Here is a 72,089-nt window from a genome sequence, read left to right as displayed (position 1 = left end):
ATCAGCACCGTCATTATCATTATTACCATCACCATGATCACCATCACTGTCATCATCATCAACATCATCATAATTATCGTCACTGTCATTGCCATGATGATGATCATCATCATCGTTATCATCATCATTAAGACAGCTCGTTAATCGTCATCCTTTTTACCATCATCTTTAACGACATCACATCATCAGCATTTGCGTCGTCGTCATCACCACCACCACCATCATCATAAACATCGATCATTCTCGTCATCAATCATTCCAACAACGACGTTGCTGTCACATGGGTGTGAAACACAGGATCAGTCATTGATACAGTCATACACCCCAGCCCCAAACCCACACCTCTCAAACCACAGACAAAAACGTGACCAAACCTGTGTGTGAACATTTTATTCTCAACAACCCTTCAAGTAGTCCTTAAACACCGGAGTGACATCCCGAACAATGGCCGGTGATCTGCCGTCACAATCACCCCAAAGAAGAGAAGACATGACAGGAAATAATAAGATGACAGTGGGAGCGAAGTGGAGAAGATGGTGATTCTCGCTCAGGTGAAAAGCTGGAAAATAAACATACTTAGCCGTTAAGATCTGGATGTAAACGTGAGCCGTGCCCCGAGGAAGCTGCGGGGTGACGAATTGCCGTTGTTCGGCGCACCTGGGGGCTTGTTCGCCATAAAGTTTGCCAAAGTCCTTCTCGGGTGCAAGAGGGGTGACTTAAGCCCTACGCAGTCATTCTTTATCGGGTGTAGGCTCTGCTAAGAGGTGTTGGCGAAGGGTGATGGAAGACGGAGTGGTAGGAGGGAAGGGGGTACATGAATGGTACAATGGTATTTTGAGGGGAGGGGTGGGACAAATGGGGTGACGAATGGTCATTGAAATGACGATGACGATTATAGAGGTCAGCTTTGCTTTTGAACAGAGATCAATTAAATGAATTTCAAGAATATGGCGAACGTCTGTATAGAATGTCCAACCTGCCCAAATATGCCGATTTATTTTCAAATTCGTCATCGTATATTGCATAAGGTCCATCAAATAAATTTTTGGGGGTTAGTCAAAAGGGTAATTTGACAATCCATTAAGGCATCTTTCTGATGAATCTAGAGCTCGAATACAATTTATAACTACCTTCCAAAACAGATGTATTCCTGCCCGAAACATCTTTACTCTAAACGCTGTGTGTACAAATGCTCATTATTGAACAAAGACTTCCGCAATAAGTGACAGGAGAGAAAATACAAGACGAAAGATCTTCAAGTATTTACTTGAAACTGGTTAGCAGGGTATCGTTATGACGATGTCACAATAGGCCTATTAATCGTGTTAGCGTGGCTACTATACACGGTTGTCGTGTTTACCTAGTGAGGGGGATCATAATAGACTGAGGACGAACTGCAATCGGCGGACGGTTACGAAGGGATGAAGGGGGGGGGGGTGGTTGGGTGATGAAAGTGAAGAATTGGCATCCACTTGAATTGAAGTCAAGCCGGTAAGAGGTTTGAGATAAATGATTGTTAATCCCCCAAAGAGTGCTTGAAGTCGTGCCCCAGGGGTACCAGGGACATGGTATATCGGGGGCGGGGTGCTTGATGGAGTGATGACATGAAACACCGAGTTAATCTTTTCACATCGAGATTAAGATTCCTTCTCCTACGTCATTTAGGCCTGTATCTTCTGGTTTCCATTGCAAAAGATTATTGCCCGGAAAACAAGCAGTGAAATGTACTTTCCAATGATGGAATAGTTTTTAGTATTGTAAATTTGCTATTATAAAACCAAATTTGTTTCTTTATTTTCTGTTAATCCCATATGACGAGGCAAATTTCTCAACTTTTGTCCTACATTTTGAAAGAAATTCTTTCTAAAATGTACGACTCAATTTCTCAAATTAATTTCAGTGATAAATCCCGCGAGCAGTTCGAATATGTTTAACGACGTGTTAAAAAGCCCATGTAAATCTTGCTATTAGGGTACAAATAAAGATAACTAGTAAGGATAAAATTTTAAAAGGTGTGTGGACAATTCACACAGATAATTTGTCATGTATATCACACCTGCAATGCGATGAAAATAAATCCATGGGAATTTTTCAATCTAGAAATGTGCTCCGGTGTGAATATTATAATAAGAGGATGACAAGTACATAGATGAGCCGGTATCAGGGTGTTTTAATATCTTTGTCAGATGTTGACATTCACAGACCATCCCCACACTTCAGAAAGCTATCGAGTATTTGCTCAAGTTTCCATAAAATGGAGTTGTACGGCGCGAGTATTGAAGGGACGCACGAAAAACGCACCGCGGGACGGTTTTCCACGCGGCATCGCGGAGAGCCCCGCACTCGACCCAGCTGCGCAAACATCTACGTGCCCGCGACAAAAGCCGTCTACCGCTAAACGATCCAGCCCCTCCAACTCCAGTATCAGGCACGGGGAGAGAATGAAAGTTGAAATAAAATTGACATACCACGAGTGGTTCTCCGAGACGAAATGTTTATCGAGTGACTCTTTCCCTTTTCACGCTGAATGAGGAGAAAGAGAAGGAGAGGAAGAAGAAAATAGAATGGTTGTTGTACCTGGCGCGAAAGTTATATTGATACGGCATTCGCAGGTATAGAAAGACCAAGTGACGCCAAATGCTGAATGAAAATATGTCCCAAATCAATGATATGTCCCAAACGTTATAAAGAGTCTTTAAATGTGTTTGCGGCCAGATTTCAACGTGTATTAATTACAATCACACACCATATTTAAATAATGTTTTACGGATTGCCGTGCCATTAGTCTTAAATAGTATACTTGATCAAATCAAATGTTTAAAAAATATTATTGTCGAAAAGAGAGTTGTTTTTGTCAAAATTTCTTCATTGCCATTCATGAGTATAAAATGTGTTAACGATGAATATTACTTTACAAATGAATGAACCCTGTTATACAAAGGTTTGCAATCGATTGTAAAATGACACTGGTTTCTTGTTTATCAGACTAACCAGTAACTAAGTCTGGAATTGTTTGTATTTATATTTGCGTTCGATGGAAATAATGTGTTGTGGAGTTTTGGTTTTCATGAGATTGTATGGTCTGCATTTTGTAAATTCGTAATCATATAAGCGGCATAAAATTGTGGTAAACCGTAACGGTATTTAGGTTTGCCTTCACTTGGCCCATATGCAAGCAGTTGATTTAATACGCGCCTGTCTCATATAGTCTGATGAATTTTAACACTTACTTTATCATAAGTCTCTAAGCGCTCCACAGTAATGTAGCATAATTACTCTATATTCATAGCAGAGCAAATGTTACGCGCATTGCGTTTCAAGGAATAAATTCCTTCCAGCAACCCACTCACCTCACCTGGGTGAGTGCAGCACAATGTGGGTGAATTTCTTACTGAAGGAAAACACGCCATGGCTTGGAATCGAACCCACGTCCCTTTGGATTGAAGGACGAGAGCCATAACCACCAGACCACGACACACAGGGATAATCTAATTTGACCTAATTGCCACTTTGATCTACTCTACAGTTTGTCTACTATCTACTTTTCATTACGTATAATGTTCACTACCGTAATTTCCACTTCCTCTCCAAATCATTGTGCACTCAATTTGTCAAATGAAAAATTAATTTATTATCAGACCATCCATCCACACAGACTGAATGGAGCTATATCAAGTGGATATTAGACGAAATGGACATTGCCCAACTGGAAATTAGACAAAATTGCGAATGGCTTAAATGGCGATTATACCAAATGGCTGCAGACGAACTGGTTTTTGACGAAGTAGGATTATATTCTTGGGATTATATTATTTGGGATAAGACCAAGCGGAATAGTAGACGAATCGCGGGTAGACCAATTGACGATTTGCAGTTGTTTATGATCGCGATGAGAAAGGAGTATTATTTCATAATTACCTTCTTGATATTAATGCTACAGAGTTAATATTTAGAGAATGATTTAATACTCTGGTGACTCATGAAATGCAAATATATGTCCGCATCAGGCGGTCAGCGAAGCGGACTGGCATTGGAATATGTTGTGCCATTTCGCCATGTCCGCCATTCTTAATAAACCTGTTAGCTGAGAATAGCCCATTTTTGTCAATGGCATCCTGCTGCTGTGACAGTTTGCTTCTGCGACTTCAACAAGATTTCAAAAGCTCGTCACGTGTGAAATCATGAAACGATGATTATGGACTAGACGAGGAAGTCACTCGTGCCAATAAGAAATAACACGACCGACTGACTATATACATGAAGAATTTGAAGAATAAAAGTTTGGGGATGAAATCGTTGCAAGCACCTCTCAGTACGAAATGGCAAGGTAACGATTTTAACCCCCAAAAAATATTTTGCATGTTATGTCAAACACCATTCTATACACGGATGGTATTCAGCATCTTCAATAGGGAATAGTATGATGACTTTCTAAAAGGTGACGAACTTCTTTGTCGATGTTAGAAGTGGTAGAAAAGTTACGTTTGGTTTTACAGCAGGGGGCCCTTGTCAGACGCCAAAGAGAATTCTGGATGATTCGGCTAATGACACCCCCATAAATTGTCCCAAATTTCAGGAGTACTCTTAGAGGTATTGGACTATTATCATTAAACGAAAGGTAAATACGAACGCAATGAGAACCAAAGATGAATCATACGAATTGATTACATAGCTTAAAAAATATAATTTGATTGTCGAGAAGGGATTTTTTCTTTTTAATATGGGGAGAAGAAAAAAAATAAGAGGGAACATATCCCACAAATTTCTCCGATGTTGTTTCGAAGCGATTGTAAACTAGAGACCAACTGTACATCTATTATAATTGACTCTGTATTCAATCATTCTGTTTTTTGTGATGCTTTTTAGTAATCAGAGTTTTATCATGGAATATTATGGGGGAAAATGGGAATGTTCCTTTTCCTACAGACAAATTTGGTTTGGGTGCTGCTTATCGTGTTAATTTCTAACTGGGGATTTTTCAATTTATGCTCTGACATAGAATTGAACCTTGCTCTTGGCATAATTGATTAAAAATCATTGCGTTCTTCTTTAGAAAGCCCCCCCCCCCCCCTCCCTTCCCTCCCCTATTATGGCCAGCGCCAAAAGTAACAGTGCTCTGAACTGGGACTCGTCTATAGCTGTGCACATTTTTTTTCAACTAATTTATTGTAGCAGAAATAATCGATTTAATAATCATCCTCAACGAATGAACAAAATGAATTAAGAAAGTTCTTTCTTGGAGACAAGCCTTCTAGTAACCACGAGACAAAACTTGGTTGTAATCTGTTTTAACTCTGAATACTACATCGCCATGAGACATAAATGAAGCGTTTCTTAGATGCCCAGGTCACGTGGTCTATTTCCATTATCGTCTCCCGAATTTACGCCGGCGCCATGGAATATGGAGTTGCAAAGAACATATAGACACAAAGTTTCCAATAATGTACTTGACCACACCAAGCTTTCACTTGAACTAACGGGATGATCTCTTCATTATGAGAGGATATATATAATCAGGAGCCGGTCTCACAAACACTACCGATCAACGTTGGACGCAGTTGTGTAGACATCAGTCGCAAGCAATACAGGAAGTTAGATAGAGAGTGGGTACTATCATGACCATGATGACTATGATATTAATATCGGTGAAAGAATATCAACTCTTTATTAGGTCATTGAAGAATAGTACCATTAAGCATAAAATATACATTTTTTGTATTTAGTGCTTTTATTTGTTAATAATAACTTCATCTCTTTGACACAAAGAAAATGAAATACAATACAAATTAAATATCATTCTCTCTACAAATCAGTAGATTCATTGACAGCTCATAAAATACTCAACATTATAACATTTTCATGTTCTTTCTTTCTGGAAGGAATAACATTATGATATGTCATATGTTTTGTTGTTTTTGTTTTTATTAGCTTGCTACTTAATGTCATTTTAAACATGTATAAACCCAGTGTCATATTTATTCAAGTAAAGCATATGATACTGAAACTCCATATCACATTATCTTCTTGTTCATACCATAGTTATAAATAATATTGATGGTAATAATTTGTAGAACATGTAGTAATAAATAATTGCAATCGACGATAATTATATAAATGGTTTTCCACGGACTTGATTGGTGATATATTTCTATGTAACAGGGTCCCTTTCGGCAACTATTTGAAAGGACCTCAAGGGATTATCCCATGGTTGGTCAACTTTGAATGAAAGTGATAATGACCGCCCGCCTCTCCATCCCGTTATTTAGGGATTATAAGGCGAGGGGTTAAGGAATGTTAATCTAATTAATAGCTGAAAGGATTAACTTCGATAGGGACTTAATGAACTTGAACTCCTGGTTCATTAGTGAGATGAGAAGGAAAATCGAGGATGCTGTTATTCGTTCATTTTGATTCAGAATGCACAGGAAGCGAGTTAAGAGCCTTATTGAGTGGTATAGCTTTCCCTCTACCATGCGGTGGTATTATGGTCAAGTTGTAAAGGGGCCAGACGACAAAATACGTCCGGGCTGATCTGGTCGAGCATCATCAAAATAGTTTGATAAATAATGTAATTGCTTACTTGATTAGACGGCTTGTCTTAAATGAAACCTCAAGTATATCTTTCTGTTTTTATTCTGAGATGTCTAAACTTTATTTTGGTAACATAAAAAGTGTGAATAATAGTTTTTTTTTTGTTTTTTTTTGGGGGGGGGGGTTATGCATGGAAATGAACATTGTGATAATGATGACGACAGCGATGATGGTTTTTTTTTTCTTGCAGGTGTTTCTGCATTTATTGATAATTCAATATATGAAACACAGTAATCATAATGCATATAAAGAAATACAAAAAATAAATGAAAGAATTACAAATTGTGACGATTACATAATAAAAGAATAATTTACATAAATATACATATAACATATAATACAAGATGCAGTGGCCAGCTATCGTAAGCATGTTGATGTTGATGAATGATCATGATGATGACGACGACGATGATGATGACTATGATCATGATCAGTCGATGACGATGGGATGATGGTTATTGTGATGATGTTCAAATTCAAATTCAAATTCATTTATTTCACTTCCATCAAACAAAAACAAATTGTATACCATATATAAAACATAAATATTTGTATCCGTTGCAAACAAAATTAATTATACATATGTAGTGAAAAAAAAAAAAAAAAAACACTTAGACGATTTGGGCAACACATTGTAGGTTTTAAATATATATACTATTTTTCAATATAAATTAAATTAAGATGGAAATGGAGGGACCCACTAAAAAGCAATGCTTGTACAATGTGGGCCCCTCAAGAAATAGATAACACAACAAATAACAAAATGACAAAGTATAAATACAGATAATCAAATGAGAAAAGAATGAATAAATGAGAGGGAAATACTCACAAAATAAATACAAAGTAATAAAAAATATACAGTTTGGTGAAGGACAAAACAACCCGTCCTAAAAATATCTACCCTTCCCACCCCCCCCCCCCCCCAGAAAAACTTGAGAAGAAAAAAAAAAAAAAAAGGGAAAAAGGGGGAGAATGCCCTGAGAAGATGGATGGGTGCTGCTGTACGTAGATAGAACACATGCCGTCGTGGACTCAAGCAAACTGGATTCAATGATGTGTATAAGAGGAGAAAAAATATATAAAATAACCTGGAAAGAATATAATGCACGAAAAATGTGATTGATGCCGTTAAACAAATAACCGGTAGGAAGGCGGATAAGCGGACTGGAGAGGAGAAAATAGAGGAGAGGATAGACACAATAATGAGCACATCTGAGAAGGACTTGTGTCAGATTTTTTTAATAAAAAAAGGATAATAATTTTATGTTTTAATTTTAGTTTAAAGTAATAATGATGATGACTTGACATAATAATGATGATGACTTGACAGAAATGATGAATTAAAATAAATTTGGGAGTATATTATAAGGTTTTAATAGAGATAATTTGAATTTAGTCTTAAAAGAGTTCAAAGATTTTGCATTTGTTATATCATTATGAAGTGAGTTCCATAACTTCGGTCCATCGTATATAAATGTGTTCTGAGCCCGCAAAGTTCTTAAAAGTGGTAAATGAAATTCACCCAATCGCCTTGTTGGATAGTTGTGAATGGATTGATTTTTTGGAAACATTGAATTGAATACATTTGGGAGGTTGTTGTTGTTATAGTTATACATAAATTGACCGAGATTAAACAAATATAAGTCCTTAATTTTCAATATTCTATGTTCAAAAAATAATGGGTCAGTATGAGACAAATATGCCGTGTGACATATAATACGTAGAGACTTCTTTTGTAATAGGAGTAATTTGTCTAAGAGTGTTTGTTGTGTGTTACCCCACGCTAAAATTCCATAATTTAAATAAGGCAATATAAGGGATGAATATAATGTAAGCAGGGACGATAATGGTAAACAAAATTTAAGCTTGTTAATTATACCAATGTTGCGTGAAATAGTTTTACATATGTTATCTATGTGAAATTTCCATGAGAGCTTATTATCGACTGTTATTCCAAGAAACTTAATATGGGATACATTTTCCAAGGGAGTTCCATCCAAAATAATATCAACAGGAAGTGTATTTATGGAGTTGCTAAACAACATGTATTTTGTTTTTTTAAGATTTAGTGACAATTTATTTGCTCTTATCCATTCGGTAACATTTTCTAGTTCAGAGTTGATTATATTAGCAAGGTGAAGAGGATTTTTATGTGAAAAAAATAAGTTAGAGTCGTCCGCAAAGAGAATGAAAGAAAGAACGTCTGATGATCTACAAAAATCATTAATATAAACTATAAACAAAATCGGGCCTAAGATACTACCCTGGGGAACTCCACAATTATTTTTTTTCATTTGAGAATTGCAACCGTTTAAAAAGACATATTGCTTCCTATTCAAGAGGTAGCTCCTGAACCACTCCAAGGCCTTCCCACGCACTCCATAATGATGTAATTTGTTAAGTAAAATATCATGATTAATGGTGTCGAAGGCCTTGGAGAAGTCCAGGAACAAACCAATTAAATGAGAAGATTTATCGATTGAATGTGCCGCTTTTTCAATGAAACTCAATAAAGCATGTGTGGTGCTATGCTTTTCCCTAAATCCAAATTGGGAATTTGAAAGAATATTATTTGATTTGAAAAAATTTACAGTTCTTTTATAAATAATCTTTTCAAGTATTTTCGACAATGTAGATAACAAAGAAATGTTAATGCTGATGACGACGACGATGATGATAATTGATTGATTCATTCATTCATTCATTCATTCATTCATTGATCGATTGAATTTGATGATGATGATGACGATGATTTTTGTTGCAGGGAAATAGGCCTACAATATTTCATCTTGAACTCGGTAAACAATCTAAGTTAATGTCTCATCTTTTCAATTTTTCAGCTGTCCAACACGAACGTGGCCCAAGAAACTCAACGATCAAGAAACAGATGGCGCTATATCTAAAAGAAACGGCAGCAGCTGCAGCAGCAGCGGCAGCCGGTGATCTACCTCCGCCGCATCTCACCAATGGTTATCTGCCAGGGCCTGCTTTCTTTCACCCGTTTCTCAGCGTTGAGCCCTACCCGAGTATCATCGTCAGCCCCGCCGATTACCCGAGCTTTTCACCTCAAGCCATACCGTGCTATCCAACTCCAAAGGTATGTTACAATTTCAATGTAGTGGTTGCGAAAAGGGGAGGGGTCATGAGAGATGAGGGACAAAACACTTGAGGCACAAGTTAGAAAGAAATGTCTATAATATATACATAAATATATATATACATATATATATATATATATATATATATATATATATATATATATATATATATATATATATATATATATATATATATATATATATACATCCTGACGGATGGACTTGTTCTCAAATATATGACGAGCAAAACTTTAAAAATTAAAAACGTTAGCACTTTACGAAGGGGAAATGGCATTCGCCGTTTAGACATTATCAATACTTTTTATGATTTGGACAAAAAAGTGTCACTTCCGCACGTATACTTTCTAAACACTTTGTTAAAATGATTGGAGAGTTTATTATTCATAATCCAAATAATAATTGTCATAGTCCACAACAAATAGGACTAATGATTGACTGTCAAACTTGTAATTACTCTATTTTTGTCTGTATTATTCGCAAAAGTAATTACCATGGATGCAGAAACCGGTCTAAGTATTGAATCAATTTAAATCAATCCTTGTCATCAGATTCCGATTATTCCGATTATTACCTTTATACTGTTTTCTTTTTCTTTACAGTACCTTCATCATGGCCATGAACCGGTCACACTGATGCCCTCTGTCGGTTCACCGGTCCCTCATGAATCCGTCTCGCCGATGCCACCCGTAGGTTCGGTCGAAGCGATCTGTGAGACCGCCGCTCGCCTTCTCTTCATGAGCATCAAATGGGTTAAAAACGTTCCCGCCTTTATCAGTTTACCGTACTCAGATCAGGTGAGAATATGGAAGTATCATTATCATCATTATCATTTTCATCATCATCATCGTCATCATCATCATTATCTTTATCATTATCATCATCATCATCACCACCACCACCATCATTATCATCATCATCATCACCATCATCATTGTCATCTATCATTATCTTTATCATTTTCATCATTATCAACGACATCATCGTTCGTTGTCGCCGTAATCATTGTCATGTTGTCTTTGTCATCTGATCATTATCGTTCGCTATATATCAATAAAAGTCATCCAAGCTCTTGAAGATATGACACTGTATGTATTAAAGTATATTTTGAAATATGGGCGTGCCAGAAGAATTTATTTTTTAAAGAGTATTTTGCTGATTCTTTCTCTTACAGCTCACGTTACTTGAAGAGGGTTGGAGAGAGTTGTTCATCTTGGGAGCAGCGCAATGGCAGATGACAATAGACGGGCCAGGTCTGATGGCTTCAGCAGGTAAAAAATGAAATTATATTTATTGACAATCAAATCAAATGATTATTGTGTCCTTATTTGGTTGTTCAATCTTAAATTTTATTGTTCTTTAAAATGAGAAAATTATCAACATCCCAATCCCTATCGTCATCCTCATCCGTCCGAAATGAACAATGTTATGTTCCGTAGTATTATGGTCATACTCGTCATCTTAAAAAGATGATGATAACGCTGATGATGAGGACGACGAAAGTATATATTTAGAATGAAAACACTGTCACGAAAGATATTCAACCGATTATTGGAACCAACTTCACACTGGTCCTTTTATTAGAAATTAACCAAATGAATGAACTTCTGAAGACCTATACGGACTTTATTCACTCTTAAAATAGGTTGTATGATTTACCCCTTATTTCTAGGTATGAAACCCGACACAACACCAGCTGAGAAGTTAGCGGCAATCTCTAGCGAGTTACCGTTGTTACAAGAATTGATCGCCAAGTTCAGACAACTCAACGTTGATGCCACAGAATATGCTTGCTTAAAAGGCATCGTCATCTTTAAAACAGGTAAGTGATGCGCAGATATAGACCTATTCTCAGCGTGAAATAATGTTGAATCAGATCGATAACTAATTGAATAAATGTAAACTGTGTGAACGAGAGTTCCAACCAAATGTCCTTTCTCACTGCAACTCTCGAACTACAAAAAGTATTAAAATTTTCTTTTTATATTAGATTCTTGATGATTCTGTACACCACTCTTAGTTTTAGATTTAAGTTGTACATTTTGTTTAAGTTAAGGGCAATTCCATAAGATAATCAACCTTTTTGTACGTCCGACCCCCATTTTTCTCAAGTCTTACTTCACTTCATAAACTGACCAAGTCATGGACCCTCGAGAACATTACAGACTGTCAAAAGAACAAGAAATCAGAGACAGAAAATGTCATGATGTCCCCACATATAGGGGCTCGGACGTACATATTTTATGGAATTGCCCTTAATAATTGATGCAGGTTAGTTTTTGAAGCAGTTAAAATTTGTTCTTTGTTTTACGTACACTCAGCGATTTTCACACTCTTGTCTTGTTTGTACTCTGACGAAGGGTTTGTTAACGATCTTTTGCCTCGGTCACACTCACGAAACAGACTTCAAACCGATCTATGTTCCGGGACGATGGTGTCATTGGAAATAACATATATAGTTTGATCGGTCCGGAGTCAGTTTGGCCGATGTGACTTGCATATTGTACTTGTTGATACATAATGACAGTTAGCGCAGCTTTCAAATTTTTGTATCTAAATATATATGATTTATTGGATAATTTTCTGAAAACACACTCATGTAATTCTATACGTTCATACACACAGATGTCAGCGGTGTGAAAGAAGGCTCAGCAGTCGTCAAACTCCAGGACCAATCACAGTTGGCGCTCCGAAAGTACATCACCGTCCGCCATCCCTCCCAACCCTATCGATTCGGCAAGCTCCTTCTTCTGCTTCCTAGCGTCAGGGCGATAAGGCCAACCACGCTGGAGCAGATCTTCTTCCGAAAAGCCGTGGGATCGACGCCCTTCCATACGCTCCTGACAGATCTGTACAAGAATGAAAACTTCTAGGAAACGATATAGGACGTGAAACTGTAAAGTTTTGGAACAGCATGTGGCATTCACCTTGCGTTGGTTGACGTCGCTTCACTGCAGTTCAGTCGAAATCTTTGCTCTACATTAATCAACGCTTGGAGACGATGTTGACCTTCACTCTGCGTTGATTAATTGACGCATGGATACGTTTTTTTACAGTCACTCCGTTTTCGTTGACGCTTGACTGAGAACGTCGTTGCACTCCGGTTCTGTCGTCACAGTTACCTGGCCTTTGGTGTTAGCTGACGGTTGGAGACGTCGTTGACCTTTTCTTTGCGTTAGTTGATGGTTGAAGACGTCGTTGAACTACAGCTCAGTCGTGAACTTCACTCTACGTTAGTTGATGCTTGAAGACATCGCTACGCCGCGCGGTTCGGTCGTGACTTTCACTTTGCGCCAATAAATGCCGCTTTGAGACGAAATTGCATGTGTTCACTAATCAGTTCAGTCGCCATGGTCGACTCCGCCACTCCCCGCCATTTTACACCTGAATAGGATGTTGCACGGCAGACAGTCACAGCTCACTTGAGTTCAGTAACAACCTCTTATCTGCGCCGGTCGGTTGACACTTGAAGACTTCTTTGAATTGTCGACATCGTCTGTAGATCAGACTACCTAACGATGACAAGCATGGAGTAGATAATAGCGCATAATCATTTTGTATGCATTCTCGCAATTCACTTAATATGATAAACATTGTGAAAGCACCTTCAAGCGATGCGAGATTTAAATGTAACTTATGGAAATGACATTGACATAATCAATGTGACACAAATATGCACAAAGCACCTGATTTTACACGAATCTTCATTAACATACCATGTAGGCCGTTTGATGTGAGCAAATACACCTTTCAGATAGAGTTTCTAACTTACAAGCAAGCAATCGATTTCTCTCCTTCACTCACAGTAAAAAAAAATCCTCGATCTTTTACTTCAACTGTTCTAAATAAACAGTATAAACCTTGAATTATACTTACAGAATCTTGAGTCAAATCGCCTGACCTCAATTTAGAAATGTTATATCTTTAAAAAAATTGTTGCATGATCAAATAGAATACACAATAATTATTGCACCAATTAGAAAAACCCGAAAATTTTCCATGAAAGCATTGAAATGAAAAGTCGTCTACCAACAGCATTGTTATAACCACCAATAATACAATTATCATTACCGAAAACAGAATTAACCGAATGTATGATTTATGGATCAAGCATTATTTTAGCTTTTTTACATTAAAGCAGTTTAAAAAGTAGTCGTAATTTCGCCGAAGAACATGTAAAACTTGTTTATTTGAGAACACAATATGTTGTACGTCAGAAGTTAGAATAAAGAAGCCGTTTGGACTCAGTTCCTATAATGATATGAAATAATCCAATAGGTAATTTTTCACAGGACGATATACAAATATAGATTATTTGAAAAATATCAGATTTATAGTGGTAATCTTAATAGTTGTCAGATTTTGTAAATTAATGAATTTTGAGATGATCAAGATTTATTAATATATGTGATAACAATAATGATCATTCTATTGATTTATTAATTTTTATCTATTTCAAGTTTGGTATGGCTCATATTATAGAAAATGAAATGACCGTTTTAAGATAATTGCATGACAATCATAGGCATAAGCGCTCGTAATGAATTTAAAGACTTAGTCTATATGAAAAAAAAATGCAAAGCTAAGCATTGGTTTGGTTTCAAAGGGGGTATAGTATTCTTTTAATTCCTTTTGAATTAGTTTGAATGAATTGAATTGCGTACTGATTGGAAACGATTTTTTTTCCACCAAATCGTTCAGAGTAAAGTATACAATGATTAACATATAAATTAATATCACGAATTGAGGAACTGACAAGATAGTTGGAGTGAAGCACATTCCCTAATAACTAATAAATTTGACGTTTTTTGTGGAGGGGACTATTCGTGGAGCGTTGTGGCCCAGTGGATCGGTCTTCTGACTTTGGAGGGTCGTGGGCTCGAATCCCAGCCATGGCGTAATTTCCTTCAGCAAGAAATGTATCCACTATACTATTATTATTCTGTCAGATTTTGTTTTTATATGTTTTTAACTCCAAAATAGACGCAATACCTCATACCTCAAAGAAAAATCAGACAAGCACAAAACTAAATAAGGAAACAGTACCTTATTTCATTATGGTGAAATAAGTTACAGCCATTTTAACTAATGCACTTAATCTGTTCTCAGTCCGGTTGTTTTTAGTTCTTGGTAGATAAAGTTTGAATCCCGGGGGGGGGGGGCACTCAGTATATAATGCATATTGGGTATGTGCCGCGGAGGGGACCCCCATTTTTACCCTCAAATTTCCGTTCCGAGGCATAGCATTTTTGTCTTATTGAGAAAAAGAACAAAGAAAGCCGCTCCGAAGCATAGCATTTTCTTCTTCTCGAGAAAAAAGAAGAAAAAATCCGCTCCAGGGCTTCGCATATTTTCCGTTACGCCGTTCCGGTCGCAATTTTGGTGAAAAGCGGCCGCAGCTCGCTGTCCGACCATCGCCTCTGCGCTAGCGCGCCCGTCAGTCGTGCCGCCGGGCTAGCTGCATGCACGTTCCATAGGGATGCATACGCACTCGCACGCAGGCGACCCGTTCCAAGGACCCCCGTTTTCACAAACATTTGTAGTTCCGAAGCCCGTTCAGAGGACCCTCCTTTTTACAATGAGCCCGCTCCAAGGCCCCCGTTTTTTGTCTCGCCCGCGGCACACCCCTACCACTTTTTTGGTCGAGTGCCCCCCCCCCCCGGGGTTTGAATAAACCAAATTTGATATAATAAAATACAAAAGAACAAGTGGGAATATGGCATCATCAGTTTTTCTAATAAATATTCATGAATACATACCTATCTAACTGTTTCACCGGAATAATGCAAGTCTTTAAAATTCAATAACTTTTATATTAATTTTGTTATCCGATTTTGATCAAATGTTCAACATTTTGGTCTATTGATTGAGATATAAGTATCTTCAGCCTGGACCATCCCTTTAATGTCTGCTAATTCTTTTAGTCATGATTTACTCATAAATTAGTCTACCATAAGTTGTTGTTGATCTATGTTTTTCGATATGGACAAAATAGACTCTTTTGCGTACATTAGAATAATAAAAGTTGTCGGACTAACTCACATATGGAAATATAAATCATGTTTATCTACGTATTGTGCCACTTTAGAGGCCATTGTTACGAGCATTTAGAGTTGTCATTGTTTAAAGTGCTTTAAATATTGCTGTAAATGACCAAAGACTTTCTTCCAAATTGTACTTTTCAAAATCATTCCAATCGCCTTATCATGTTTATACGTATATTTGTTATAATGATATTGTGTACGACGTAGATGGATTGTTCCATGAAACTTACGTTCAATCGCAAATCAAGCGTAGGCCTAAGTCCCAAACTCAAGCGTTCTTGCTCTTCATTGTAAGAAAGTTGAGTTGTAAGCATAAACTCCAAAATTTCATTCAAAGGAATTGCGCTTGATTCGATGACTTTAGTTTGATTTGGAATTGAACGGTTATAGAAATTACATAAAACACTGTGCCTCTATATGTCAGTGGACATGCATCAAAATGGTATAAAAAACTGCACAATTGGGTCTTATCGAGGCTTTCAAAATGCAACAGGATATATATGCAACCGTACTAAAAGTGCCTTCACATAATTTTTCTCAATTTTAAATTATCGCTGTTGAACATCTGATCATATTTATGCTACACCTGTTTTCGTTGAGGGGCCGTTTCACGGATAGATTTGTCAGTGATTTTCAGTGACATCTGTTACAAGCTACTGATATACCGTGATCTGATTGGTTAAGAGCAATCTTCTCGTTGTAAATTACTGACAAAAAAACTTTGAGGAACGCTCATAAGAGATGAGAATTTTTTAATGAAATGTTTTTTCTCAAAGTTTAAAAAAGGATTTCATGAGGAACATCAAGTTAAAAATTATGAACGTTTCATAAGAATCTATAAATGGCTGTAATCGTTATTCGTAATTATGTCTAAAATGTTGCTTTCAAAGTTTCATGCATGGAATCTCTATCTATATTTTTAGCAAAGTGTTATTTCTATTTCTGTGAAAAGATATGTTGTGAAATATTTGACTTTGGGCTGTAAAACGTGCCTTGAACAGTATCTTCCTATCATTAAGAAACCAAAATGCAATATGTAAATAAGATTTTTCTTCTCACTTTTCAAGTTTTGTCTATAGCACGTCTTGTTGCTATAGGCTTTATGTATATACATTTTGTCATTTTTTGCGACGTGTTCAATTGTATTTTATTGTGACTGCGATTTTATGAAAATCATGCACCAAGAATCAATGAATATTTTTTGATAATATTCTGACATTGTTTTATTCTTAAAAGATTAGATTACTATGATGTAGAGAAGGCGTTTGCTTCGAATATTATGTTTTCTGTCTTCGATGTGGCAGATTAGCAAACCCTTTTCTGTAATTATTTGTACATGAATATGTGAGACACACTAGCCATATTCTGGCTAATAAAAGAATATAAAACACATTTTGCAATTGTATTTGTGTATGGAATTGCGACAGTGGTGTATTTTGGGAAGGGAGGGGCAAAGGGGGGGGGGTAAAGACCAAAAAAATGACTCGAAGAAAATTGGTACTTCGATTCTGCGTCAATAAGATTTACGACTACAGTTACTTTGCTAAGAAGGAGGAGGAGAAGAAGAAGAAGGAGAAGAAAAAGAAGGAGGAAAGAAGAAGAAGGAGGAGGAGAAGGAGAAGAAGAAGGAGGAGAAGAAGAAGGAGAAGAAAAAGAAGGAGGAGGGAAGAAGAAGAATAAAAAGGAGGAGAAGGAGAAGAAGATGAAGAAGAAGAAAGGGAAGGAGGAGGAGAAGAAGAAGAAGGGGAAAAAGAAGAAATAAGAAAGGAAGGAAAATAAAAAAGAAACACGATGTAAATGTTCTATCACATTAATTTTTTATTATAAGTAGTATTATCTTTTATTCCTTTGTTGGGGACCCCCCCCCCAAAAAAAAAAAAAAAATGAATAAATAAAAATAAAGAAATGAAAAAAAAAAAAAAATACAAATATATATATACATGTATATATTATCAAAAAGACCCGTTTTTAGAAAGTACCCCGCCATTTATATCAAGCTACATGTACACTCAAGGCTGTAATTTTTCAAACTTTCCGTTCGTTTGCACCCCCACCCCCTCTCTCAATTTATTTTACCTTCATTTATTTCCCCTCTCCCTTTTAACCCCTTTCTTTTTCTTTCCCTGTCTCCTTTCCCTTTCCCTTCTTTTTGTCTCTCTCTCTCCATTTCTATTCTTTAGCTTCTTTTATAATCCCCCTTCCTTTTCTCGACCCCCTCTCCGTTCTTTGCCTCATATTTTTATTTCCTCCCCTTCTGTTCCCCCTTTCCCTTCTATCTTCCTTTACTCTCCCCCATCCCCCTGAAAATGTTAAAGACCACCCCCTTCATTTCTTTTATTTATGTGTTCCCTTTTACAATAAATAAGGGTTTATACAGCTCACGTATGCATCTTGTTAGGTGATCAACTAAGGCACTCCTATATTACCCAGCTTTATAACATCAAGCGTTCTCTGCCATACTCGCATAGTAGGATGGGGGATCGGGTGTCCGGACACTTTATATTTTTGAAGCCTTCTTTTTTGTCTTTGGATTACACTAAAAATATTAATTCAATAGTTGTAATCATCTTCTATTTTGTTCTCTATAATATTTCCGAACATTTGTACTAAAAATTGATGAAACTTCGCTTGTAAATTTTTCCAAATGACTTTCTAAAATTGATCGTCCGGATACACAACCTGTCCGGACACACAACAACTGGGTATACACCTCTCATTATCATCACTATTTCAAGAGTAAATTGAAACATCTGTCATCTTAACATTTGAACTTTAAATGTGAAAAAAGAAGACTCCACAAGAATGATTATGATTTGCATTTTAATAATATATCTTATGTATAAATATGTACAAAAACTGTCATAAATACAAATGACACACAAGTACAAATGATTAATAGTACTTTAAGTTTGATGAATATGAAAGATTTGAGAAAATACACATAAATATGAATACAATGCGTGTAATTCAATATCATATCACATAAAATGCTTGCAAACTGTAGTAAGGTATGCATAATTGTAATTCTACTGGAATAATATTTCATGCAGCTGAATGTATAAAATTAAACTTGAGAGTTTGAAGAAGCATTTTGTACTGGTAATTGGAACACAATGGCCCGAATTCACAAAGGTGGTATTAAAAACCCACGATTGAGTCCATGGTTTATGCAGATTTCCTGTATAAATTACGCTTATTTTATCCACACTATTTTATTCACGAGTCTACTTGTTTGAATAATGAGTCCACTCTTCAAACAGTGGACTCATGAATAAAATAGCGTATCTAACCATGGTAACAGGCGTCAATTTGGCGCACTGTGAAAAAAGCGCGCATCAGCATAGGACATGTTTTTATACAAGCGCCCGATACGCGCTAAATTAAGCGTAATTCATACAGGAAATCTGCATAAACCATGGACTCAACCGTGGATTTTCAAAACCACCTTTGTGAATTTGGGCCAAAGAGGCTATAGCCTGTATACACCTTGCATCAAGGGAGAAAAATTGGAAAAGAAGAATGGTGGGAGTTTGCAAAAAGAATCGTACCAGATATGAGGTGGTTATGGCTTTTTCTTATAATGAGATCACTAAGACTATGTGAATTTTAAATTGGCAACTTGGTGAGTAGAAATTCTGAAATTGTGTATTTTTTCCGTAGTGCCCCCTTCCCCCCCAGCAGCAACATTTTGTTCACATTGAGCACAATCTTCTTTTTTGGGGGGAGGGGCTTTCCATAAGTTTAGCAAATAACTTTTACTAAGTTAAATCTGGGTTTACTGAAAAAAAAAAATGGTGCCATGGGGCCAAGATATACAGAGTCTGCATTATTGGACAAAATTGCAGACTGAACTAGTTTGAAATAATGTTTCACAAATCAATTGAAAATTATGTTTGACAATATAAAACACAAAATATCAATTGGTCCTTGGAAAGGAGTCACTGTCAGAATTAGCTTGAAGAACATGATGACACTCAAAGCAAATACAACTTTCAACAACTTACATTCGTTTGTCCAATTCTGTTCAAACAATCGTTCAAATATTCTAATTTTTCATATTTATTTTCATGATTGGAATTCAATGTTATCTTATTGCCAAGGCTCAGGGGGTGAGAATATCTTGTAAACAAAGTCATGTACAGTACAGTACTTTTGAAAGGTACTGACGAGGGGCCCGTCTTACAAAGAGCTACAATTGATCCAGTGAATTGTAACTCTATGGAAATCCATCAGTGTCATAATTTTCTGCAGGAAATTTTCACAATGTCCTTTGTAAACAAAGAGAAGCACAGTGAATTTTTAAGAAAACGATTAATGCATGAATATACATCAAAGCTAGAAAATATTTTGAACAAGCATGCATAATAGATGTTGACGTTGCTGGCCGCCCATAGTTGCGATTGATCGGATCCATCGCAACTCTTTGTAAGACGGGGCCCTGAACTTTACTCTTACATGGATAAGTTCAATTTTCTTGTTATCCCATTAAGGTCTTTGTACCATTTCATTTGGTGTTTCACAGTGGCTTGGTAAAGTACAAGCAGACAATTCTGCTCTCAGCCTATCAGATCCAGTTTTCAGTAGCTTATAACAGTAGCTTGTAACTTAAAATGCCATTGATATAAAGTTTTATGAAACAAGGCAATGGTATCTTTAGTGCATCCAACCTCATTCTCATCAACAATCGCAGTTGAATGTCTTATAAAAAAAACATTTAAAAACAAATAAGGTAAGTAAGTGGAAAGACTATGGGGGAGTACTAAAAGTAGATTACTTTTCATATAAAACGGTTTAAAAATTATCACACATCGGTATAAAAATCTTTAAAATCCTTTATATGTTAAAAGAGTGAATACAGTGTTATTCAAGGTATATGATTACATTCCTATTAATTATGAAAGCATGATTTGAAAGAAGCAAGAAAGAGTTTGTTTTGACAAGTTTGATACCATAACTTGGACCAATCTACATAAAAAAACAGTGGGTGTAGTCTGCATGTGCAGACCTTACATGTAGGTTTCATATTTTTCTAATTATAATTCATTTATATCATCTCATTGTTCACTATTGGAAATAAACATAGTAGTTGCCAATTTGAGGATCAGAGGATCATTGAGATTCCTAGGAAACACTGTACTTGACTCATAAAATGTGAAAGAATTTCATATGATTGAAAATGAATAATAGTTGATGCCAATTTGATGATCAGAGGATCATTGGGATTTCTAGGAAACACTGTACTTGACTCATAAAATGCGCAAGAATTTCATATGATTGAAAATAAATAATAATTGATGCCAATTTGAGGATCATTAAGAATTCCTAGGAAACACCGTACTTGACTCGTAAAATGCATAAGAATTTCTTATGATTGAAAATATATAATAGTTGATGCCAATTTGAGGATCACAGGATCATTGAGAATTCCTAGGAAGCACCGTACTTGACTCATAAGAATTTCAAATAATTGAAAATAAATAATTCATTTTTGCCAATTCGAAGACCTGAGGATCATTGAGATTTACAGGAAGATCTGTAAATTAAAAGACTGACCTCTAAAATTCTTCACATCGCAAGGATTTTATGAGACCATATCGCCAATGCCATGTCATGCAGTAAAGGGAACTTCATTCTCAAACCCGACATGAACAGGCTGGGCCCTGGTACACTTAAAGATAACAATCAATTTTATAACCAATTGCAATATCAATTGTACAATCGATTGCAACTGTTAGTCTATGGCACATCATGGATAAGAAAGTACAATCGATTACAAATATCGATTGTATCACTTAATGGGACTCTGATAATGTTTCCAAAGTTGAGATCAACTGGATCAATCAAAACTCTTCATTAGGCAAGGTCCACACTCCCACATAAACTTAGAATGCACAAAGTGATTTTCCTCTTTCTATACATTTCATAAACTCTCCTAATTTTTGTTACATAAGGATTTTGGAAGTGAAGTCATAATCATTTATCATGTTACTCATGTTTCACTTACTGACATCCCCCCGATTTCATCACCACTTCAGAAATGTATCTATATTGGTTAGCTTTCATCTTCTGCAGAGTTTACTGTAGTATGTCTCTTAATCCAAGATATGGTTTCATAATAGGAATACTGTCATGGCATATGTCCGTACTCTGAAGTCCAGTATGACTTAGACCATGGACTATTAGAATGCCAACATTATGGGAAGCCAAAATTGTGAAAATTCTGTCTGAATTATCTATTTAATTCTTATTCTCACACAGTTAAGAATGTTTGGAGTTCAAAATGATCTGATCAATTCGACCTGTACCAAGAGGCTTGTGCTACAATTGGCTATCCATAGTTAAATCACAATTGGCTATCCAAACCACAATTGGCTATCCATAGTTAAACGACAATTTCAGACCAAAGTTCAGAATATGGGACATTGTGTTTTAGTGTAATAGAAGTACACATCAAAATGATTCAATAGCTAAATAGCAACTCTGCTCCAACTCATAGAATAATCTCCCTCGTGTATTTCAATTTCTGTTCCGGGGCAGCAGTCCTATTAAAATTCTCCACAGTACTGAAGAGACATGCACCGTTGCTGGCACCATTACTATCGAAAGGTACACCACTCCCTCTCTCGGTACTCATGGAAGGTACACTGGAAGGGTTGCTGATGGTACCACTAGTTCTATTATCAATGTTGGGTTTGGTGGCACCGGCACCATTCACGGTACCACCGCCGGGGTTTCTGTGTTTTACACTGAATTGACCATAACCCACATGGTTTTCACTGCTTGCCCTATTGGAATGTGAAGAAGCACCATAGGTACCACTTGTTTTGTCCTTGGTACCACTAGTACAATAGAAATTATCGTTTGGCGCACCAAAGGTACTGTTGTTTACTGAGCTGGCATCGTTGCGGATATTACCTGAAGTTGCATGGTTGGTGAACGCTCTTGCGGTGTTTGACGCATATGAATATGAGTTTGGATTCAGAGATGTGGAAAAAGAATTAGGTGCCGCGTTATTGTTTTTGTTTGCTGGAACCTCTGGGTAGTTTGTGGTACCGGCGTGTGACTGGTTGCTTCGAGTGATGGCAAACATGGCACCGTTGCTCCCGCTCCTTCCTTGCATCACAGAATAACCCGGTGGAAGAGACTGGTGGGGGGCGTGACTTCTTGACTGAGGGTGCATCCGATTCTGATCCTTTGAAGAGGTAGCATTAGTGTGACTTGACATCCCACGGACAGCACTCAGAGACGGGGTTACACCAAGACGACTGGCAGCCGACTTGGAAGGTGCAGCCGAGTAACCCGAACTGTGTGTCCTAACACTGGTACTTGAATCGCTTCCACTACCAATTCTCTTCTGATCTAAATGTGAACTGGTCCTACCACGAGGTATAGAGTTTGGATTGCTCACAGATGGGGAAGGTCCACTTTTTACAGGAACGTCATGCAACCTATTCTGATTCGAAGACTGTCCATTGGTTACATTGTTTGAATTTTTAAGGTATGGTTGGGAAACCCTATACCTATTATCAGAGGAATCACCGTTGGTACTTCTATAAGGAGGTGGTGGATCATTGTGAGATGATTTTATAGGCTCAGATTTGACGATCTTAAAGAGATCAGGACGCTGAGTCAATGTTGAGGATCGAGGATTGTATGTCCCCTGGTAAGACTGTCCACTGTTGGGGTTAATGACGTTGTACTTGATTGGGGAGGGGTGTAGGTGTGATGACGCCTCTCCGGACGAAATACCTGAGGAAGTGCTCTGAGCCTTCCCAGAGTCGGTCGGTGATGGGTTATCACTTGAAGGTTGTTCTGTACTTGGAGTTCCAACTCTATGACCATCTGATGATGACGATGCGAGGGTCGATGTTGAAAGTGGCTGAGATGCAGTAGAAGTTGGCGAGACAGGCGGGCTGAAAGGAGGCGTGTAGTTTGCTTGCGTGCGTAACTCTGTTGGTGGTGGTTGAGTACTCACTGGAAGATGGGGTCGGACTTGAGCGCGTAATGGAGGCGGAGGTCTAGCATTGACAGTGAGGGCTTGGTAGGCGATCAAGTCTGCCCTTCTGGGACCATGTGACCTTCGATCTGAAGACACACTGGACCCCTTCAAGGTATGGAGACCAGAGTCTCTGGTGGATGATGAAACATCCGTAGAACCACTAATTGATTTTGGTTTGTACGACACCGTCTCGAGGGATTGTTGAGATGTGGTATCAGATTCTGACGATTCTGATGATTCAGTATCGTCCGTTTCTTGAGATGGAAAGACAAAATCAGATGGAAGTGAGTGGTGAGAGTCTGTGTTAGGGGAACGTTCATGGGCAGCAATGAGAGGAGGTCGGTAGGTTCCATCGACCATACTGAGAGGAGTACCACTATTGCTACTGCTTCCACTGGCATGGTCTTCATCGCTAACTGCTTGCCTGAAGCTGCCACTTCTGGATGACTTTGGAATGGCACCAGACTTGGCATAGTCCTTACCTTTCGCTGTCTCCGCCTTCTTGTAACGGTGAGGGGACTGTTCGCTCGGTTGCCTCGACGATACATGATGTTCCTCGGCACGGCTTTTCATCGTAACATGCTCCTCCTCCTCATCTTCACTTTCATCTTCGCTTTCTTCATCACTGTCATCATCTTCCTCTTCTAAATCACAATCACTGACATTCCCGACCGATTTCGATCTCTTCCGATGCGTTAGCACCTCGCGACCGTTCAACCTGTAGAACCCTGCCCTTGGACGACTTCTCCTAGCGGCGGAAGATACACTCTCTAAGGCAGCATCATCCATGGTCCTGCTCAACTGTTCATGGAGTGGCTGAATCCTTGATTCGAACCAGTGTCTGAGTTCTCTCCTCAGGGTATCCGTCCGAGCATCGTGCTCCTCCGACCACGCCTTCCTCTCCTCAACGGCCCTTTGATCAATCCTATGAATACAGTCCGCTCTTTCGGCTGCGATGCGTTCCTTGCACAGTTGGTCCATGCACTGAGCCTGGTGTGTCATGCGCTTCTCAATGTTGTTCATTCTGCTCTCAAAGCGAGCTTTAGACATGTCTATTTCATGCAGGAGCCTCTCTTTACTTGCTTCCACCTGATTCTCAAGTTTCTTGATGTACGGCGTACAGTTGCAGTGAACCGGCATTGGAACCTGAGGAGATAAATGAAAAAGAATAATTAGATCAATTCAGTATTAAGTTCATAATTGTCAGCTTTTAGTTGCTGGTAGTCAGTTTCCAAGGTGCGGATAGCCAGCTTCTAAGTTGCCATTAGCCAGTTTGAAGTTGCTATTAGCCAGCTTAAAGTTGTTAATAGCCAGTTTCAAGTTGCTAATAGCCAGTTTTAGATTTGAGAGAAAAATATGCAATGCAATGAGAAATGTTCATAATTTGCGATTGATCACAAAACCTGTGTGTAACAAGACCCTGATTGGCCAATTTTGGCTAGCAATCAAGACATCTCAACTTGTCTACAGGGGAGCATTTCTTCAACATTTTTGTCCGACAAGTTGTCAGATCAGACATCTTTCCTTGATTCTGATTGGCTGAGTAGCACTGTAACTATGGCAACTGTTGGATAAAATGGGACTTAATGGATAAAACGTCTGACATGTCCTTTCATGAAACGCTACCCAGGTTTCACACTATTACTACCTTCAAACTTTAGTTTAATGCTACTCAATACAAGCAAACAAATTAGACAATTCCATAAGGTATGTTGAAGCAACCCCGGATGTGTGAGACCATCCAGAAATCATTTATCTCCAATTTCAACTTGATATAAAAATCTGTAATGCTCTACATTTAAGCCTAAAAACTGTTTGTTTGGTATTTTGATGTTATTCGGTCTGTTGTTTTGAGGTCCCTGACCCCCCCCCCCCCCCCGAGTCCTATGCTCACGATATGTTCAATAGAATTGCATGGACAAAGAACAATGTTCTACTGAGTCATTCGCTAGTACAACAAAAATGGCATCAAAGAATGAAAGTTAGGGTTGGTCGGCACATCCTTTCATGGGGGGGGGGGGGGCCAAATTCGAATTAAAAAATAAAAGTTGGCACTTTGACAAGGGTCAGTATGTTTACCACAAACAAACTATTTTATATGCCATATCAACATTTGTTGCTTACATGCAATATCTTTCCAGTTTTGTCCTTGAAGAGTTGAGTCCTAAAATGGGGATTCCCCTGCTCTCCATGTGGGGGATTCGCCATTTCCCGACCAAGTTGGATTTGTTCTTGGAGTTTCTTCTCCAATTTCAAATGCTTCTTCATCTCCTCCCGCACAAAGAGGTTCTGACCTTGGTTCTGAAAAAGGGAGAAATGTGATGATAATTATCTGTAGTATACACATAATCAAGGGCAGTTACTAAGAAATGCATGCATGAGGTACCTTTGGAACATGTGTAATATTTGTTTTAAATGGTAATGGTAGTGAATTTTTAACTTATTGCTAAGAAAGCATGAATGCTTGTAAGCAAGCAACCAGAGGACCGACGTCTTAAGGTCCTCTCCAAGGGACCTGGTAATGAGGATTAATGCCTTACTAAATCACACTAGCGCACCAAGTGAGAGTCAAACCCAGGTCAAGGGTGTGCTAAGGGCATTTTAGCGCACATGCTATGTATGAAAGTGTTATCATTATTATTATTTATTTGACCAAATCATGATACACACGTAAATGACTTTTAAACACGGTTAAAACAAACAATACAGAATGGAGCAGTGCTACACGCTGGTCAGGGGTAATAAAGCATAGTAAACAGCTGTTGCTTGATGCATATCACCCTACAGTGTGGTGTTAAGTCCGTTCTTGCCCAGACACAACAACTTTACCAAGTAGTGAAAGAACAATTTTTACCTCTCAAAAACATATTAGTTTCTCTACACCAATAAAATCGGCTAATATATTCTCTGTACTGTCTCAAAAAGGTCAAAACTATTTATTCACAACACACAATCACCAAGAGACCAAACACATTGTCAGTAGGTTCCCTCCCTTTTTAAATCTTTACCTTGTCCCTCTTCTTCTTGGATTTTCCCTTACTGCTCCCCGATGAGTGTCTGTCTGTAGGTTCCATCTCTCTCCTCCCTCGTATCCTAGCACCACCCTGACCACCGTCCATATCATCATCATCTCTCTGAAATAAAACAAATAATCATATTGATTATAATCCACATGTAAATGCTGTCACCACCTCTCTGAAATAAAACAAATAATCATATAATATAATTATATTCCACATGTGACTGTTGTCATCACCTCTCTGAAAGAAGACAGATTATCATATAATATAATTATATTCCACATGTAAATGTTGTCATCACCTCTCTGAAATAAAACAAATAATCATATAATATAATTATATTCCACATGTGAATGTTGTCATCACCTCTCTGAAATAAAACAAATAATCATATAATATAATTATATTCCACATGTGAATGTTGTCATCACCTCTCTGAAATAAAACAAATAATCATATAATATAATTATATTCCACATGTAAATGTTGTCATCACCTCTCTGAAATAAAACAAATAATCAGATAATATAATTATATTCCACATGTGACTGTTGTCATCACCTCTCTGAAAGAAGACAGATAATCATATAATATAATTATATTCCACATGTAAATGTTGTCATCACCTCTCTGAAATAAAACAAATAATCATATAATATAATTATATTCCACATGTAAATGTTGTCATCACCTCTCTGAAATAAAACAAATAATCATATAATATAATTATATTCCACATGTGAATGTTGTCATCACCTCTCTGAAATAAAACAAATAATCATATAATATAATTATATTCCACATGTAAATGTTGTCATCCCCTCTCTGAAATTAAACGAAGCCAGCAACACCATAACTTACAAATTTGAAGTGATCGCCAAATATGAAGACAACTGGTGCATGTAACATTGTTTTGATCAATTAATAGTTCTCCAACTAGTTTCATGAAGGAACAGTGCATACACTTCTGGGAAGAAAAATTATTTATAACATCACTGGCTTTCCATATTTAAGATAGATTGGATCCATCGTAACTCATTATGAGATGGGGCTCATATCTTAGCCAAATTTCAAAGAAATTATAGTAACATTTGATATGAACATTCCAACCAGTAAAATCTTAGCGATCAGAGATAAGAATAATGGTAGCACTAATGGAATCGAGATTCTGTCTAGTTCGAGCCTCCCAGTAGGAATAAAAGCAAATTCAATTTCAAATCGCAAAAGCTGATTAGGGTTTTTCTCTGACAACAGGGCTTGCTGCAAAACAAAATTATGATTTTGTTATTCCTAACATCATGCCGGACTTCAAATAAAGTAATTTTTCTTTTTGAAACTTTTGTATTTAATGCAAAATGCAATTTATTAAAAAAAATCATTTCATATTTGATCGCATAGTGAGCCTTGGTCTTTAAAGAGATTCCATAAGGGGATATCTCATCACTGAGAATATACAACACGTATGGAATAAAATAATAAATCTTACTGATATTGTAATCAGCTCCCATGAAAACTTTGATATCTTTATGACATTGATCAATGTTAGAACAGGTGAAATATGATATCATCTTCTGAGAAGTTGTAATCTAACCCAAAAAGGTAAAAAATCCCCCATTTTGCTTTAAGAAACCCCACACACCTACCCTTTCATCACTGTGTTTGCGTTTATGCTTATCATTAGGTGAGCTATCGCTATGGTGATGATGGGATGAATTTCCAAATCCGTCCAGCTTGTTGCTTTCCTTCTTCTTGTTCCGAGAGAAAAACGAGAGCTTTCCTTTATTCATCTGCAAATTGGCAACCAAAAAAAAAGGAACCCAGTCAATGAAAGTAATAGTGAATATTTTGGTTTTACATACATGTAAGGCTTGTGATCAATATTTTGCTAAGGGTAGAAAAACTTAAAGAACATATTTGAGTACAAAGTGTCAAAAGCTGATAATATGCATCAATAAATTATCACAAAAACTTGACAATTATATGGAGTTGGAGGTACACAATTAATCACTAACTACTCCATGTATTTTAACATTGGAATATCCCCCATTGGAAAAAAAAAAAAAAATTCAAAATTTTGTTTTCTTCAAAATAATCATTTCAAAGTGAAAACATTAAATTGCGATGCTATTACTGACATTTCAAATTACATCTCAGACATAAAAAGAATATACTGTTGAGGGGACACCGTTTGTTTCCTCACAAAAAGGTAATGTCAAAACAGCAAATAGTAAAAAATATGAAATCTTTCAAAGAATCATCATCTGTTATCACTCAAAGTGGCATTGCTTTCTAAAATTATCCATTATTTTGATAGTAGAATATTCACTTGGCTTTAAAAAAAAAATTAGTTACGTTTTATCAAAATGAAAGGCATTTGGGAATATGGAAATATTTAAACGTACCAATGATGGACTGTTACAACCTTGCATCTCAAAATTTGATATTTTGAAGATAGTTCAGAGAAACATGTACTTTAGAATTATAACAATAGCAGCAACCTCATATCATCTTAACATAGGCAAAGTAAGTCATAATTCGAATTACAGCCTTTTCTATGCGATCCTCAAACTTTTATATTTTGAGATGCAAAGTAAGTCATAGGCAAAGTAAGTCATAATTCGAAATACAGCTTTTTTTCGATGCGATCCTCAAACTTTTATATTTTGAGATGCAAAGTAAGTCATAGGCAAAGTAAGTCATAATTCGAAATACAGCTTTTTTTATGCGATCCTCAAACTTTTATATTTTGAGATGCAAGGTTTTTACACAAGGTTTTAACAGCATGCTCTGTTATGAAAGTTTAGAATAATCTTACTCTATTTGCACCAATGAGAAAAGCCACATCACGATGATCATTCTGCCGTGCAAGATCCAACGGAGTCTGGTTGTTCTGTTGACAGAATTCAACAAAATTAATAATTATTATTTATTAATTTCTATTTCATAAATAATTTTCATTTCCATGAATATATGTACATGTACAATCATGACAAATTATTAGATTTCTTACAAGGTCATCATTCTATTTATTGATATGTACATTTCGCCAAGCAACAAAGCTTGTATAGTGTTGAATCTAGGAGACTGACACTAGGCCATTTGTAAAGTTACGTACGACTTTACACATAACGTAAGTTACAATTTTATACACGACGGAATACGTTTTATAAGTGCAAGAACCAGGAAACAAGAAGTAAGCCCCTAGAGAAACATATCTTGATCAATAGGAATATAAGGTAATCTATACAAAGTAAAAAAGATGGAGGGTCAACGGAATACACAACAGGTGGGTGTTTCATAAAGCTGTTCGTAAGTTAAGAGCGACTTTAAGAACAACTGGGGATCCTTTCTTGTGGTTAATGGTATACACCAAAATGTTCATTGACGATGGTTTAGTGCAAAAGAAAGGATCACCAGTCGTTCTTAAAGTCGCTCTTAACTTATGAACAGCACCTGGATTGAGCAAATGGCCATATGTGACCTACCACCCCATATGCAACAATACATGTAAGTCACCCAAAATGAGTTTTGAGATATTCATTGAGCTGGAAAAAGCACACCCTAAGCTTTGAAATGATATACAAATTGATTGACAATAACCTACAGACCACAAGTACTTGATTGAACGTAGAAGAAATTCAGGGAAATATTCAAAGAATAAGTAGAAACGATGTTTGCAGTTCAGGGTTCATTCAAGCATGAGATGCGCACACTGAATTGAAATCACATAGGACCTAATTTACAAAATATTGAGGTCTCAAAAGCTAGTAACTCTACTATCTTTCCACATAAAACAATGACACATTTTTTCTCATTTGCTGAAAAGAACCTCATTCCACAGAGTTGCTTCCTTTTGTCATGGGACGGTGGTACTGTTCTCACCTTGTTGCGTAGCTTGACTTCGCACTGTGATTCCAATAGAAGTTTAGCAATCTTCACCTTCCCAAGCCCAGCAGCAATGTGAAGAGGTGTGTTCCCCTCCTAGTCATACAGAAAAACAATTTAATAATATACAAATAAGATTTTAAAAATTATAAAGCGCTTTATACGAAAGTTCAAAGCACGCAGAAAGAAGGGGGAAAAAAGAATAAAGGATATCTCAGTAAAAGAACAACAAAGAAACTGATAGTGAAAGTGAAAACACCATTACGAAAAATTTAATCATTATTGAAAGAATATTTTGATATACAGTATATATTTTTGTTTTGGAGGGGGGAGGAAACAATAAAAGTCTTTGTTAGATATGTTGTTCCAATGTATTTTTAAAGCACTTTTCAAGAGCGTATTATCATCATCATCTTCATCATCAATATTAAATAATGCCTGTAACTAGGTATATGTAACATTGATCATCATTTTGCCTTCAGCATGGGAGAGGGGGAGGGTACTCATCTACTATGAGAAAGCGTAAATCACTCAACATGGGTTGAATTTGGAAGTATTTCCTTAACAGTGGTATTGATTTTAGAATTTTGTTTTACTGTATTGTACATAGGAAATATTTTCACCCATTTCATCACTAAAGTACACAAAATATCCACGAAAACCCATAGAAATGTGTACCTCTTTATGTGAAAATGACTCTTAAACTAGGGGTCTGGCGACTTAATTAGGACACTCCAATCCATAATTCTAGGCCCCTTAAACTTGTTGATTAAAGATATCCTTGATCTGTTTGCTTCACTCGACTAATCATGCCCCTGTCTTACGAAGAGTTGTGATTGCTCTGTTCATCAACAACTATGGAAGGCCAGCAACGTCAATATATAAAATGTAGGTTTGTTAAACATGTTTTATAGAAATGATGCATACCCATACATTCATTGTTGTCTCGACAATTCAGAGTGCTTCCACTCTATTTATGAAGGAAAAATCATGACAATGATGAATTTCCATATAGTTGGGGCTGATCAAACCAATGACAACTCTTGAAAGTTTTTTATGGAGGATTTTCTTAACCCAGACTGTCGCTAACCCCGTACTATCCGTAACTCCATACTAAATTTTTTCCTCTCAACACATGCTAGATTTTCTGCCAAACCCCTGTTAAGAAAGTGCTTGCTTTTCCCAAACATAATTCAGTAATCCCTGACTAGTGGTAGCCATTCATGAGTGCTTATCTCTGATTGGACAACAGCACTGGCTCTATTGTCCCTAGGGCATAAATCGAGCAACATCCTTGGCTAAGCCAGGTATCTTTTTCCACTAGCAATCTTAACCATGGTCTATGACTCTTAGCTAATCCTCCTTTTTTTTGTAGGGCAAAATAATCCCGCACTACTAGGTGGGGTTAGCCCACTTTGCAAAAATGCTGTGTAAAAAGAAAGTGGGCTATTAAAGCTTAACCCTGTGCTGTAGGGGGCTAAATGGCAATTTAGCCCCACCCATAGTGAAGGGTTATTAAAAAGAAAATGTTCGCGTGTGTGAACAGCATATTTGTGAGACAGGACCAGGGGGGTGTTTCATCAATATTTTCGTCCGACAACTGTCAGCGCTGACTAAAATTGTCAGCGCTGACAATTTAGTCAGCGCTGACAAAAATTCGTTTCATCAAACTCTCGGAGCTCCTCTGACTATTGTCCGAGAATTTTTATTTTACAAATCGTCTTGAACGAGGTTCGCTGACTAATTTGGCCACGCCCACTCCCAAAGTCGTGAAAAAGATGTAAAATTGGTTGATGTTTTCGCCGCGACGATTCGAAATGAAACGAAGAAATGAGAAGAAGCGAAGGTCCTCGTAGAGGTGAATGAGGATTTTACCGTAAGTAAAACCCTTCAAAATGTCGTTCATATTGTATGTAAGGTGATTGAATTATTCGTTGTGCGTGATTATCAAATGAATTACAAGAAAAGAGGATCTTCTGGCAGGACCCCTGTCGATACGATCGGTGAACAAAATCCAGTCTAGTCCCATACCCGTGTTTCTGTGTCAGTAGAACTATCTCAGGTCCAAACTAACGACACGGCTCACGGCTGTCACGTTTTTATGATCCGCACATGGCTGCAATTTTATAAATTTTGCAAAGAGAATTCTTTATATTGTTCTACCTTTATGTCATTCTATGTTGCAAATCATATTTTTTCATTTCCTTTGGTTTTGTAATAATTTTGTTGCTCGGTGTGGTCGGAGATATCCTTGATCACCAGGCAAACCAGCGTGTGCAATTGTAAATGTACACATATCCAATGGGGCCATCCTAATTCTGTGTTACAGAAATTGGAATTGAACAGGAGCTAAATCACATGGTAATAGTGTGAGTGGTAAATTTGTAAAGTGGATGTTCTCAACTATTAATGTAGGCTTAGCCTTAGCAAGTCACAAGTCGAATGAAGTGAAGGCTCTCGACAGCTGGCGAGGATTCGGGGGGGGGGGGGGTGATGCGATTGTGGCAGAGGTGCGTTCACACCCAATAAAAATTAAAATCTAGATATAAAAAAATTATTAGATCTAAGTTTTTAATAGTGCAACCGGCCCGTGGCCGTACTGGTATAGCTTATAGGCCTAGATCTATCTTAAATTATCTTTGACTTTGCGCACCCAAGTGAAATGAGCCATTGCATAGCTCCCTTTTAAAAAAAATATTGATCGTCCAATTTGGGTGGGACGAAATAATGCTCTTCATTTGTGTGCGATTATGAAGTTTGTTTTGCTTTTATTTTTCTGAGTCAATTTTTTAGACAAATTACTATTTAGCATGAATCTGCAATAGCATCGGTGTTATTGGGGTAAATAAATTAAATTATTGTTGATAATGTCTCTTAATCTATTTTTTGAAAAATACTGTCGTACCACATAAAGTTAGAGTCTAGTTATACCTAACCTTAAATAGCATGTAAAGGTTAAAGGTCTCTTCATTAGAAAAAAATATAGGAGAATATGGAATGGATCTCATCAATCCCAAGTATTTTTCTGCCTTGAATCTCATATTAAAGTTCCATTGAACAAAGGTCACAGTCCAGAAATAGTTGACAGTTTGATGGGGATGCAACTTGCTGCAGTTATGAATTAGGAGCCTATTCATATTTTTTATTAATTTGATCGTGGCTTTTAACCGGCAAGGTATCCAAGCGCTATTGCGTTAGAAAAAAAAAATTATTTTTATTTTTGAATTAAAAAAAAAAATTATTGAAAAAGCTGTTTTACTATTTTGTATGGTTAATGTGTTAATTACCGTCTTGTTTATAATCAAGTGAAAATTATATGAATTAACAAGGATAAATTGTTGACCGATTGTTGGTAAATTCTATAAATTTCAGGATAATAAAAGAAGAAAAATGATTGGTATATTCGATCATTCCCCTTTATGAAATGTCAACAATATTCATTGAAAGTGCAGTATTTTTCAATGATCACTGTAAATCTACATATTTTCTTTGCTACATGTATAACAATGTGATATTATTAATATTTTAATTTCAGACTATGGACATTTGAACAGTATGCATAAGAAGACGGATCTGGAACTAGAAAGCAAGGCTCTGACTGGTCTACTACAGCAAGGAATGTGCCAGCGGCCAATCTGATGAACATGTGACAGAAGATTTGGCAATGGGTGAAGAAATACTGAGATTGAAATGCAACCACAGGTAACATGTAGACTAGTAAAATGCGATAATTATTAAAAAATAATGAAGGATATTGTTTTGGTTGCAGAATGTAAAATCATAAAAACCCACATCAATGACAATGAAATCGGACTGTGACCAGATTTTCTATTTAAAGTCAGTTTGAAATGCAAACATTACATAAGCATGAAAGACATAATAGATTCAATATATTTTGCATGTTAGCTGCAGGGTCAGCAGAACGGTTTTGAAAGTGAGGGGGCTGAGCCGAAAGTGGGGGGGGGGGGGGGCTGACCAATCCAAAAAATCATAAGCAGATGGTCAATTTTACATTTTTGTACATGGTTTTGGAAAACAGTGCGGGGGCTGAAAAATATGAAATGACCATCTGGTTACGATTTTTTGCATGGTCAGCCCGTTCACTGTAAAAACCGTTCCGCTGACCCTGCAGCTAACATGCACCCCCCCCCCCCGCCGGTTTCCGGAGCCCCTGCTCTCACCCCTCAATCCATTTAGCACTACTTGCTCATGTGTATGTACATACAAGCTACATTGTGAGGAATAATTTCACTTTTTAAGTTTCTCAGCCAGAGCATATGTCATTTACTATTGTTTGTATTTTTTATTAACATAATAAAAACTTGAACCCTTTATTTACCCCCTTCTATATGAAACCTGGTAATCAAAAGATGTTTTATTTCCTGTTTTTAGACATGTACATATACATGTGAGAAGAAATACCAGATTATGGCAAATATTTTAATTAGTTATTTCAATACTATTTTTCCTTCAGGTGGAGGCTTCAACCAAACTTTTCAGACAGACATGAGATACAAAGTTACACAAGTATAAATGGTTGAAGGTTTAGGAGAGCCAGACAAGAAGGCAGGAAATGTGATGTCACTTGTAAGTTAAAACACTTAATTATGACTGCCTCACTTTGGCGAAGAAAGTAAAGTCACATTAAAAAAAAAATTAAATTACTGGTACTGCTCTCTTCTTTATTTGGTCTACTCAAATATTTGAAAACAATGACATCTATAAGTGCTTAGATGCTTAATTGATTAATGGTGATATTTATTGGACAGTTGTAAAACAACCAATATCAATCAATGATAGATGGTGTGACTTGCTTTCTATTGCCAAAGTAGTAAATGAATGTTCCATTGTTCTGCATTCCTATTAGACCCCCCCCCCCGCCCCATCACCATCTGCTTTGTATGGGAGTAACACTGGAAGATTACCCCCCCAAAAAAAAAAAAAAAAAAAAAAAAAAAATATTATATCTCTTGTAGGCCTGTATAAATGTAATGCCTACAAAAGCAGTCATGAAACCTCATTAATTCAAATGATCTTGGTAGGGGGGGGGGGGGTGCCTCAGGATCTTGCCTGTTGATTGTGCACTCGCTTCAGAGATCATGCTGCTGTTCCTGATGTTTTTTTTTTTTTTATTTAATATGATAACATGACTCTTGCATGAAATCAGCATTTGGCTCAAGAAATAAAGACCAAATGTGATAATTTTGGATTTTGACTCCCTTTCTTTGGTAAACCAATGAGAAAAACCCAAGTCATTAAAATCAATTGTGTATAAAAAAAGAGGAAATTTTAATCATTTTCTTATGCATTTCTTTGTTATTAACTTTTTTGTTTTCATTGTTTGATAAGGCTTTGGTGACAATATTTTAACCATTTAGAACTTAAAGTTCTTATTTCAAACATTAGAAATAAAAAAATGTAAGTTTTAACAATGATAATTAAATTAAAGGTAAATTGTGACATTGGTTTATTTCAAAACTTTCGTTTAGATTTCACTCTTCGCTTTTCAAAATACTCATAAACAAGTTCTGAGTCCATAAAATGTATTGCATTGGCCAAAAGAACTGTTTTTATTCTCAAAAAAATATATAAAGAAGAGAAATTTTGCCAAGTGAGCTTTCTTTTGATGCAGATTTTGAAATTGATATAAAAAATGAAGAGCGCCACCTTGAGACCAAATGACATCAATACCTGCTCATGAATATTCATATCCATCGCCTCTGCGCTTGTCTCACGTGCCGATCTGTATACCGGCTATACAGTACAGTATCGGATTGAACGGCGGAGTCTGTTTGCGACTTTTTCATTCATATCCTGTAGGAGCGTGTGCATTCGCGCAGTCCCTCGACGGCAAATTAAATAACTTGGAAACAACCAAGGAACTTTTTTAAATGACCATCATAATAATTGTGATGTTATGCACGTTGTTTTTCAAATCGCGGAGAATAGGTCCTACGTACATCTTGATATCTGGGCAGAGTACCAGGTACCGAGAGACGGCTTCCTTCCCTTTCCTTGCTTTTCATCTTTGCTTCGTTTCTCTAGCTGTATTTTTTTTTCTTTACTTGTCCAGGGTATGAAGGGAGGGAGAATTATGGTTGCTTGTGAAAGGGCTATTCTTATTTTTTTTCCCGTTTTTTATTTCTATTTTATAATTATATTTACATACGCATTTTTGTTTCGATTCCGATTCACTGAATCGTTATCAATTTCTTCAGGTTCTGTATTTTGATTTGTTCATTATTATAACGTGTTGTAACATTTTTTTATAAAGGAAAAGGAAATCATTTTGTATTGAACTAGCTTTGCCGCCATTCTTCATTATTTTGCTTTGTGCGTTATATAGGCCTATAAGATGCTCTTTCTCTTCCAGTGATTATTTGTCAATATACTGCCTCAATGTATTTATCACAAAAAAATGACAAATACCGCGTGGCCTATGCCTTTTTTTTTAAACAATATATTCTGGGGCGGATCCAGCTTTCACTAATAACGGGGCCGGGGTGAACAATATTTTCATCCACATTTTTCCCGATCGATCGGCAGCTCAAAGCTAGTTTTTGTTGGAATCTATAGTCGTAACAGTACTAAACCCTATAAAAAATGCGAGCGTGAGGTATTATTTTCGGACTGTGTATTGTGTCCTGAAAATTGATCTGAGCAATATGATCATTAAACAATTAAGATGCACACTGACGGATAAGGTGCTCAAAAATTTGAATAAGTAAAGGCCTATTTAGTTCCCTTGTTCGTTTTACTATAAGCCCTTCAACAATGTTTCCGTGTTTTGTATTACATTGATCAGTTAATATTTCTTTATGTCTCATACTATTTCGATATGAATTATACCTTGTCATTGTACTTGTTACTATGATTTTATATACTAATAACTCTGAACTTGTGAACCTGTTTAACCATGACTGAATGAATAAATCAATAAATGAATTGGTATAGGTGAATATATGTTCCATCGAACAGGCAATGCGAACACAAAGCGCGGGCTAAATTGTTTTTATACTTGTGTAGTGACATGATTGGCTCCCACCCCTCCCCAAGTCTGAATTCCCCTCACCTTTTTTTATTCATTCTTCCTCTTATATTCCCCCCCCCCCCTCTGCTTTCGTTCATATTACTTTGCGCCGCCAATATCGGGGGGGGGGGGGGGGCGTAACGTCGGCCTCCTGGATCCGCCTATGATACCGGTGCGTAGGTCTGTATGTTATAACCATGTAACATCGATCCCCCTCCAAGTTTCTCTTTGCATTTTTCTTTTCAACTTGTTATGGTAGTATACTGAACAAGAACAAGTATGACGTCTCCTAGGTGCCTCTCCCTCCACCCACTCCTCCTCGGTCCGCTGCATGTGCTCGGATAATAAAATTACGTACTTATCATGGTGATATATATATAATAAAATTGCAAATTTTATTGCAAAAACTGCATTACTCGTGAATTTGTGTTTCGCATTTCTGATGTCTTATTAAATATATATATATATATTCGAGGACATACAGCTAGGCGGAACTTTTTGGGGGAAGGGGTCTTCCATCTCTGTGTGATTCCGAAGTTCCGATGATGGTTCAGAGAATGTACTTCATGCAAAATCACGTTTTGGCATGACCTCTCAGCGCTGGGCATATCGACGGACAAAAAAATGCAAAAATGTGATGGATCGAAATGGTAAAAAATATATATTTTAAAGAAAACCATCGTTATAAAATGCAGTCATACCAACATATTTTTGTTAATACCAGTTTGAACTTAGATAAAAATTATAACCCGAGGCTATATTAGCAGCAGGGGCGGCGGAACCGGGGGGCGGCAGGGGCACTTAACCCCCTACATAAAAAAATCCCAGTAGGAAAAAATGCCTTTTTTAAATGGGGAGTGCACTTATTTCAAAATGATGTACATGAATGTCCCTTTTCAAAATAAAATACCCTTTTTGAAGTCAAACGATACATTTTAGGTTGGAAATCACAAAATTTTTGGCTCGCGCTTCGCGCCCACATCATTTATTTTTTAGGAAGGCACTCACTTTGTTTTGGTTACAACTTGTGCTTATAATGTTCAATTTTCAGGTTTAAATGTCACAAATCTTCAGCTCGCGCTTTCCGCTCGCATCAAAGGTACACATTATGTTCTTGGTTTCAAACTGCTTAGAATATCCAGTTTTCAGGTTGAAATATTACAAATTTTCGGCTCGCCGCGCTTCGCATCAATTATTATTTATTAAGACACACAATTAAGTACTTGGGTTAAAAAAGTGCTTAGAATGTCCAGTTTTCTGGTTGGAATATCGCGCTCGCGTCCATTCTTCAATTAGATGCACATCTTTTTCATAACAAAATTGCTCGGAATGTTTGATTTTCATGTCTTATTAGTCATGTTAGTACAAGCAATGTCTAGAATTTATAGCTCGCGATTTGCGCTCTTAACACCTCGCAAGAATGCTCTTTTAACAATAATTTGCGCGATTTGACCAAAAAGCGGCGAGTTTCACAACTTCAGATTTGAAAATGTTCAAACTGTTTGCTTGCTACGCTCGCTCCCGGAAAAATAAAGCCTAAATAGATATTTTATCAATCAGAAAAGACTTTAAAAAAAAGGTTTTGCTCAATTTAATTACTACAAAACGCACAACTACTTAACACAGATGATAATCTCATGGTGAAAATATAAGTTTGCATAAAAAATGCAATCTTTTGCATATAAGTGCCTTTTTTCGCTTTGTCCCCCCCCCCCAAAAAAAAAGAAAAAAAAAAAATTGAAAATACGTTCCGTCGCCTATGATTCCGTCACCTATGGCACTCGCTGGTATTTGAATATATCATCATTTACACCCTCTCAAAGAAAGCAGACTTACTTTTGCCCTTTATTTTGCCCACAATGGAACTTACAGGAAAGCATATCAAACAGGATGCAAATGGAGGTCTATTCAGCCGGACGTTATTATACGCTTTGGAGTTTGGATTCTTGTTTGCCTAGAAAACGTAAAGTATTTCAAGACTTTTTATATTTTCATTACATCTTTGTCCTTATTTCTCTATATCCGTAGCTCTACCATGTGCGTATTCGGGGGCGCCAAAATAGGGAGAAAAGGGAAGGAAAGAAAAGGGGTTGACGAATTGCTGTTTGACATGGGGGGGGGGTGGATGCGCCGAATTGATGTTCAACCTAGAGTATGTATATAGCGGGTGCCGAATTTATGTTTTGCTTAGGGGCGCCGAATTGATGTTCGACCTAGGATGTGCCAAATTGATCTTCATCCTAGGGGGGGGGGCGAATTAATGTTTTACCTCGGGGCGCCGTATAGATGTTCGACATAGGGGCACCGAAGGGCACCGAAATGATGTTTAACCTTGGGGATGGGGCGCCGAATAATTTTTTTCTATATACGGTTGTCGAGTTGCTGTTTGACATTATAGGGGCGCCGAATTGATGTTCAACCTAGGGGGTGCCGAATGGATATTCACCACACGCCAATTTGATATTTGTCTCGGTGCATCAAATTCAGGTTCAATTTACCTAGGGAGGGGAGGGGGTGCCAAACTCATGTTTGCTCCCATCAATTACCAATCATGTTCATGATTACCAAAAGTGCCTAGAAAGTCCTAATTTTAGATCAGAATATAAAAACAAATTCATCCTACTCTTCGCATTAATTGTTTAGTAAGGTGGCGATCCTGTTCATGGTAAGATAAGTGCTTAGAATGTCTGACTTTGTATCAAAATATATAGATTTTTATTCAGCTCGCGCTTCGCGCTCGCATAAACTGTTTTGTTACTGATCATCCTTTTCATGATAACCGAAAATGCTTACTCAAATGTCCAAATTTTAGGTAAGAATATGAAAAAAATTTCATCTCGCTCTTTGCGGACGCATCAATGTTTAGTTAGATGACAATCCTGTTCATGATTACCAAAAGTGCTTAGAATGTCCACATTTTAGGTCAAAATATCAATCACTTTTTAAGCTCGCGCTTCGCACTCGCACAAATTTACGAGGTCAGAATATCAAAAAATTTGAACTCGCGCTTAGCGCTCGCATTAATTATTTAGCTATATACCCATCCTGTTCATGGTTATAAAAAGTGCTTATGATGTCCAGTGTTGGATTGGGAATTCAAAAATTGTCAGTTCGCACTTCGTGATCGCATAAAATGTTTTGTTACTGATCATCCTTTTCATGATAACCGAAAATGCTTACTCAAATGTCCAAATTTTAGGTAAGAATATGAAAAAAATTTCATCTCGCTCTTTGCGGACGCATCAATGTTTAGTTAGATGACAATCCTGTTCATGATTACCAAAAGTGCTTAGAATGTCCACATTTTAGGTCAAAATATCAATCACTTTTTAAGCTCGCGCTTCGCACTCGCACAAATTTACGAGGTCAGAATATCAAAAAATTTGAACTCGCGCTTAGCGCTCGCATTAATTATTTAGCTATATACCCATCCTGTTCATGGTTATAAAAAGTGCTTATGATGTCCAGTGTTGGATTGGGAATTCAAAAATTGTCAGTTCGCACTTCGTGATCGCATAAAATGTTGATAGATACTCATCCTGTTCTTGATTGCCAAAAGTGCTCATAGATTTTTTTCCCCTCAAATTTTAGGTCAGAATATAAAAAAAATTCAGCTCACGTTTCGCGCTCGTATCAATAATAATTGTTTAAATAATTCATATACATATCATGTTCACGGTTGCAAAAAGCGTAGAATGTTTGATCGGAAAACAGATGAAAATATCCCCCTCCCCTATTGGCGAAAGCTGGATCTAGCCCCGGTTAAGAAATTACAGCTCCCGCACATAATTTTAGTATGGTCTACCACTCTGATGAAAAGTTGAACTAAATTGAAACCCCAAAACGCTTAAAAATTCTATGCTTTCTGGTCGCATTTATTCTTTTCAAGAAGTGGATACAACTTTGATCTTTTTTTACATGGACACACTATGGACACATTAAAAAAAATGGTCTTCGATTGCCTTTTTCACGTGGTTGTGGAATAAGACAATTCAAAATGCATTTAGGCACTTTGATTGCCTGAGTGGTCGGGTCGGGGTGCAATTTTCCGAAAAGTTCACAGGGGCGCAAAAATAGTGACCCCCTCGTGGTGCAAAATCCTGGATATGCGCATGTCCGTCGGGCATCGTTTCCACTTTTGTACCTCTTTATCTATACCGGTGTGATACTATATAAGTCCATGGATCAGTTTACTTCCATTTCGTCTGATGCCAAATCGTCAAATTGCCAACTCGCCTACTATCATTAAAGTCTACCATAATTATGTTCATCCACTATCGTCTAGTAACCAGTTGGTCCAATAGCCATTCAGTCCATATACCATTTGGTCTAATTGGACAACGTGCTATTGTGCAAAATGAATGAAAATGAATTGGATACTGAACCAAATAGTTGTTCGACGAAATATTGATGGACGGAATGGATATGGACTAAATTAAATCAGACCATGTGGTGAGTGCAAGTTGGCACTTGGCAGTCGACGACTTGGCAATTTACCAATGGACCTACTAGGCCACTAAATTGAACTTGTCCGAGTGTGCCATAACACCTAAACTGCAGGCTTTCTCATATCCGATACCCCCCCCCCATCCCCGCCGCCCCAAGAAAGGGAAGGGGGCATGGAGGAGAGAGAAGAAATAAAGAAAGAAGTAGATTGTTGAAAGGGAATCAAAATAATATGAATCAAAGGGAATGTAAACGCAATATCATACTCTGTTTGAATCGCTTCTCTTTCATGGAATTTATATTTTGAATAGATCGTTTCATTTCAGTCTTTCACATTATTTTACTTTCAACCCTGTATTTCATCAGCTTTACTATCAAAAGCCTGCGTAGCGAATTACAAAACGTCCCATCCTTGTTTCACCACCCATGACATTACGTAATTATCATTTTATTATTATCATGTAATGAAATTCATACTGTGTTTACACGCTGCATCTGCTGTCAGTTTGACTACCTTGTAAATATTTATTTACAAGGTAAAGCTTATTTCCAAGGTAATATTTATTTACAAGGTAAAGCCTATTTCCCCACTGGAAAATAGCTTTAGAGCTTTCGTGGGTCATCCTGTGTAAGCCTGTTGTTTTTAATGCTACTGTATATATATTATGGTGACTTGCGAAATAAAATCAATCAATCAATATTTTTTGACGATATCCAGTTGAAATCAGTGGCGTTCAAAATAATGGGGAAGGATTGGGGCTATATGGATTCCCAAATTTGTCACGGCCAATACAAAAAGAAAGCGAGAAGGGGAACTAATATCTGAATATTATGTCAAAATCTATCACCGATAAAAAATGATTTGTGCCCGACACATATATCTGGCCCCTTAATTCATATATTTTACGTTTATTATTTACGCCAATAGTTCAAGCAAGGTTCCTAACATCTTTCTGTATTTTTCGATGTTTACACAATTCCTAGCCTTGGGTTGGGGGTTGTGTGTATTCCTTATGTTCGCATTTTTTAATGTTATTTTTCTATTTATTTCAATATTATCCTCTCCAACTTTATTATGGTATGACTATTCAAGGAATTATAATTACTCGTTTGCTTGCATGCTCCATGACCGCTTTGCCTTCACTCCGGGGGGGGGGGGGCACTTACATTGACGAGTGGATACCATGCGCGACCCCAAAAACACAAAAATATTAAAAAAAGGGTATCTATGTTGCTATGAAAGCTACGTGTTTAGGGTAATATTTTCGGGGATGATGAAACAAAATTAAAATGTTTTATAAAGGATGTCCTTTTTGCCCCAACACTACGTGTTTAGAGTCCGACTTGCGCGAGTTGTGGAAGGTGCATGGGGCCGTACTAAACCAAAATAATGATGTGTAAAGGTAAAACCAACGACCGACGGACCCGACATAACAATAAAATATCGCTGTACTTGTTTAGGGGTTCATTTCGGGAATACTTGCCAAGAGTATCGTTTTGTTTCCAATACTTGTTAAGGGTCGGTTTGAGACGCCAATACTTGTTAAGGGGTGCAGTTTGAGAATATGGAAAATACGTGTTTGGGTGCTTTTCGAGACCCCATGGTCGCGCATGGTATCCACTCGTCAATGGAAGTGCCCCCCCCCCCCCCGGCCTTCACTTCTCTCAGTGCGTATTCAGAACTATTACTGTATTCTCATTGATCCCCCTGGAGTTGTAAAAAACCCATAAAGGCAAAATATTATATTTTCATCGGCAGCACATGTGCATTAATTACATCATCATAAATTAAGTACATCAGGGTCCATGATCAGAAAAAGCGTATACCCATTAAACCTCGCCAGATGGGGCTTAATTGTCCCAAAATAAAAATTTTATTTTTGTCTCGTTTCGAAATTTCATTTTTATTTTGGCTGCTATATGCTTCAAGCACATATTTGCTTACTGTATATAGTTTGCCTATGCATTTTACTCATTATATATATATATTTTTATATATTGTATTTCTCCAGTCACTACATATACGATTGTCACTTGTATTATGATCATGTCTCAAGCATTGTAAATTTGTTTTGTATATTATTCCAATAAATGCAAAAAAATCCTGCAAAAAAAGCCACATCACCACATAGTTGAACCATTCCAACTATTTATACGATCAATACGATCGCCTCGACTGATCTGATACGATTAATTATTCCGCGATTATAATTAAGGCCCTTGGAACCGGGGGTGCAAAGCACCCCCAAGATTTTACAATGGGGTGCGGCGTGCATTATTTTCCATGTAGGCAGCTCCCCCTGGAATTCTGGTATAGGTGTCGAATTGGATAAATGTAGGAAAATTACCAACATTTTGTATTGGAACCTTTTTTAATGTTTTTCTTTTGCTTTGTCAAATTTTCCTCAGCACCGCCACCAAAAAAAAAAATCGTGACAGTGTGAACTTGGCACTTTTTTTTCAATCATAAAAAATCATTATATTATTTTCCCGCATGAGTTTTGAAATATTGACACGTACGCCAGAATCTCTTTGGTCCTAATATGAAGCATAAATTTCCACGTCTATAAAACAACAGTTATCATTCGTTTTTCCTATAGTTATAGCAGGGAAATGGGAGTTACAATTCCATTGATAAATAAGTCTAAAATGTTATGCCAATCAAGATGCAAGTCCCGGATGCAAGTAATGTCTTTGTCCTGCTCATGTCGCAGTCATTCACATTTTTTCAACGGTTGAACTGCTCGTGCACACTCTGTATGCGTATAGGCCTTTCCCGGAGGCCTTTCTTCCTCTCATTTGTTATAAAATTTCATCTTTTTATCAATTCTTTCTACTTGGTTACTGTCTATGAAGGGGTAGCAAGTTGATCTCCCATGGGGTGCCCCTATCTATTGCTGCATCATTTGTATCCATTTCTCTTTGACCATCCATTTCTTGGGAAAATACATCAATTGGATGATCCATTTATATATGCCTATCCATCCATTCTTTCAGTCATCCATCCACCGGTCGTGCTGATGGTTTGATTATAGCATGGACCTAATAGGTCCATGATTGTATAAAGTATAAAGCGCCCTACTATATCATTATAGGCTACCCCCACCCCCTCCCCATACTACATAAAAACTCGGCGACCCATGTACACATTTCAAAGCAGACGTAATGTACATGCACAATTCCCTTGTACATGTTGCACCTTGCTGCTTCTCCAGGTTTGCTTAGTCTTCTTTCACATACGTTGTTGCACTTTGCCCCACGGCGTGCCTTGTAAAGTTCTGTTTAAGACTCTACATGCTGGTCGGCCCTGGAAATCACAACTCTGAAGCACGTGCACCGCGCAATACTCAACTTCTCATTTTTCCATATCTCGATGCAAGCTTTCTTGTGTGGATGCAAAAATAAGAGTTTTCCCAGAAATCTTGTCCCTGACGTCATGTCTGCCCCCCCTCATTTTTTGACTCATGACGCCTTTACTCTGCTTGTTCGACCTTGAGCCGTTGGTCCCCTGGTTGCTTGCTCACAGGCATTCGTGCTTTCTTAGCAGTCAGGTAAAAACCTCGGCACAGAAATAACAGAAATTAGCAACTTGATGCGTACGTTGGTCACATTCATGCTATCACGGTCTACACAATGTAGACTACACGTACGTACTTCGCATCAACAGGTTTCTCAGCTCACCTTTTGACCTCGCGAGTTCAATCTAAACAAACGAAGAGTAGTCAAGTGTTGCATTGGGATTGTATCTTCGTTATGTTTTACTACAGGCCTATATTTAACCCCGCATTGGGGTTGCATCTTCGTTATGTTTTACTATAGGCCTATATTTAACCCCGCATTGGGGTTGCATATTCGTTATGTTTTACTATAGGCATATATGATTGCATCTTCGTTATGTTTTACTATAGGCCTATATTTAACCCCGTATTAAACAAACCCTGTTTTATATCGTAGAACCTGCTCTGAAAGTAATCGTTTTTCTCTTCGCCCTTTCCCTTCATGCTTGGCTGTAGACAGAATGGTGGTGGCCGTCTGTTTAGAGTTTTAAATATTTTTGGTCTAACTTTTTTTTTCCAATTTCTCCTCTGTACTTTGAGAGTGGATCTAAATAATCTGAAACTGACTGAAACATTCAGGAAAGATAAAAAAACACCAAAATATCAAATTAGGGTATGTTGTATCCATATCCCTTTGTGATGGCTCTCCTGATTCTCTTTTACCAATCCACTTCTTTCTTTCTTCTCTCTCCTCCCTCCCCCTTTCCTTTGGGGAGGGCCAAGGAGTCCAGTGAGCTGCGCTATAGCGCCTCGCTGTAGTTCCCGTATATGTATCACGCCAAGCTATACATGAAGGGAAAGGTGCATAAAAGAGCTACAATCCACATGAATAAAGATCAAACTCGGAACTCGGCCCTTGCCCATCTCTGGGATTCTCGTATCTCTTTTAGTCTTGGAGTACTTTCAGATTCATGACATAAGAGTCCGAAAGTAAGCCGTATTGGGCAATCCTTTGCTTCGTCATTCACGTCAGATAATCAACGTGTCTGAATCCTTTTTCATGCGTACGATACATTTATGGATATAGCTCAATATAGTATTCTTATCCTGTGTGTGCTATCGCAAATAGTGGATTATATCTGAAACTAATGCAGAGCGCAAGCATGTCGCTAGCCGCCTAGCATCGGCTCATTGAGCTTGCACGCACCGTTCGATGTTTGCTTTCTACTCAGCTACAGAGTACTGCACTTTGTTGATACGGGGATTTCTTGATACTGCGCATGCGCCATGACGTATTTCATCAATATGCATGAGTCGTAATGAATATGCATGATTCGAACGGTGTTCTAATATCAATTTATTTTTTAACCCGAGAGGGCGTCAATAAGAAAGTTCAAACTTTTATCGTTTAACCGACATTTGTTATAATATATGTTTCACCCCTCAATATCATGAGAATAATAAAGTTATGCAAGTTTCTTTTCCGTGATAAAATAGAGCAATAATATAGGTATTTAATGAATGTAATAATTTCAAAATTGATTCATTGCCCTTGTCTGAGATCAACCAATCATACACTATACCTTTAAGAATAAATGACTGATATCAATAATGATGGAAATTGATATCTTTATTAATAAAATATCACATGCTCTATAAATTAAATCCATTTCAGTTACTTCAATGAACATGGACAGCAGCAGGAGCAACAACAGCATCAGCAGCTGAAACTACAACTGCAGTAAGAGATGCAACAACCACACCGACAACATCAACAGCAGCAGGAGCTCCAACAACCATGCAGGGAACATCGGGCGCAACATAAATAACTTCATCAAGAGATGCAACAACCACAGTGGTAAACATCAACAGCAGTAGCAACAACGACAGTAGAAACAAAGCCAACAGCAAGGATTCTAACAAGCAATCATACAAGCAACAACATAAGCGACAACATCAATAGATGCATCAGGAGATGCAACAGCCACACTCGTAAACAGCAGCAGTAGCAGCGATGACAACAGCAACCACACAGGCAACACCTTGAGCAACATCAGTAGCAAAAATAACTAATTGCACCAGGAGATGCAACAACCACACCCACAACACCAAGAGCAGCAAAAACAAACAGCAATTCCAGCAATCACGATGACAACAGCAGCAGCAACACCAACAACACTAATGAACATTGAAAAAACTTGTACAAAAGTCAATGAGGTCGCATTTTTCAGACATTATCAGACATTATTGATTAAAAAATGCACAATGATTTATTTGGGTTAAAGTAAATTATGTTAGAAAAAATGTGTACATTTGAAGATGTTTCCTATGTATTGATTGATATAATATAGTTTTAAAGATGAAAATATTATTCTTGAAATGTCTACTTTTTATTTGTCATTGACTAAAAATAAATACATTTTCTTTGAATTTTCTCAATGAAATGAAAAATAAGCAATTTATTAAAATGTTATTTTCAAAATCAACTGAAATTGATCGATTTTAGCTGCAAAGGCCCTCAAAAGGCTGATTAGTCGGTGAAAATAAGTTTTGTCGGTAGGTGAAGGCCACCGACAAAATTAGTCGGTGGTTTCCAATAATTTGTCGGAGAAAATCACCGACAAATTTTCATGAAATGGAATTTAGTCGGTGATGGCAAAATTGTCGGTGAAAATGAAATTAGTCGGTGAAAATCACATTTAGTCGGAGAAAACCACCGACTAATTGTTTGATGAAACGCCCCCCAGGAATTGTTCATTCAAACAATCAATGGCAAACCTTTGTGTTATAGAGTCCTGGGATTTGAATCCTCTACCTAGTTTTTTTTACGTGTAGTCCCATACCTTGTTTTTCATGTTGATGTCACACTCTGCACTTATGAGAATCCTCGCACATGTTATATGACCGTACAGGCAGGCGATATGAAGAGGTGTTTCTCCACACTGTAAGCACAAAAACAAGATATATCACTACCATTAGTATATCATCATCATCATTATCATCATCATCATCATCATCATCATTATTATTACTATCATTATCATCATCATCATCATCATTATCATTACTATTTCTATCAATATCATCATCAGCAGCAGCATCATCATCACTTACAAGTATTAATACAGTTTCAAGTGCTTATTTTACATATTTACATTTGTGGATACATTTATCATATTTAACAAAACATGAATGAAAGAAACTAAAAAAAATTACATCAAACACTGGATTCAAATCCACCTTTATTTGAGAATGTTCTTAACTTGACCCTTTTCATTCAAAGAAATCTTGATTTCAAACTCATCATAATATAATGATCAGAAATGATAGATCTGATCTTTGCTACAATTTATTTACTTACACTATTTTTTATGTTGGGATTTGAGCCTGCTTTCAAGAGTATTCTTGTGCTTTGATTGTGACCATGCTGACAGGATAAGTGGATAGCTTTCTGACCATTCTACAAATCAAAGGAAAAAGAATAAAGGAACATTAATACGAATGCTGATTGAGTACTTTGTCTACATCAAATAAGACCAAAGAGTTATGATGAATTTATCAATAGGTTTGTAAGCCCCCCCCCCCCTTAACCCTAAAAGGCTCAGGGGGTGGATTCCGCCCCCCTCTACATTTTTCACTATAAATCTACTGCGCGAAATTGTCTAACCGCGCTGCTCGCTGACTTTTTACTTTCAGATCTCGCGCAACTTTTGAGACCAAATTTGCGATGCCCGGGTACTTTTTTTTTGTTTCTAGGGTCAGTCGGGATGCAACAAATGTACAAATTTTGGCTTAAATAATCAGGATAGAAGTATCTGAATCTTGTTAATTTGAAAACTCATCCGAATCTTCATAAACCAATATTTCAACTATGTTTATTGGTGACAAATGCCAGGTTTATAAAATGGATATTACAAGTATCTAGCCTTAGAAAAACTCAAAGGCCCATATTCTGAAGTCGAGTTTAAATTAAACCCAGGTTTAAAGTTGTGGTTTAACTATGGAGAGCCAATTGGGGCACAAACCCCTAACAGTACACATCCAATTTATCAACTCATTTGACACTCAAAATATCTGTGAATGACATCTGAATTATTTAAGTATTTTTTATGAAAGCAAAAGAAAACAAAATAGTAAACATAAGAAATATACAATATAAACAATTTTTTTTTTTTTTGGCTCCCCATAACTTTAGTGCAGAGTTAGACCGTGGTCTAAGTTAAACCTGACTTCAGAATACCGGCCAAAATATTTATGTTTTGCATTTATTTCTAACCAGATTAAAAACTCAAAATCACTCATTTTTCTGACCACGCTTGTGTACAGCAATACAGGCGAGTATTCACCATCCTGGGCATCAACACTGTGGTTAACCTTTTCTTTCAAATTTACTTAAAGGGGAATGCAACCCAAATTAAAACTTGTTTTTATAAGAAAAAGAAAAATCAGACAAGTTGATAGGTGAAAGTTTGAACAATATTAGACAAACAACAAGAAAATTATGCATTTTAAAAAGTTGTAAATATTGGTAATCACTATACTAATGGAGACTTCAAATTGGCCGCATATGGGATGTCATAGTGATGTATGGCAAGGACTACTCTTCCATGTACTCCAATACATATTATGGCTAAAATGTCGTTTTTCCCAAAAGTTTTATTTCAAATTATATTTTTCTTTCATGAGGACATTAAACAATATACTACCTTGGTTATATTTAGATTACTGCCCCAGGGGAATGGGTACTTAGAGAAAACCACAAATCCCTGATAATAAAGTACATGGCCTATGGGAAAGTTGTCCTTGCCCCTTCCCAACATAACATTTTATGGCCAAGGCTGGATTCCCCTTTAATATAACTTCATTTTATCTTATTATCCAAATCATCAAAGATGATAATCAAATGAACATACATGTAATTCACGAGGATACCAATATACATACAGTTGTGCTCAAAAGTCAGTGAACCCCTTTTATACAAAATGCACTCCTTCATGCTGAGTGTTGAATGTAGATGACAGCACTGCAATGTTTGACGAGCCCAGAGAAACAAACTTAATTGAATACATAACATTTAATCACCTGACTTCGTAATTGAATATCTAAAACATGGCAGGACTTGAACACTCAAGATTTTGATTTTCTTGTGGGGTTCACTAACTTTCGAGCACCACTGTATATTATTCATACATGTTTGTACATGTATACTTATATGTGTCTGTGCATATTATACATTACTGTACTATATATTATTTATTACTTGTTTATTATTACTGATGTTTGTTCTTGTTTGTTAATAGGGCCACAAGGAAGACCACCAAGTTGGTGATAATAAATGAATGAATGAATGAATAAATGAATAAATGAATAAATGGATGAACGGACGAATGAATAGATAAATAGATAGATAGATCGATAGATAGATAGATGATAGATAGATAGATAGATACATGTAGATAGATAGATAGATAGATAGAAAGATAGATAGATAGATAGATAGATAAATAAATAAATGGATGAACGGACGGAAGGATGAATGAATGAATAAATTAATAAATAAATAAATACATTCATGCATCTGTAAAATGTTGAGGATTATACCTTATTGCTGGTGTGAATATCAGCCTTTCCAATCTTGATAAGCACATCCAAAGATTGACTGAAGCCATTCATAGCACCCTCATGCACACAGGTATTGCCATTCTGAAGAGGTATAACAAAAACATAATTATGGGTCTGTTTCATAAAGAACTGTATACAGAATTTCTAAAACATTAAAAAAGTTTTAATACTGCATCAGCCAATCAAATTGAGGGATTTCAGTAGCTTTTAACTTTTATTGTAAATTTGTGATCATAAAACTGATGAAAAAATAAAGACAAACCAAAGCTGAAGCTGAAAATGGTAAATTGATACCTAATAAGCTACAAGGCACAGCGATGCAAGTTTTATGCATATTCACCACTCGCCAGCTGGGTATTAGCTAAATAAAATATCAAATTAGGGGATTACTAAAATGGGTTTTAATGTGCTTTAATTATGAAACATCATACTGCATCCGAGGGTTGTGATGACTGAGATTTCTATGTAGAAAACAAAATTTTCTTGATTTCGAGATAATGAATTCCATTTTTTTTTTCGAGATAATGAATTCCATTTTTTTTTTACAGTTTGCACAGGAAAATTACAAAACCATTTTTTCGTGATTTTTTTTGTCTGGCTCTTATTTGACCAAGAATGCACATTATAATGCAGATTTATTCTCCTCAATAGAATACGAAAAGAATATTTGTTTTAAATGTTACATGATCACAAAACAATGGTTTCCATTAAGAATGAAATAAGAGCATTTCCTTTCAAAAGTAGTGTAATTAGCCAACCAACTAGTCTACATGTACATGTATGACCAGGGCCCCGTTGTACAAAGAGTTACGATTGATCCGATCAATTGTAACTCTATGGAAATCCATCAGTGTCATAATTTTTTCTACAGGAAATTTGCAAAATGTCCTTTGTAATCAAAGGAGAACACCCCAAATTGTCAAGAAATAAATGAATTTATGGATATGCATTCATATTTGGATTTTTTTTTTAACAAACATGCATTTCATATGTTGACTTTGCTGGCTTTCCATAGTTGCGATTGATCGAATCAATCGTAACTCTTTGTACAATGGGGCCCTGCCTGAATTTTGTCATATTTACACAAGGCCATTTTTTTCTAAATATGGTACATTTCTATCTAGTACATAAAAAATAAAAGGGCACAAAACTATCAAAAGCCTATGAGATGAGCATTAATCCAAACAATAAAGGCTATGGCCTTGAATTGATACACTTGAACCCACAATATATCCACACCAAAAATGCGTCTGCTTTGCAAGACTAAGCACCGACCTTCGACCCCCAGCTAGAGTTCTCACCTCCCCCTCCGGTACACCAACAAACTATCATTTGAGGTTGCTCCCACAATAGCCCCGATTCAACACCTCTGACACCCAATATCGGGACAACAGTGGGTTAAACCATCAGTGCATGGAAGTTGGTTAAAAAGATTTGGTTGATTTTCTAAGGACGGATCAATCACATTTAGATTAAAGAGGAATTTCACAGCCCCCCTCGAGGGTTTCATATTCCTTTCATTGAAAAAAATCAATGGGGAAATAATTCAATAGAAAAATTATGCGAGTCAATAGAGATGTTTGTGCATCTTAAGTAAAGAAGACCACTTCCAGTTCTCAGGAGGGGGGGGGGGGGCTGTGTCAACATCTTTTCATAGGTTCCTCTTCGCTTTGGAATGCAACATTTGCGGGTTCCATAAAGGATATGTTGGTTTTTATAAAAACTGAAATATTTGACCGCATAAAGAGCCACAATGTGATTGAAAGAGTCAGCAATTTACCCCTAAAGTACATCTCCCTATATTAAAAACCCCTATCTTATCATCAAATCTGATCAGCAATATGTCTTCCTACTACAAACTGTAACAGTTTTCTGTCCATAAAGCTTTAATCGAGCATGATTGAATTGCCTTGTACAGTAATGAACACATTCAAAAAGTTAATTACTGCATTTCTGGATATTTTCAAGCATTGCAATTCATTGAATTTAAGGCACTTACAAATACTACCTTAATAAAGGTGAAAATCAAAGAAGTTCCTTTTTTCTTTTTCAAATATATAAAAAAAATAGCTCATAAAGTTGTCAGTTAAATATTTGATGTCAGTCCTTCCTGAATGAATAATTCAATTTTTTTGGTTAGTTTGTCTGATTGGTTGATAGTAGAAACAGTAATATTAGCCAAAATGAGCATGCAACTCCAGTTTTGATAAGCCAAATGTTGCAAGTTTAGCAATAAATCCCAACTTTGGCATGAAGTAGCCATACTGCCATTCTAAAAATAGTAAAACTATAACCCACTGAAGATTACCTGTTAAAAGAAAAAGTAATCACTGGTTATTTGATGATTACACTTACTTCATCTTGCCCGTCCACGTCGCAACCCTCGCTGATTAGCGCCCTCACAGCTTCGACATGTCCATCTGGTGCTATCGCTTTGTGCAATGCAGTACAGCCATACTGAAGATAACATAAAAAATAATGCAATATGAGCTCTAACAGATTCTGATACTTTTGGTAAATGGTGATTTTTTTTTTTACCTGATTGCTAAGAAAGCAACAATGCTTTAAAGTAAGCAACCAGGGGACTGACAGCTTAAGGTCCTCTCTGAGGTACCTGATGAGGATAAATGCCCTACAAAAGGTCACTAGCCCATCAAGTGGGAATCGAACCGAGGTACCTGGAATCCGAATCCCCATTCTACCGACTTGAGCTACATGTATCACATCTCCTCTTGGTTATCAATGAAAATAGTCAAATACATGTACTCTTGTTAATGATAGAGAGATTGGCTTCATGTCTAAAAGTGTCAATTTTTTCTCCATACTCACCTTAAAAGATTATTAGAGTATGTATAAAAAAAGGGCATGCCCCATCAAACATGTCAACACATTTTTAATACTAATGATGTCTAAAAAACCCTTTCTTATTCTTGTATATTGCGTGTACATAAAAAATAAACTTAAATGTAGACTTTGCCAATGATTTTCTATGCAAATGTGTACAATGAAAATGTTCACTTACTGTATCGACTTTATCAAGCTCGCATCCCTTTGCAATGCAGACTCTGATAGCCTTGACTTGGCCATAGTGGGCTGCATAGTGAAGAGCTGTCCTCCCATACTGAAGATGGGGATGGAAAGAAGAGATAAAGAGATGAAGATGAGGGGGGGGGGATGAGGAAGAGGTAGAAAGAGGAGAGTATTAAAATGAAAGGGAAAGATACATACAGAAAGACAACATGAGAAATAGATGTCAATAATTTTTGATTGTTACATATACATGTACAACAAATAATTTTTTATAAATTCCTTGGTAAAAAAGAAGAGCTACATTTATATACATGTACACAGTTCTGTAAAATTAAATGAATTAGTTTTAATCTTAATTACAGAACTGTTTATATTCACATTCAGGTGTTGATCGCTCTAACAATGTACTATGTTTAGGGAAGTCTTATAAATCACAAGTATTTTCTTCACTTTTTCAATACAAGAAGGGTAAAATGCAGCAGAATATACATGTAGGTATATCATAATGGCTATTGAATTTAATCTTACCAAAGAGATGTAGATCAATATTGATTATGAAGTCATTAAACAATGTATCTTGGCTGGATAGACATCACAATAAAACATTTGTGAAATCAAATAAACAGCATATATTTAGCAAAAATGTCAGCATGTCAATGTCAGCGTTTCAAGGATACTCCCCTTTGAGAAGGTGATGTGAATTCCCGAGAGCAAGTCTTTCAAACAAACTATCTTGTTTCCATGACAACCATGGTAACATAATACTGTTGTATGCTCACAATCACATTAGCTCCGTGACCTTGAGACGTTAACAAGGCTTCTTGCTGACTGGATTTCCATAAACAATGTTGTGCAAACAGCTGATGAATAGCTTCCCACTTTACAGTACAGTACAGTACTGTACATGTACCCCCTCCTCTTTGAGCCAAAACTTTGAACCACGCCCCCCCTCCCCCCCCCCCCCCTCCTCAGCCCCCACCGTGAATGACCAATCTTTTAGAGGTTTCATGTTTGGCTTTTATAAGATTATGTAGGATACATGTAGTTGCCCCCATATTCACATGAGAAACTTTATCTTTTGCTTTGCTTGTAATAGAAAACAATTTTCAGAGATGTGGTGTTTCCTCTCTTGTAGAAGTTCGGTGTCTAAAAACCCAGTGAAAAATCCAAATTCTTGGCATCTTTTTTTTTCCATGTGAAAAGCATCTACATAATGTACAAATTTCTTCAATTTCATATAAAAATTCCTGATTCAGCCCCTGGATTACAATACATTTTATAATGTACTTATTTGTAATAATGACAATATAGGAATGCGGAGAGCATCTACAGTACATGGACAGTACAATTTCTTCTCATTCTATTACAAACTTTTATGGAAGATGTCATGGCGGATCAGTTTGGGGTCAAAGGTCAAAGGCATGTTTGCACACACAGCACGATACCTCAGACTCTTTAGCCCGAAGATCACTATGAGAGAAGATTCACGCAGAGATACAAAGTGCCTTTAAGTACTTAACATCACAGGGCTCGAGCGGTGGGAGTCAAAAGGGGACAAGAGAGCTTAGGTTTGACTAATTTGCTTTCTCTGCTGTCCAGTATCAGTGTCCTGACAACCGCAATTACTGAATTCAGTTTGGAGAAGTGTCAGTATGACTTTCATACAAATAATGAATTTTGTTTATAATCAGTAGTTTTTTTTAATATTTCTGAAAGATGATATCACCAAAATAAAATAGAAATATATTTGAAAAGGAGTTAGAATATTTCATAAAAATTTGTATAACAGTACGTCAGAGTTTTACATAAAAAACAACTGGGTTTTTTTTCGAGATAGCTCTCTACGGGGAAGTGACACAAAAATAATAATCTAATGACCCATCAAAGGGAATTGATAAAAAAAGGGTGAGGGGGAACAACATTTCCTCTGGAGCTGGAGTTATATTCCCTAAATGGACCTACCACTGACTGTTTCTTTCAGTCAGCGAAAAAGGAAAAATTCATTACTAAATTATACATGGTGTACATCTACTATAAACCACTTCCACGATAAATTGTTCGTGTTTATTGTTTAATAACAATAGAGTTAAATCAAGCAAACACACATTATCAGCATTCAATTCTTCCTACATTATATATTCAGGTATACATGTACATGTATAATGCAAGATGCATACCTTGTCCGCTTCAAAGGTAGCCCCGTGCCGGAGGAGCTGTTCGATTTCTTCCCAGTTCCCTTTTCCGGCCGAGCTCCTCAATCGCTCGTTGAGGGCGCTAATCGATCCAGATGCCATTCTGAATCCCTCCGGTTGGCCCTAGCCTAGGACTTCAGCAAGAAGGCTACGAGAACACGCATGGTGCGACTCCATGATTCACGATCTGCAGGAACAGAACAAGGGAAAATTAAACCTTTGTTATAAGCTACTGCTGAAAAAAGTGTTTCTAATTTTAATGGAGATTTACATGTATAATGGCAACAACTTACACTGTACTCCACAATCTACAAAATTTCAGTGAAGCCTTTAAAAAATGTTGTTCTTTACCTGTCGTAATGAATTGAAAATCTACAAGTAGGCCTAGTATGTATGCATTGGTTTTAAATGAATATCGGTGACCCAGGAACTGTTGCAAAAATAGGTATGTTTAGAGGTCAAGTTTACCCCAAAGAAATATTAATTTAAATGAATGGTAAAAAATCAAACTAGCATAATGCTGACAATTTCAGCAAAATCGGATGTAAAAAAGTTTGACATTTAAAAAAATATTTTTTACAAAACAGTTATAGGCACAACTCGGTGACATGCAAATGAGAGATTCGATGATGTCCCTCACTCACTATTTCTGAGTGGATGGCGTCATCAGTCTTCTCATTTGCATACCAACCAGGATGTACATATAATTGTTTTGTGAAATTAAGCAAAACTTTAAAATGTCATAACTTTCTTATTTTACATCCGATTTTGATGAAATTTTCAATGTTTTGCTCGTTAGATTTTTCTTTATTTATTAAAATCAAATTTTTGTTGGGATGGACTTAAAAGCAACTTAAAGTGTACAAGTCTCTGTGGTAAAAAAACAAGTTGTTTGATTTTTTGGAGTTGTGTTTGATTAACGCTCTTTGTGCAATGTCCCCACCCCTGATCAATCAAGGAATTCATCATCAGTACCAATTGTATAACAGAAAATAAGAAACAAATAAACTTTACAGAACTATCACAATATGCCGATTTCAACACGAATCAATGCTCAAACTTGACAGAATTGTGTGATTCTGTCAAACTGAAGAGTATGCATTCTTCCAATCTACAGTGTAAAATGATGGAAGTGTTTCATAAAGTGTCCTATCAGTGATTTTCACTGATAAATTTGTTCTCAGCCAATCAGATACAAGGATTTCAGTAGCTTATAACAGTGGTCAGAGAAAACCTGGTCTATGAAACACTCCATCCCAGAGAAGCATGTAGGCCTATTGGGCCTCACAAGAGGAATGCCATCCACGCAGAGAATCATATACAATCTGACTGGAAAATTTAATGCCACTGACTTTTATATGATTATATCACAATGCCATTAATCACCAAACTGTCAAACAAAACTTGGCCATGGCTGTATGGTATCACAAGATCAGAGCCAGGTTAAGTCATGTCTGACTCCTTCAAGAAGAATTCACTCTAGAAAATATCGTGATATTAAAGGTAAAGTACAGTGTAGATGTTAAAAGATGGGTGTGGCTCAGTGGATAAGTCTGTGGAGTTTAAACCACAGGGTCCCAGGTTCAAATCCCACCAGAACATTAATTACCTATAGAATAGCAAGACATTTGTCTGCAATTGCCATTCTCCATCCAGGTGTAAGGTACGATAATGGATATCAGTATAAAGCATTTGAAAGCCTGCATCTCGGCTACGTGACCACCCGGGTAGCAACAGATGCCGCATGGATCATAACATGAAAAATTATCATTACCAATTTCTTCAACCACTTTGGATAAGAAGAATGTCGGCTCAAACAAAAAATGAAAAATAAAATTTTCACAATGAATTGATGGTAGAAAATATATTCAATGGCTACACCAGTAATCATGAATGGATGTAATTCCCATTATTAACCCTTTTACCAACATTTAGATAGGCTTTGATTATTTGATGAAAAGCTGCAATATGTTAAAATCAACAAAGGAAGAGCATTGTCTACAATACCATACATTAGTTGACCTGTATACAACAATGCAATAATTTTACAAACACCAAAAACAGGAAACACTTTTAGGGAGGTTTTCATTTTTCAAAGAGAAAATACCTCAGGCCTAAATGTACAATGTATGCTTGATCTCTGACCTCGAATAGTTGTTTGTTGTTTTTCAAAACCAATAACAAATCAGACAATGATGTTTTAATTTCTTTATTGAAAAATCGTGATCCTGATGATGAAGAGCCAAGAGAGGTTTTTCAAAAAGCTTTTTCTTTTCTCCTACATGTATGCACAAAAATTATTGGTCATTAATAGCCCATTCAGGGATCATGTTTCCTTTATCCATGGACCTACATGTACTACTCCGACAGAGTAGTAGGTCCATGCTTTATCAAAAGTTTTTTTTTTAATCTTTCAATATCCTTTTTTATCAAAAGTTCCTGGTCATTTAAAAAAAGAAGGCTTCTTTCTGAAAAGGTCCAAACTAGGCTCATTACCACTCATTATACTGAGCCTAATTTCTGAAATGACCAACAGCCATTAATGACAAAGGAAACATATAACCACTAATGGGATAATGACCAACAATTTGTTATTGCCTAAATTGTTATTATGAAAATGGGCAAATATGCCAACACAATAAAAACTCAAGTAGAGTCTATAATGAAACACAAGTCAAAGGGTCATTGAGCTCCAGAAAAGTAGGGTTGTTTCTACTAGATTCAGAAGGGAAGGGGGGGGGGCTAATTATATGTAGGCAAAAAAAGGCATGGTGGCAGAGGATAGTTGCCCTCCATTAAAATTAAAAATATAGAAAAAAGGACACAAAGATATCTCCATGTACACAATAGCCCTCCTAACTTTCATGAGTCTCTACATTGCTACTGGGCCAGAAAAACAAAATTGTAATTTGGCATGAAGAGAAATTCATGAAGCATACATGGAATTTAATAGAAAATAATTGACCATATACATGCAATAATCACTACACATACTGTACACGTGTAGCTTGAAAAGAATTAGGAACATGGGAACTTCATTCATACATGTAGGAACTTCATTCATGATATTTATAATAAAATTATTTCAATTACAAAATATTCACTGAAATATTGTTACTTTGCCTACAGCTACAGTAGTCATAAAAATGATAACAATGGATTGCCAATTGACGATTATTTTACAATCAAGGAAAACTGATCAATGCAACCATGGATAGAACTATAAAAATGTCTTTGAAAACAGTGAGGAAAGCATTGATTTTAAAATGCACCCTGGGGAGCCTACAATGTAAATACATTTGGGCAACATCAAGGAGGAAGTAACATGAAGTTTAACTGAAGTGCTTATTAAAATCACTGGGTCTTTTAATATTTTTACAAATTTTAGTGCTGTAAATTCATCCTGACAATAGCTAAATTTATTATTGAACAAAAAAAAAACAGAAATATTGGAAGGTTGACTAAAATCCATCAATGAAAAAGAGATATGATTTATCTTTTTTTTCAAATTTATTTTTAATTTGTGATAAGTTGTGATATCACAGCCTACACTATACATGTACATACATGTATACTGCTTCACATGTCATGTTGTTGTTTTATAATGGTTCATGAGGACTGAAATGTTTTTTCATAAAACCATACATGTACATGTACCTACGATGTAGGCCTACATGTACATGAGAAATACATGCTTCAATATTGAATGCACAGGTATTTTTAGTTTTCTGAGGAAATAGCATTCTACAAAAATTCACATCACATGAAATATGGAAGATATGTTCAATTAAATTTTCAATTCAATTTGCATTTATTTCATTCTCGATAAAAACAATTATAAAGCAAGGTATGAGAAACAATATATTTACAAGCCAGAGTAAAAATGAAAATGAAATGGGAAACTGCATAAATAAAGCCAAGTGGCCTTGTGTAAGCGCAGTTCCCAAAACATTAATAACATGACATGGTATAGAGAAACAATAAGATAAAGAATTAAACATGATATATAAACAAGAAAAAAATACATTAAAAAAACATAAAAAAGTTTATGTGACAGAACATTTGAACAATTAAAGAAAAAAAAATTTGGACAGATTTTCGTCAACCTTCGCTCATTTGTTTGAACATTGTATTTTATCTCTCTCTCTCAAAAAAACAAACACCTTTACATACATCAGGATAAACTTCCCTTTTAAAGCTGAAATTTCTGTCATTTACAATGCACAAGATCAACTGTCCATATCAATTACCCACTAAACTAAAGTGCAAATGTTTGGTTTGCTTGCCATTCACAGTACCAATACAAACATTTCTGTTAATAATGGACACCTATAAATAAAGGTATGGTATTAAACCTACTCCCTCACTGCATGTAGCATGGAAGAGACTTTGTAAAACTTAAAGATAACTGAACATTAGTATACTCTTACCTTTTCAAATTGATAAATCCACTCATAAATGATCCCCAAGCAGCTAAATGTAATACTATGGTTGAACTTTGAGTCAAATCTTTTTGCAATGTCCCGATGCTGTAAAATGATCCATTAGCGTAGGTCATAGCACCGTTAAATACCACTCTACCCGAGAGGCTTTATGTTTGGATACCACTTCACACAAAACATGATTCACAGAGTGGTTCCTATTCCCACTCAACAGAGTTCTTGCGTAAAGAAAAGATTCAAGTAGTCTTGGTATTCAGACAATTTCAAAGATATCAGAATAAATATCTGAAAATAAGTCCAGGAGATCGCAAGAAGTATGCTAGTGAAGCGATCTTTTATTCACTGGTTCGGTTTTAGTGGTTTAGGGGGAACCAGTTCAGAAAAGTAAAATGAGAATGGAGTCCAGGATGGAGTCCCAGAGAGCTTGGCACTTTAACAATGGGTCTGCACATACAGACTACACATACGCATGGTGTTTTCGTCACAGACACTACACACACTGACAGGGGTACGCTTACCAATCAATGAAGTGCAACAGTCCGCTATTGTTACCCTTCTGAAGTCAAGCTTTCTTTTGGATCAAGGACCAAGAAAAGACCTATTGTTCGATCACTCAGATGAGCATTTGGCACTTGTATTATTGCGTTTGGAGTCTGGGTTCGTTTTTCTCATCACTGAAATGGTAATCGGAGGAATGCCAACATTTTATAGGCGATGAAACAATACACCTTTGAGCAGAGGGAAAGATGGTATTTCAATGTCTACAGGGAGAATACTGTAAAATCATCATGAACATGAAAATGTTTGAACATACAGTGTAGAAATACCATGCTCCAATTTATCTGATTTTCCTTTGTGTTCCATTTTAAAGAAACCGAGATCAACAAATCAAAAACAAATTAGTCACATCAAATGAAATTATTCAATCATTCACGATTTATTGATCAAGATTCAAGGATAAAAGTCTGTACACTGAGTCACTGAACAATATGTACATGTAACCTGTCAGAGGCACAGGTTACATATGATTCCATTGGGCCCAAGTTGGCAAATGAAATGCAGCTATTGCCAATAAACCGACAAAGTAATACCAGAATGAATGTCGGAAGTAAAGTACATGTAAAATTAATAAGACTTTAGTCATGGACCTACATGTACATGTACCAATTGACCAGATGTCAGATTTGAGAAGAAAAAAACTATTTTTACAAATATCCATCATGTGTCATGGGAGGTGTCAATAGGTGGTTTCAAACCGCCTCGATCACAAGAATCCCCGTTAAATTACGAGAACATTTTTAGGCTAAAAAATACCCATTGATTATTCCTGCATTCACACCGCCCCGAAACATACCCTTCGGGATAAATTCCTGAAGTTAGGGGCATGCGCAGTAGGCCTATGGTCTAATAAGCAGGCAAGGCGCGAGATTCAAAACCACTAGCCCAGCAGCCACCCATGGCGCCCGCGCCCAACGACACGCTGGGCTAAAAGTTCCCGTAAATTGCTTTCACATTGCCAAAATACCTGCGACCTTGGAAAAATCCTCGCAAAAGTTCTCGTAATTTCGCCAAGTACCTACTATTTAGCGGGTATTTTCTTTTGGGGAAATTACGCGTAGTTTGCTTTCACATTACCAAAATACCTGGTATTTTCTGATCGGGGTAAATTTCCCGATCAGAGAATACCTGGAACTGACGAACTTCGAGGCGGTCTGAAACCATCTGTTATTTTGGTAGAATGAATAAATCTTGGTAGAAAAGCTCAGGTCAAACATTCTTTGTGACAGGCTTCAAGTCTTGGAAGTGTAATTGGGTTTAATTTAAGGATTAGTAAATATTACAAAGTATAATCTGATTGCTCTTTGATCCCACTTGATAAGACCTTTAATCCAACCTTAATCCTTTTCTTCGTCAAGAATGCTTCATGTCTGAAGTGGCAATAGGTTTTCGCAACAACTGTGCAGGTCTACACTTTCTACAAAGTAGAGAATCTATGTGGTGTCAATATTTTGGTATATGTACATGACAAAGTAGCACTGATCAGCACTGATATAAAGTTTTTATTCTCTATAGTAGATCTGTAAATTACCATAGTAACAGTCAATAGAGATAAGTGCTCCTTGGGCAATCAAAACCAATGATTTCAGAGCTGACATATGAACATCCTCAGTTCACAACCCCACCCAGTCAAAAACTGTAAGACTAGAAATGAAATGAAGCCCCCCCCCCCCCACCACAAAATACAGAGTGCTCAGAGAGTAGTTTTATCAGGGATGCCAACAGCAACCCAATATTAAAATTTGCAGTATTTTGGAGAATTAATATTTTTCACTTTCCCCAATGTGTATATCTTTTTTTTGGAAATATTTTCCATAAAACCTGCAGCATTCTTTCATAAAAAATAAAGTATGCAATAAAGGAACAGTCAGCACCTCTGTATTTAATACTCTCCTTCAAATTTGATTGGAATTTGGATCACTTGGAGAAAAGATTTCAATACATGTATTTGCAAAGAATGTGCAGAACTGTGACAACATTTAATATAGATGTACGGTTTTAGAGGCACATATATTTTTCACATCTTGCGAGGTTGTTTCAAAGAGACAAAATATTAAAACTGATTTTTAACGTGTATGCCTATGAAAACTGTCCAATATTAAAAATATTGGACATAATGAATATTTTGCCCCGCCCACAAGATGATAATTGGTTAATAAATGATAGTGCACATGAAGCTATTGTTACGTCACAATAAAATTGCATTGCGTCAGTTTATTGAATTCAAATGCGCTTGCACTATAGCTAGCGCATCTTTACAGAGATTTGTTTTAAAAAAATACTCAATACTCAGTCGCCATGCTCATGAATTTACAGGATTAACATAAAATGGTAAATAAAACCCCCCTTTTTTTGCTTTATTATTTTATGTTTCGTTTTGTGGGAGTATCTAAATAATACTAAATAATATTGGATGACCAATTTTCGTGGGATGCGTAGAAATATTGTTAATACTCGCTGAAGAACAATATTGGATTCGTCTCCGACTCATCCAATATTGTTCTTCAGCTCGTACAATATTTATACGCATCCCACTTAAGGCCATCCAATATTCCCTAATACTACATTTATAAGACATTTTGTTATACCAGAAAAAAACATTCACTGAAGGCTGAAATACATTTCTAAAAAAAAACTACATGTCATGCATACTGTACATACACCAGGGAAGTGTTATAGAAGGAAATGAAACTCGAAAAGTAAGATTTTATTGGCCCCTTTAGGCAAATCCGAAGTGAAATTGAGAGGGGACACCCTGCTGATAAGTCTCTCACCAGCCCCCAAAATACCCCTGCAGGCCGCAATGATTACGCAACCAAGGCTTACTTTTATCGCTTTCCCTGCCTCGCTCCTAATCTCCGCTCTCCTAGCCAAACGACTTCGTCTTTTGATCTCACTACCTCGGAGCCGATAACATGACGTCATTTACATGATTTCTCAATAGCTGAGTTCAGAGTGAAAAGTTATATGTACACGTTTTGGCTGCGCACTACTCTGTTGATTGCTGGAGACATGCGTAGTTATCACATTCGCACCCAGTGTAGTCTAACGATTCAGCCGATATCTCATTCATCAAATTCACTTTTCGTAAACCGGAGTAACAAGGTTTGTTATCTATTTGTTTACATTTTTGTATATGATATGATATATAGATTTCATTGTATGACCCGCTAATCTTGGCTATTCTTCTGTTATATGTAAGTGAAGAGGAATAAAATATCTTTATGATGGTAGTTGTCTCATTGGCGTGTTCTCGCGTGCCTAAAAGTTATGGTACTTCAAAGTTGGTTGATTTTCACCGAAATTTCCAGTTTGGCCGTTGATCGACTCGATTCGAGCGCCACGCGTGCATGGAAAGCGACTTTCGTGCAGCTGAATAATGGTATAAGATTGCATGGAAATGACCATGATTTATTTATTTCAGTTTATGTTCCATTATTAAATCATTAAATGCTGTGTTTGGTGGGCTTTGGGAAGTTTCATTTTAAGTTCAGTTTCGATGGGAACGATTTTGCGTGCGGCTCAGGCTGCACATCTACCGGGATAGCGTAGGCCCGGAGCGCAGGCTTACGAGGTGTATACAGTCCCCGAAGACGAAGTCTCGTTGCAATGACAATGCAGGAGACTAACTTGTTAAGTTTTAAAGATATTTGAATTCAATTATTTATCTTGAAATCGGCATCCATCTTAGCAGATAAGCGTATCCCATATTGCACTGCGCGAGTCCTGTACTTCCGCACTGTCGCGACCGTGAGCGGACTTTACGACCGACCGCAGGGGATCATTTTACGAGCTTGCCTGATAGAGTGGGATTAAGCCAATTATGGAGAATAACAACGGCTCCGCGCATGCTACAAAGGGAACTTTTCGAATTTCATTTCCTTCTATAACACTTCCCTGCATACACCATACCATGCATACACATTCAAAGCAAATAATTGTGTATAATTCAGTGTAGCTTTAGGCCACACAGCAAATCTGTAATCAATTTAATTTTTTGCGGAAGGAATAACAACTTTCAAATTTCAAGCACGGATTTCAAAAGAATGTTTTTCTTGAGTTACACCCATGTATCCTTTCTGTCAACAATGAGCCTCCAAAAGGTTATTCAGTTTCAAGCTAAAAATTGTTTTTGAAAGGCTTAGAACCCCCCCCCCCCCATGAGGGCAATCAGTAGGCGGGGGGGGGGTGACATTTATTTTTAAAGTCAGTACGAGTTCATAACAGGAGGTTAACCCACTACACATCAATGTAGCGAAATTACGCATTCATACAATTCAATTCAATGATTGAGATAATTGCTTTTCTTTTTTTCTTCACACTTGTATTGAGGAGCAAATCATACTCTGTACAATGTATTTGGGTGCTGCTATAAAAATAAAGTACTGTTTATTGTAGTTACACTGCCTGCCCAAACAGTACTTGCAATTCGTATTAAGAAAAGCATGATTCAAGGAAAATACTACAAATCAATTATTTCTATTAGTTTCTAAGTAAATTACATCAATTTAATAATGGCAAAGTTACCAAAGTTGTTTATATTTCAATTTTCATAAATAATTTGTGAAACAGGTCCCCAGAAATTCCCCTGATCAGCTTTTATACTGTAACTTCCTTGGTTTCATGAAACATTTCCTACATGTATTCCCACATTAAAACCAAGGGAAAAGAGATAAAAACAGCAAAGGGTGAGTCACTTCCCCCATAGAAATGTTGTACCCCTATATGAACCAAAAAACAGGAAAAATAGCTACCCCTCAATTTTTTTTCTCTCCTGAATCTATAGTCAAAATTCAAAATGCAAATTTCAGTTTTGTTAGGACCTCAAAAATCATTTGTTTCTTGTTTTTAAATACATGTAGGCCTATAAGACAGCATTATTACAATGTACATTCAAACAACTATAAGGTTTAAACAATCCATTTTAGAAAGAGATCTGTTCTCCACAAGAACCAGAACTTTAGATGTGACTGACATAATGAGACAGAGGATGATGTTTAAAATCTGATGTGACATGATCACGTACAGCTCATAAAGCCAGGAGGCTGGATACCTCCATGTATTGGTAATGATAGGGGAGGTGAAAAACCTCATCAACTTTCCATCACTCATAAACCTGATCACCGTCAACACCATCACGCCCAATCTAGCCATCAAGACATGACGGAGGAAAGATGATTAATCATCAGAAAATATACATCCCAGAAACATACCGGTACTATGGTCTAGTCTGCTGGGCAAACCCTTCACTCGACTCGAGTTAAGGGTCTGAATATGCAGCCTACTCATGCCTTGTGTACTGAAGGCTCTCTCGCTCAGGCAAGTTTTGTATGTGCTAGTCTTTGCGTGGAGGCACACTTATTGATCAAAGTTCCAATCAGGGTCTGTACCTGCAGACTAACTATGGTCTACCACGCCCTACAAATATCCAGGTACAGTACATTGGTGCAATGTACAGTGGTGCTCAAAAGTTAGTGAACCCCACCAGAAAATGAACCATTTATCAAATTGTTCAATTTTTTGCCATGTTTCATGTTTGATTGTGAAGTCGGGCGATGAAATATTATTTACGTATTCAACACTCCGCATGAAAGAGTACATTTTGTGGTGGGGCTCACTAATTATGAACTCAACTGTACAGTAAGCTACAAGGGGCAATCAGCCAAGTCCACAATTTCCACAAATTTATTAATATAATATTCAACATATCTGGAAACAACAGATAAAGAGATTTTTTAATTAAACAAGATACAGTGCATTCTGTATTAAAGATCTCCAACAAAAATTAAGAAAACAAAAAAATATTTAAAAACTATGATCTATAGGCGGATCATCATTAGGGATGAATGCACATGATTTTCAGGCAGAATAATTTTCTGTGTACGTAATCTACATAATTAAACAAAACTAAACATTAGCATGTTTAATCCTCTCTTTGTAAAGTGGAATATTTGTGCCTAAAAGCATAGAGCAGGACCTATTAAATAGTCACCCCAAATATTTCTATTGAAAAAATCATCCTAAAAGTAATATTGAAAAAATAATTCTGCAATCCACAACATACTGTACAGCAAGTATAGAATCTTCCCGACTATCTTTTCCTGGTTCGAAGGTTGATCTATCCAATAAAAATCTACCAATTTTCTGCCATTCTGATTAATGCTCTTATGAACTACAAACAAAGGGTCTTTGCAAGATGATGTGAAATGTAAAGATAAAAAGTTTCAATATCCGATAGAGAGACACAAGATTGTAAAAGCTAACATTTGTTTTCAATTTTTCATCTGAAAACTGTAAAGCCTCTATCGAGGCACACATGTGTACAATATAATAATAACATTGTGCCTCGGAATAGATTGTTTCTAGATGGCAGTATACAAATGCCTATTATCATTATTATTATTACAATGTACATGTATGAAGGCACTTCATGCCTCAAAGAATCCAGCTGCTCCTCCAGTTCGCACATATATTTGTAAAAGTCTAATATATGAAAAGCCAGTTATCACTCTGCAATATCTGAATTCATACTCACGAGTCCATTAAGTACTGTTAATTACATGTAGGGGGTATGGATGTATTCTTGCATAGCCATGGAAAAACGAAAGATACACAACATTCAAGGAAATTTGTATCAAAGATGGCAAGGAAAGTACCGGTATGAACACCAAATTTCAACAAAATACAGCTTCATGATCAACTTATAATGCATCCCACAATAGGCCTACATGTACATGTAATATGACTTCCTCTTTTATTTGTATTTTTTTTCCAGGATGTTGTTTGTTGTTGTTATTTTAAATAGGCAAACTAGTCAGTTATGACTATTGTTGCCTTGTAAATTTGCTTTCCCTTTTTTTTCAAAAAGAATGATTTCTTTGTTCAATCTATCTCAGTTAAAAAAAGTAAAGGAAAGATAGGAAAGAAAAGTTCCTAGGAAATCGTGCAAGACCACCTCTCCTGGAAAAAGACCCTTCTCTTCTTAATGCAGGCATCTACATTATTTTGTGCAGTTAATGAAATTGCCAATTATTTTTATTTTTTCTGATGAGTAGGGAGTGTATTTTGACAACTACATGTACATGTACATGTAGAGACAATATTTATGTATGGAGTTGTGTATGAGATTGTTATAAATATGTAGTCTAAAGCCTAACTAAATATTCAGAGAACAATCTGGAGCTTATACACGAGTATCGCTACAGAAGACACTGGACATACATTGTACATTAGTGTATAGGGAACTGCCTTTTCTCCAGCTCATAATGCATTGATGGCACTGTACATCAGGCTTTATTAATTGGAAATTGAGATGGCTCTCATTACACATGCTTCTCTGTGTTTTTTTTTTCTAAAGTAAACAGCATTAGTGTCTAACATTAAAGCGCCTAACATCTGGTTTCTCTATTCTATGTGCATTACAGTTTGGAGTTTTTGAACCACAAGATGTAGAAATCAGAGTCATTTGTAAACAAGTCAAATATTTTGTACTACCAGGCCAAACTTAGATGGTTGCAAAGCGAAAATATGTTATTTACTTTGTAGTAGGCCTGAGTAAAAGCATTCAATAAATTTTTAACGACCTCTAAACAACAAACTTTACAATTTTTCAAAATGTATACATGTATCTCTGTTTTTTTCTTTCTAAAGTAAACATAATAGTGTCTTATACATTAAAGCGTTTTATGATATTTATCGACCGAAACAATTATTTTACGATTCGTGATATTTATCGGCCGATGCAAGTATTTTTGAAATTATTTTAGAATTTTAAGATAAAACAAACAAGGAATTTAGTCTTGGCACTTGGGTCTGCTTGGCCTTGGGGGTCTTGTCTTGTCTTGTCTTGGGTAATGGGTTAAGTCGGCATATGCAGCCCGGACCATCCCTTTAACCACAATTTGTCTCCTGACAACAACTTTTGACTTTTGTTTACACCACAAATGAATTATCACACTCACACAGTCACAAGACATGACAAGTCTCTCCATAGAACATTATCCAATGCACTTTTCCAGAACTCCGGTAAAGCCATAAGTTAATTTTTAAAGTCATATCCTCACACTCAATGTCATAATTCATATCATGCAGTTGCAGAAAATCAAGCAGCTCGCAGAATTCAGAACTGTACCGCGGTGCACAGCGACAACCACCACGTCCCACGCCCACGGGCACGGTCGCGTCCGCACGGCGTCGACAGCCGTCTCCGCCTCGAGTCAAAACCTCTCTGCACCTGCAACATAAATTCTCTTTAAGCTAGTTTCAGAAAACAACGTTAATATAGTTAGACTCACCTTTATGTTCTAACGAATTTCCTATTCAAACTGAAGAAATAAATTCTGATATATGGTACTTTATGACTACTTTCTAAAGAAGAAATCGCCACAATCGGAAAAATTTGCCAGTGCCTATTATTATGCGTCGCGTTGCGAAGTATGCCCCCAAAAGGGACTGGAGATGGCGCTAGAACTTCTCTCTCTGAAAATATTTTTTTTCATTACTAATCAGGAAATAGGTGATATTTCTGAATCTTCTCATGTTCAACTGAATTTTCTTTCTTTAATGAAGAGGGGATATCTGATGCAATTAGTTTTTTTGTGCAAGTTTTTGGAATATAAACATCGACTTAAACATGGGATATTGTTGCTTATACTTGAGCGCATCTTGTGTATGATTAGTACACTAAAATCCAACCAAAAGTGCCCAAAATTAAAGAAAAACTTACCAGAATCTGCACTGGATGGATTTCTGGTATACAAATTACACACAAGATGGACTTGTGTACAAGCAACAATCCCAATATCCCATGTTTAACTCAAACTTTCTATTTCAAAGACTCGTACAAAAAAAATCATAGATTTACAATTTTTCTAAATCTTTGACTAGCCATGTACACAAATTTTGATAAATTGCAATACTATTGGTATCTGCTTATATATCTGTGGGCGTTTCATAAAGCTGTTCGTAAGTTACGAGCAACTTTATGAAAGACTGGTGATCCTTTCTTGTGTTAATGGTATGTACCAAAATATTCATTGGCAATGGTTTGGTGTTTCATAAAGCTGTACATAAGTTAGGAGCTACTTTAAGAACGACTCGTGATCCTTTCTTGTGGTAAATGATAAACACCAAAATTTCATTGATGTTGTTTCAGTGCCCAAGAAAGGATCACCAGTCGTTCATAAATTTGTTTGTGATTTACGAACAGCTTTATGAAAACGCCTACCATGACTTGAGACTTGTACAGGGCTACCAACGTGAACAAGAAACATTTCAGTATTTTAAAAGCTGAAAATCAGTATTTTGGTGAGGAAATGAGTACTTTTTAAGAAATACCAAGGACAACACATACAAATGGGACTTAAGAAATCAGTATTTTGCATGAACTATTCCATCAGTACTCTCCTCATTTTTCAGTACTAAGAACAGAATATCAATACTACTTTGCAGCTCCGCTTGTAGTATTGAAATTATATCAAAAATGATTGTCTCCATATTCACTTCATCAAAGTACAAGGAAATAACACAAATGGGGCACAGTTCTTATTTTAATAGACAATTTTTTATTGTTAAGTTTGTATTCAATCAGATAATACATGAAAAGTATGTACACATTTCATAGTATAGGCATAATGGAAACAATTATAGAAAGCACATATCATTACATTATCAACACCAGAGCTTGCTATGCATTATGCATTAAATAAAATCATCAATATATGTACCATAGACAAGGAATTCGGTACTATTACAAATTAGCGGCATTGTGTCAGAAGAGCATTAGGAAAGTCAATGGAACTAGGCCCCTTTGGCACATAAGACCAATGAAATATGGATAAAAAATGCTTTAAAAGTACTTCACATTTAGCAAACAATAAATTTAAAGGTAAACCACTTAAAATGTTTAAATAAATAATTTGAAATAAAAACAGTCAATTTTAATTTCAGTAAAAACTATTTTTATCATCATAACTTGTTTGCTTTAATTTATTGCATTTTGAGAAATGATGATCTGTCTTGATAGTCTTTTGTTTTGTATCAATTTATACCTAATTACAATTGTGAGTTCATTGCTCATTTCTTATCACTTCTTGTATTTCTGTACTCCCGATTTGTATGTTGAAACTTAAAAATGAATAGAAATATGTACACCAGTCAATCAAATCATATCTTGCTATCTGCAGTTGTAGAATTTCCCAAAATTCCCCCCTTTCTCAAGACATACTTGGAACATAACAAGCATGTCAGAACAATCCATCCATTTATTGCTCAGAATTACACGACTTGAATTTTCCTCCTCCAATTTTACTGACATGAAGATTGAGACAACACAGCAATGCTGATGTTTACTGTGACCATGGAGAGCAAGTTACTACAATAATGCACAAATTACAATCATGTATCTTAACTCTCTGTGCAGAAAGTATTTGCAAAGTGCAGCTGATATGGAAAATTAACTGAAGGCAAGAGTGATCGTTAATATTTTGAATGGATTCATCATTTGAGAAAGTGTGTTCAAGAAAGTTCCATGGCCTGAATTCTGAACTCGGGTTTATAAACTCTGGTTTAAAGTTGTGGTTTAACTATGGATAGCCAATTGTGTCACAAATTCACCTC

The 72,089-nt window shown here is 36.5% G+C and overlaps 3 protein-coding genes and 1 long non-coding RNA gene across 5 annotated transcripts; 2 read left to right on the top strand and 2 right to left on the bottom strand.

Annotated features, from left to right (window-relative positions):
* Positions 1-9,436: 9,436 nt before the first annotated feature.
* LOC129259386 (nuclear receptor subfamily 2 group E member 1-like) lies at positions 9,437-14,730 on the top strand. The gene is made up of 5 exons (XM_054897679.2): positions 9,437-9,688; positions 10,310-10,504; positions 10,882-10,978; positions 11,380-11,529; positions 12,333-14,730. The coding sequence occupies exons 1-5, from the start codon at positions 9,479-9,481 to the stop codon at positions 12,578-12,580; spliced, it is 900 nt and encodes a 299-aa protein (XP_054753654.2). The 5' UTR covers positions 9,437-9,478; the 3' UTR covers positions 12,581-14,730.
* A 3,827-nt stretch (positions 14,731-18,557) lies between these two features.
* Positions 18,558-31,594, bottom strand: LOC135153827 (uncharacterized). Its single transcript, XM_064097982.1, has 7 exons — positions 31,583-31,594; positions 30,653-30,751; positions 29,586-29,660; positions 28,414-28,557; positions 26,759-26,884; positions 25,875-26,051; positions 18,558-24,896 (listed from the first exon to the last, which is right to left on the bottom strand). The coding sequence occupies exons 1-7, from the start codon at positions 31,592-31,594 to the stop codon at positions 22,242-22,244; spliced, it is 3,288 nt and encodes a 1,095-aa protein (XP_063954052.1). The 3' UTR covers positions 18,558-22,241.
* An 844-nt stretch (positions 31,595-32,438) lies between these two features.
* LOC135153976 (uncharacterized) lies at positions 32,439-35,246 on the top strand. The gene is made up of 3 exons (XR_010293450.1): positions 32,439-32,531; positions 34,191-34,357; positions 35,130-35,246. It is a non-coding gene; the product is annotated as an uncharacterized LOC135153976 (long non-coding RNA).
* Positions 35,247-44,519: 9,273 nt separating this feature from the next.
* Positions 44,520-69,902, bottom strand: LOC129259387 (ankyrin repeat domain-containing protein 6-like). Of its 2 annotated transcripts, XM_064098600.1 has the most exons (8): positions 69,767-69,902; positions 61,433-61,588; positions 56,458-56,659; positions 54,273-54,371; positions 53,606-53,707; positions 51,230-51,331; positions 48,990-49,088; positions 44,525-48,570 (listed from the first exon to the last, which is right to left on the bottom strand). In XM_064098600.1, the coding sequence occupies exons 3-8, from the start codon at positions 56,572-56,574 to the stop codon at positions 48,454-48,456; spliced, it is 636 nt and encodes a 211-aa protein (XP_063954670.1). In that variant the 5' UTR covers positions 56,575-56,659; positions 61,433-61,588; positions 69,767-69,902; the 3' UTR covers positions 44,525-48,453. The 2 variants fall into 2 exon arrangements, with proteins under 2 accessions (XP_063954668.1, XP_063954670.1); XM_064098598.1 differs by lacking the exons at positions 61,433-61,588; positions 69,767-69,902 and adding an exon at positions 60,903-61,106 and having other exon boundaries at positions 44,520-48,570.
* Positions 69,903-72,089: the final 2,187 nt, after the last annotated feature.

This window comes from Lytechinus pictus, chromosome 4 (genome assembly GCF_037042905.1).
Source record: "Lytechinus pictus isolate F3 Inbred chromosome 4, Lp3.0, whole genome shotgun sequence".
In the NCBI taxonomy this organism is placed as follows: Eukaryota; Metazoa; Echinodermata; class Echinoidea; order Temnopleuroida; family Toxopneustidae; genus Lytechinus; species Lytechinus pictus.
The sequence above is the reverse complement of the archived record's forward strand: the minus strand, read 5'-3'. Positions and strand labels throughout refer to the sequence as shown.

Excerpts from the sequence above, each read along its gene's own strand:
- LOC129259386 (XM_054897679.2), top strand. The coding sequence starts at position 9,479 with ATGGCGCTATATCTAAAAGAAACGGCAGCAGCTGCAGCAGCAGCGGCA. Across the intron at positions 10,979-11,379 it reads AGGTCTGATGGCTTCAGCAG|GTATGAAACCCGACACAACA; the intron begins GTAAAAAATGAA and ends CCTTATTTCTAG. Across the intron at positions 11,530-12,332 it reads CATCGTCATCTTTAAAACAG|ATGTCAGCGGTGTGAAAGAA; the intron begins GTAAGTGATGCG and ends TCATACACACAG.
- LOC135153827 (XM_064097982.1), bottom strand. Across the intron at positions 29,661-30,652 it reads AAGTCAAGCTACGCAACAAG|AACAACCAGACTCCGTTGGA; the intron begins GTGAGAACAGTA and ends TTCTGTCAACAG. Across the intron at positions 26,052-26,758 it reads CCAAGAAGAAGAGGGACAAG|AACCAAGGTCAGAACCTCTT; the intron begins GTAAAGATTTAA and ends TCCCTTTTTCAG.
- LOC129259387 (XM_064098600.1), bottom strand. The coding sequence starts at position 56,574 with ATGGCATCTGGATCGATTAGCGCCCTCAACGAGCGATTGAGGAGCTCG. Across the intron at positions 51,332-53,605 it reads ACGTGGACGGGCAAGATGAA|AATGGCAATACCTGTGTGCA; the intron begins GTAAGTGTAATC and ends ATACCTCTTCAG. Across the intron at positions 48,571-48,989 it reads ATCCCAACATAAAAAATAGT|TGTGGAGAAACACCTCTTCA; the intron begins GTAAGTAAATAA and ends TTGTGCTTACAG.